Genomic DNA, 72089 nt, shown 5'->3' with positions numbered 1-72089 from the left:
TCCTCCGAGGGAGGCCAGAAGAATGGGGGATGGAAGCCTCGGCCGCTGAAATGATGGACGTGGTTAAAACACGAACCACCTCGTCAATGTCACCCTGTGGGGGAGACTCAATGGTTGCAGCGGAAGTAAAAGCTGGCCAGTCAGCCCTGTGGAGAGCCCAGCGGGGCAAGCGCCCAGAAGAATGACACTGGGGCAGTGACAAATAGATGGGAAAATGGTCACTACCACACAGGTCAGGGTGCACTCTCCAGTGGAGGGATGGGAGAAGGCCAGGGCTGCAAATAGAGAGATCGATGGCCGAGAACGAGCCATGGGCCACACTGAAATGCGTGGGAGCACCGGTGTTCAAGAGGCTAAGGTCGAGCTGAGCCAACACATGCTCCACGGCCCGACCGCGAACATCGGAGACAGTCCCACCCCATAGAGGGTTGTGGGCATTGAAATCACCCAGCAGCAAAAAAGGTGGCGGCAGTTCGGCTATCAGAGCAGCCAGGACATGCTGTGCGACAACACCATCAGGTGGAAGGTAAATACTGCAGACGGTGATAGCCTGCGGCGTCCACACCCTAACAGCGACAGCCTCTAAAGCTGTTTGTAGAGGTACAAACTCGCTGTGAAGAGAGTTAAGGACATAGATGCAGACGCCACCAGACACCCTTTCATAAGCTGCTCGGTTCTTAAAATAACCCCGATACCCACGGAGGGCGGGGGTTCGCAGTGCTGGAAACCAAGTTTCCTGCAGAGCAATGCAAAGGAAAGGATGACGGCTGAGAAGTTGGCGGAGCTCAGCTAGATGGTGGAAAAAACCGCTGCAGTTCCACTGGAGGATGGTATTAGCCATGGATGGGAAAGGCGTGAAGGGACTGGGGAGGCAGATTACGCCTCCGGGGCCCCTGCTGCTACTGAGTCACCACCTGGACAACAGCTGTCTATTGCATCCGAGGGACTGGCGAGATCCATGTCCTCAGCGGACGCCAGGATCTCCACCTCATCTTCGGACGCAGAGGGAGAAGGTTGCGGTGGGACAGGTGCCACCGCAATTTCAGGATGCTTGGGAGCCTTTTTCTTCGACTGCTTTGCACGCTGAGCCTTAGGTGGTTCTGGCTGGGAGGGCCTCACTGGGTCAGTCTCTGGGACTGAAGACGACCGTGACGCCCTATGACCAGCGACCGGTGGTTGTTTGACAACCTTGCGGGTGTCCGCTTTGGCACTGGGCAAAGCCTGGGATGGGAGGGCCCCAAGGGACCCCTTCCGAGCGAGAGGAGCCGAAGAAGGCTCACACTTCTCCGGCTGTGAAGGGGGAACAGATGTCCCCGGTGGCTGGGGTGGTGTTGCTCCTGAAGAAGATGGAGCAGGAGCAACAGGGAGTGAAGTGCCCCCCACAACCAAGGGGGCCGGTGAATGCTGACCGAGCTGAGATCGAACTGGTGTTGCAGCAGCGGCATAACTAGTTGGCATTGGCACAGGATGTAGCCGCTCAAATTTCCGCCTTGCCTCGGTGTAGGACAGGCGGTCCAGGGTCTTATATTCCATTATCTTCCTTTCTTTCTGGAAGATCCTACAGTCCGGCGAGCAGGGGGAATGGTGTTCTCCGCAGTTAACACAGATAGGAGGCAGGGCACATGGAGTATCAGGATGCGAAGGACGTCCACAATCCCGACACGTGATGCTGGAAGTACAGCGAGATGACATGTGCCCGAACTTCCAGCATTTAAAACACCGCATCGGAGGAGGGATATATGGCTTCACATCACAACGGTAAACCATCACCTTAACCTTTTCGGGTAAGACATCACCCTCAAAGGCCAAGATGAAGGCACCGGTGGCTACCTGATTATCCCTCGGACCCCGATGGACGCGCCGGACGAAGTGAACACCTCGTCGTTCGAGGTTGGCGCGTAATTCATCGTCGGACTGCAGAAGAAGATCCCTGTGGAATATAATACCCTGGACCATGTTCAGACTCTTATGCGGCGTGATGTTAACTGAAACATCCCCCAACTTGTCACAATTGAGCAACCTCCGTGACTGGGCAGAGGATGCCATTTTGATGAGCACAGAACCAGAGCGCATCTTGGACAAGCCCTCCACCTCCCCGAACTTGTCCTCTAAATGCTCCACAAAAAACTGGGGCTTGGTTGACATAAACGATTCCCCATCAACTCGCGTACACACAAGGAACCGGGGTGAATAGTCTCCACTGCCTTCTTTTGCCATACGTTCCTCCCATGGAGTGGCCAGGGAGGGAAATGATCGTGGATCGTATTTCCTGCCGTTGAGGTTAGACCTCGATCGCTTAGAGACTGCTGGTGGTGGCCCACCAGCGAGAGATGATGTACCACGCTTCATTGCGGGTCATCCGCCCTGATGCCACCTACTCCGACCAAGGGCCCTCCCCACGGGCGCCACCCAGCCGCAGCAATAGCCACCTGGCAGGATGGCCATTGCTGGGAGTCCTGATGCCCCAGGGAGATGGGCATCTACTCCTTGGCATACGTGGGGAGTGAACGGCGCAGGCATCAGTAGAGCGATCCCTGTGTTGTCAGGGGGCTACAACCAAGAGGGTACATGGCGGCCCCACCACAACGGGCTGGCTACCGTGCTGGATCTTAGGTGCAAAAATGGCCAAGGTCGTCGTCGCAGTTAAAAGAAACACTGCAGAGTGCAGTGTGGTAATCGCCCAAGAGATCGAAAACGAGCGGGACACCATTGCAACGACGAGAAAGACGGCTAAAGGTCTAATTGCACGACGGATACAGTGCACCATGTAAGACGCCCTTCCCCAATTGGCCCGCTCTTCGGAATAATTTAGAAAGATGGAGGTCAAACCCGAGAGGGGACCATCACATAAGGCCGAAACATGTGAGACTCCTTTTAGTCGCCTCTTACGACAGGCAGGAATACCGCGGGCCTATTCTAACCCCCGAACCCGCAGGGGGGCACGCCATCGGGCAGGTGAATCCAGATTGGGAAATGATCACTGCCGTGCAAGTCAGCGACCACTTCCCAGTGAGCACTGGCGGCAAGAGCCGGAGAGCAAAGCGAGAGATCAATGGCAGAGAACGACCCAGTCGCTGTGGAGAAATGAGTACTCTGTCCTCCATTGAGCAAGTAGGCACAGGATGACAGGAGAAGCCTCTCAATTGCTCTACCCCTGGGGCAGGTAATTGCAGAGCCCCAAAGCACATTGTGGGCATTAAAATCACCACAAATAATGAATGGCTGGGGGAGCTGGGTAAGAACCCCGGGGTCGCCAAGCCCGTACCCAGCAAATGAATGCTGAGCCCCTGGGGGACGTTATTCAGTACGATGTATGTGGTGTCCCATATGCACAAAAAACCCATTCAATGGTGAATCTGCTTTGTGGCCATACAACCAGATGACCCTCCTGTAAAGAACAAACACTTAACCACATTTAACGATTCAAATACATTACTCCACTGTGAAATTGATGAATATAAGTGATAACGGTATCAATCAAAAGAAGCACCTTGCAAAAGAAAGAGGTCTTTCCTAATATCTCCAATAGTCAGAATGCTGGGAGTGGTGATGCCCATCCAACAAAATCAAACTCAATGGTACAACAAAAATAGCAGTCATGATTGGAGAATCTCCTGCTGAGAGGGAAGAAACATGCACCACAATTTGTGCAGCACATTGATTATATTTAGTGACAATTGGAATAAAATTTTTCAACATATAAAGCAAATGAAGGAGACACCTAATCAAGAAGATTTATCTCATTCTGAACATCTGTTATTCAGTAAGATGTATGTGGTGTCCCATATGCACAAAAAACCCATTCAATGGTGAATCTGCTTTGTGGCCATACAAACAGATGACCCTGCTGTAAAGAACAAACACTTAACCACATTTAACGAATCAAATACATTACTCCACTGTGAAATTGATGAATATAAGTGATAACGGTATCAATCAAAAGAAGCACCTTGCAAAAGAAAGAGGTCTTTCCTAATATCTCCAATAGTCAGAATGCTGGGAGTGGTGATGCCCATCCAACAAAATCAAACTCAATGGTACAACAAAAATAGCAGTCATGATTGGAGAATCTCCCTGCTGAGAGGGAAGAAACATGTACCACAATTTGTGCAGCACATTGATTATATTTAGTGACCATTGGAATAAAATTTTTAAACATATAAAGCAAATGAAGGAGATTCCTAATCAAGAAGATTTATCTCATTCTGAACATCCGTTATTCTGTAAGGTGCATGTGAAGTCCCATATGCACAAAAAACCCATTCAATGGTGAATCTGCTTTGTGGCCATACAAACAGATGACCCTGCTGTAAAGAACAAACACTTAACCACATTTCACGATTCCAATACATTACTCCACTGTGAAATTGATGAATATAAGTGATAACGGTATCAATCAAAAGAAGCACCTAGCAAAAGAAAGAAGTCTTTCCTAATATCTCCAATAGTCAGAATGCTGGGAGTGGTGATGCCCATCCAACAAAATCACACTCAATGGTACAACAAAAATAGCAGTCATGATTAAAGAATCTCCCTGCTGAGAGGGAAGAAACATGTACCACAATTTGTGCAGCAGATTGATTATATTTTATGACCATTGGAATAAAATTTTTCAACATATAAAGCAAATGAAGGAGATACCTAATCAAGAAGATTTATCTCATTCTGAACATCCGTTATTCAGTAAGATGTATGTGGTGTCCCATATGCACAAAAAACCCATTCAATGGCGAATCTGCTTTGTGGCCATACAACCAGATGACCCTCCTGTAAAGAACAAACACTTAACCACATTTAACGATTCAAATACATTACTCCACTGTGAAATTGATGAATATAAGTGATAACGGTATCAATCAAAAGAAGCACCTTGCAAAAGAAAGAGGTCTTTCCTAATATCTCCAATAGTCAGAATGCTGGGAGTGGTGATGCCCATCCAACAAAATCAAACTCAATGGTACAACAAAAATAGCAGTCATGATTGGAGAATCTCCCTGCTGAGAGGGAAGAAACATGTACCACAATTTGTGCAGCACATTGATTATATTTAGTGACAATTGGAATAAAATTTTTCAACATATAAAGCAAATGAAGGAGACACCTAATCAAGAAGATTTATCTCATTCTGAACATCCGTTATTCAGTAAGGTGCATGTGAAGTCCCATATGCACAAAAAACCCATTCAATGGTGAATCTGCTTTGTGGCCATACAAACAGATGACCCTCCTGTAAAGAACAAACACTTAACCACATTTCACGATTCCAATACATTACTCCACTGTGAAATTGATGAATATAAGTGATAACGGTATCAATCAAAAGAAGCACCTAGCAAAAGAAAGAAGTCTTTCCTAATATCTCCAATAGTCAGAATGCTGGGAGTGGTGATGCCCATCCAACAAAATCACACTCAATGGTACAACAAAAATAGCAGTCATGATTAAAGAATCTCCCTGCTGAGAGGGAAAAAACATGTACCACAATTTGTGCAGCAGATTGATTATATTTTATGACCATTGGAATAAAATTTTTCAACATATAAAGCAAATGAAGGAGACACCTAATCAAGAAGATTTATCTCATTCTGAACATCCGTTATTCAGTAAGATGTATGTGGTGTCCCATATGCACAAAAAAACCATTCAATGGTGAATCTGCTTTGTGGCCATACAACCAGATGACCCTCCTGTAAAGAACAAACACTTAACCACATTTCACGATTCCAATACATTACTCCACTGTGAAATTGATGAATATAAGTGATAACGGTATCAATCAAAAGAAGCACCTAGCAAAAGAAAGAAGTCTTTCCTAATATCTCCAATAGTCAGAATGCTGGGAGTGGTGGTGCCCCTCCAACAAAATCACACTCAATGGTACAACAAAAATAGCAGTCATGATTGGAGAATCTCCCTGCTGAGAGGGAAGAAACATGTACCACAATTTGTGCAGCACATTGATTATATTTAGTGACCATTGGAATAAAATTTTTAAACATATAACGCAAATGAAGGAGATACCTAATCAAGAAGATTTATCACATTCTGAACATCCTTTATTCAGTAAGGTGCATGTGAAGTCCCATATGCACAAAAAACCCATTCAATGGTGAATCTGCTTTGTGGCCATACAACCAGATGACCCTGCTGTAAGGAACAAACACTTAACCACATTTCACGATTCAAATACATTACTCCACTGTGAAATTGATGAATATAAGTGATAACGGTATCAATCAAAAGAAGCACCTAGCAAAAGAAAAAAAGTCTTTCCTAATATCTCCAATAGCCAGAATGCTGGGAGTGGTGATGCCCATCCAACAAAATCACACTCAATGGTACAACAAAAATAGCAGTCATGATTAAAGAATCTCCCTGCTGAGAGGGAAAAAACATGTACCACAATTTGTGCAGCAGATTGATTATATTTTATGACCGTTGGAATAAAATTTTTCAACATATAAAGCAAATGAAGGAGACACCTAATCAAGAAGATTTATCTCATTCTGAACATCCGTTATTCAGTAAGATGTATGTGGTGTCCCATATGCACAAAAAACCCATTCAATGGTGAATCTGCTTTGTGGCCATACAACCAGATGACCCTCCTGTAAAGAACAAACACTTAACCATATTTAACGATTCAAATACATTACTCCACTGTGAAATTGATGAATATAAGTGATAACGGTATCAATCAAAAGAAGCACCTAGCAAAAGAAAGAAGTCTTTCGTAATATCTCCAATAGTCAGAATGCTGGGAGAGGTGGTGCCCATCCAACAAAATCACACTCAATGGTACAACAAAAATAGCAGTCATGATTGGAGAATCTCCCTGCTGAGAGGGAAGAAACATGTACCACAATTTGTGCAGCACATTGATTATATTTAGTGACCATTGGAATAAAATTTTTAAACATATAAAGCAAATGAAGGAGATACCTAATGAAGAAGATTTATCACATTCTGATCATCCGTTATTCAGTAAGATGTATGTGAAGTCCCATATGCCCAAAAAACCCATTCAATGGTGAATCTGCTTTGTGGCCATACAAACAGATGACCCTGCTGTAAAGAACAAACACTTAACCACATTTCACGATTCCAATACATTACTCCACTGTGAAATTGATGAATATAAGTGATAACGGTATCAATCAAAAGAAGCACCTAGGAAAAGAAAGAAGTCTTTCCTAATATCTCCAATAGTCAGAATGCTGGGAGTGGTGATACCCATCCAACAAAATCACACTCAATGGTACAACAAAAATAGCAGTCATGATTAAAGAATCTCCCTGCTGAGAGGGAAAAAACATGTACCACAATTTGTGCAGCAGATTGATTATATTTTATGACCATTGGAATAAAATTTTTCAACATATAAAGCAAATGAAGGAGACACCTAATCAAGAAGATTTATCTCATTCTGAACATCCGTTATTCAGTAAGATGTATGTGGTGTCCCATATGCACAAAAAACCCATTCAATGGTGAATCTGCTTTGTGGCCATACAAACAGATGACCCTCCTGTAAAGAACAAACACTTAACCACATTTCACGATTCCAATACATTACTCCACTGTGAAATTGATGAATATAAGTGATAACGGTATCAATCAAAAGAAGCACCTAGCAAAAGAAAGAAGTCTTTCCTAATATCTCCAATAGTCAGAATGCTGGGAGTGGTGGTGCCCCTCCAACAAAATCACACTCAATGGTACAACAAAAATAGCAGTCATGATAGGAGAATCTCCCTGCTGAGAGGGAAGAAACATGTACCACAATTTGTGCAGCACATTGATTATATTTAGTGACCACTGGAATAAAATTTTTAAACATATAACGCAAATGAAGGAGATACCTAATCAAGAAGATTTATCACATTCTGAACATCCTTTATTCAGTAAGGTGCATGTGAAGTCCCATATGCACAAAAAAACCATTCAATGGTGAATCTGCTTTGTGGCCATACAACCAGATGACCCTGCTGTAAAGAACAAACACTTAACCACATTTCACGATTCAAATACATTACTCCACTGTGAAATTGATGAATATAAGTGATAACGGTATCAATCAAAAGAAGCACCTAGCAAAAGAAAGAAGTCTTTCCTAATATCTCCAATAGCCAGAATGCTGGGAGTGGTGATGCCCATCCAACAAAATCACACTCAATGGTACAACAAAAATAGCAGTCATGATTAAAGAATCTCCCTGCTGAGAGGGAAAAAACATGTACCACAATTTGTGCAGCAGATTGATTATATTTTATGACCGTTGCACTAAAATTTTTCAACATATAAAACAAATGAAGGAGACACCTAATCAAGAAGATTTATCTCATTCTGAACATCCGTTATTCAGTAAGATGTATGTGGTGTCCCATATGCACAAAAAACCCATTCAATGGTGAATCTGCTTTGTGGCCATACAACCAGATGACCCTCCTGTAAAGAACAAACACTTAACCACATTTAACGATTCAAATACATTACTCCACTGTGAAATTGATGAATATAAGTGATAACGGTATCAATCAAAAGAAGCACCTTGCAAAAGAAAGAGGTCTTTCCTAATATCTCCAATAGTCAGAATGCTGGGAGTGGTGATGCCCATCCAACAAAATCAAACTCAATGGTACAACAAAAATAGCAGTCATGATTGGAGAATCTCCCTGCTGAGAGGGAAGAAACATGTACCACAATTTGTGCAGCACATTGATTATATTTAGTGACCATTGGAATAAAATTTTTAAACACATAAAGCAAATGAAGGAGATACCTAATCAAGAAGATTTATCTCATTCTGAACATCCGTTATTCAGTAAGGCGCATGTGAAGTACCATATGCACAAAAAACCCAATCAATGGTGAATCTGCTTTGTGGCCATACAAACAGATGACCCTGCTGTAAAGAACAAACACTTAACCACATTTCACGATTCCAATACATTACTCCACTGTGAAATTGATGAATATAAGTGATAACGGTATCAATCAAAAGAAGCACTTTGCAAAAGAAACAGGTCTTTCCTAACATCTCCAATAGTCAGAATGCTGGGAGTGGTGATGCCCATCCAACAAAATCACACTCAATGGTACAACAAAAATAGCAGTCATGATTAAAGAATCTCCTGCTGAGAGGGAAAAAACATGTACCACAATTTGTGCAGCAGATTGATTACATTTTATGACCATTGGAATAAAATTTTTCAACATATAAAGCAAATGAAGGAGACACCTAATCAAGAAGATTTATCTCATTCTGAACATCCGTTATTCAGTAAGATGTATGTGGTGTCCCATATGCACAAAAAACCCATTCAATGGTGAATCTGCTTTGTGGCCATACAACCAGATGACCCTCCTGTAAAGAACAAACACTTAACCACATTTAACGATTCAAATACATTACTCCACTGTGAAATTGATGAATATAAGTGATAACGGTATCAATCAAAAGAAGCACCTAGCAAAAGAAAGAAGTCTTACCTAATATCTCCAATAGTCAGAATGCTGGGAGTGGTGGTGCCCCTCCAACAAAATCACACTCAAAGGTACAACAAAAATAGCAGTCATGATTGGAGAATCTCCCTGCTGAGACGGAAGAAACATGTACCACAGTTTGTGCAGCACATTGATTATATTTAGTGACCATTGGAATAAAATTTTTAAACATATAAAGCAAATGAAGGAGATACCTAATCAAGAAGATTTATCACATTCTGAACATCCGTTACTCGGTAAGATGTATGTGGTGTCCCATATGCACAAAAAACCCATTCAATGGTGAATCTGCTTTGTGGCCATACAACCAGATGACCCTGCTGTAAAGAACAAACACTTAACCACATTTCACGATTCAAATACATTACTCCACTGTGAAATTGATGAATATAAGTGATAACGGTATCAATCAAAAGAAGCACCTAGCAAAAGAAAGAAGTCTTTCCTAATATCTCCAATAGTCAGAATGCTGGGAGTGGTGGTGCCCCTCCAACAAAATCACACTCAAAGGTACAACAAAAATAGCAGTCATGATTGGAGAATCTCCCTGCTGAGACGGAAGAAACATGTACCACAGTTTGTGCAGCACATTGATTATATTTAGTGACCATTGGAATAAAATTTTTAAACATATAAAGCAAATGAAGGAGATACCTAATCAAGAAGATTTATCACATTCTGAACATCCGTTACTCAGTAAGATGTATGTGGTGTCCCATATGCACAAAAAACCCATTCAATGGTGAATCTGCATTGTGGCCATACAACCAGATGACCCTGCTGTAAAGAACAAACACTTAACCACATTTCACGATTCAAATACATTACTCCACTGTGAAATTGATGAATATAAGTGATAACGGTATCAATCAAAAGAAGCACCTAGCAAAAGAAAGAAGTCTTTCCTAATATCTCCAATAGTCAGAATGCTGGGAGTGGTGGTGCCCCTCCAACAAAATCACACTCAAAGGTACAACAAAAATAGCAGTCATGATTGGAGAATCTCCCTGCTGAGACGGAAGAAACATGTACCACAGTTTGTGCAGCACATTGATTATATTTAGTGACCATTGGAATAAAATTTTTAAACATATAAAGCAAATGAAGGAGACACCTAATCAAGAAGATTTATCACATTCTGAACATCCGTTATTCAGTAAGATGTATGTGGTGTCCCATATGCACAAAAAACCCATTCAATGGTGAATCTGCTTTGTGGCCATACAACCAGATGACCCTGCTGTAAAGAACAAACACTTAACCACATTTCACGATTCAAATACATTACTCCACTTTGAAATTGATGAATATAAGTGTTAACAGTATCAATCAAAAGAAGTACCTTGCAAAAGAAAGAAGTCTTTCCTAATATCTCCAATAGTCAGAATGCTGGGAGTGGTGATGCCCATCCAACAAAATCACACTCAATGGTACAACAAAAATAGCAGTCATGATTAAAGAATCTCCTGCTGAGAGGGAAAAAACATGTACCACAATTTGTGCAGCAGATTGATTATATTTTATGACCATTGGAATAAAATTTTTCAACATATAAAGCAAATGAAGGAGACACCTAATCAAGAAGATTTATCTCATTCTGAACATCCGTTATTCAGTAAGATGTATGTGGTGTCCCATATGCACAAAAAACCCATTCAATGGTGAATCTGCTTTGTGGCCATACAACCAGATGACCCTCCTGTAAAGAACAAACACTTAACCACATTTAACGATTCAAATACATTACTCCACTGTGAAATTGATGAATATAAGTGATAACGGTATCAATCAAAAGAAGCACCTAGCAAAAGAAAGAAGTCTTTCCTAATATCTCCAATAGTCAGAATGCTGGGAGTGGTGGTGCCCCTCCAACAAAATCACACTCAAAGGTACAACAAAAATAGCAGTCCTGATTGGAGAATCTCCCTGCTGAGACGGAAGAAACATGTACCACAGTTTGTGCAGCACATTGATTATATTTAGTGACCATTGGAATAAAATTTTTAAACATATAAAGCAAATGAAGGAGATACCTAATCAAGAAGATTTATCACATTCTGAACATCCGTTACTCAGTAAGATGTATGTGGTGTCCCATATGCACAAAAAACCCATTCAATGGTGAATCTGCTTTGTGGCCATACAACCAGATGACCCTGCTGTAAAGAACAAACACTTAACCACATTTCACAATTCAAATACATTACTCCACTGTGAAATTGATGAATATAAGTGATAACGGTATCAATCAAAAGAAGCACCTAGCAAAAGAAAGAAGTCTTTCCTAATATCTCCAATAGTCAGAATGCTGGGAGTGGTGGTGCCCCTCCAACAAAATCACACTCAAAGGTACAACAAAAATAGCAGTCATGATTGGAGAATCTCCCTGCTGAGATGGAAGAAACATTTACCACAGTTTGTGCAGCACATTGATTATATTTAGTGACCATTGGAATAAAATTTTTAAACATATAAAGCAAATGAAGGAGATACCTAATCAAGAAGATTTATCTCATTCTGAACATCCGTTATTCAGTAAGGTGCATGTGAAGTCCCATATGCACAAAAAACCCATTCAATGGTGAATCTGCTTTGTGGCCATACAACCAGATGACCCTGCTGTAAAGAACAAACACTTAACCACATTTCACGATTCAAATACATTACTCCACTGTGAAATTGATGAATATAAGTGATAACGGTATCAATCAAAAGAAGCACCTAGCAAAAGAAAGAAGTCTTACCTAATATCTCCAATAGTCAGAATGCTGGGAGTGGTGGTGCCCCTCCAACAAAATCACACTCAAAGGTACAACAAAAATAGCAGTCATGATTGGAGAATCTCCCTGCTGAGACGGAAGAAACATGTACCACAGTTTGTGCAGCACATTGATTATATTTAGTGACCATTGGAATAAAATTTTTAAACATATAAAGCAAATGAAGGAGATACCTAATCAAGAAGATTTATCACATTCTGAACATCCGTTACTCAGTAAGATGTATGTGGTGTCCCATATGCACAAAAAACCCATTCAATGGTGAATCTGCTTTGTGGCCATACAACCAGATGACCCTGCTGTAAAGAACAAACACTTAACCACATTTCACGATTCAAATACATTACTCCACTGTGAAATTGATGAATATAAGTGATAACGGTATCAATCAAAAGAAGCACCTTGCAAAAGAAAGAGGTCTTTCCTAATATCTCCAATAGTCAGAATGCTGGGAGTGGTGATGCCCATCCAACAAAATCAAACTCAATGGTACAACAAAAATAGCAGTCATGATTGGAGAATCTCCCTGGTGAGAGGGAAGAAACATGTACCACAATTTGTGCAGCACATTGATTATATTTAGTGACAATTGGAATAAAATTTTTATACATATAAAGCAAATGAAGGAGACACCTAATCAAGAAGATTTATCTCATTCTGAACATCCGTTATTCAGTAAGGTGCATGTGAAGTCCCATATGCACAAAAAACCCATTCAATGGTGAATCTGCTTTGTGGCCATACAACCAGATGACCCTGCTGTAAAGAACAAACACTTAACCACATTTCACGATTCAAATACATTACTCCACTTTGAAATTGATGAATATAAGTGTTAACAGTATCAATCAAAAGAAGTACCTTGCAAAAGAAAGAAGTCTTTCCTAATATCTCCAATAGTCAGAATGCTGGGAGTGGTGATGCCCATCCAACAAAATCACACTCAATGGTACAACAAAAATAGCAGTCATGATTAAAGAATCTCCTGCTGAGAGGGAAAAAACATGTACCACAATTTGTGCAGCAGATTGATTATATTTTATGACCATTGGATTAAAATTTTTCAACATATAAAGCAAATGAAGGAGACACCTAATCAAGAAGATTTATCTCATTCTGAACATCCGTTATTCAGTAAGATGTATGTGGTGTCCCATATGCACAAAAAACCCATTCAATGGTGAATCTGCTTTGTGGCCATACAACCAGATGACCCTCCTGTAAAGAACAAACACTTAACCACATTTAACGATTCAAATACATTACTCCACTGTGAAATTGATGAATATAAGTGATAACGGTATCAATCAAAAGAAGCACCTAGCAAAAGAAAGAAGTCTTACCTAATATCTCCAATAGTCAGAATGCTGGGAGTGGTGGTGCCCCTCCAACAAAATCACACTCAAAGGTACAACAAAAATAGCAGTCATGATTGGAGAATCTCCCTGCTGAGACGGAAGAAACATGTACCACAGTTTGTGCAGCACATTGATTATATTTAGTGACCATTGGAATAAAATTTTTAAACATATAAAGCAAATGAAGGAGATACCTAATCAAGAAGATTTATCACATTCTGAACATCCGTTACTCAGTAAGATGTATGTGGTGTCCCATATGCACAAAAAACCCATTCAATGGTGAATCTGCTTTGTGGCCATACAACCAGATGACCCTGCTGTAAAGAACAAACACTTAACCACATTTCACGATTCAAATACATTACTCCACTGTGAAATTGATGAATATAAGTGATAACAGTATCAATCAAAAGAAGCACCTAGCAAAAGAAAGAAGTCTTTCCTAATATCTCCAATAGTCAGAATGCTGGGAGTGGTGGTGCCCCTCCAACAAAATCACACTCAAAGGTACAACAAAAATAGCAGTCATGATTGGAGAATCTCCCTGCTGAGATGGAAGAAACATGTACCACAGTTTGTGCAGCACATTGATTATATTTAGTGACCATTGGAATAAAATTTTTAAACATATAAAGCAAATGAAGGAGATACCTAATCAAGAAGATTTATCTCATTCTGAACATCCGTTATTCAGTAAGGTGCATGTGAAGTCCCATATGCACAAAAAACCCATTCAATGGTGAATCTGCTTTGTGGCCATACAACCAGATGACCCTGCTGTAAAGAACAAACACTTAACCACATTTCACGATTCAAATACATTACTCCACTGTGAAATTGATGAATATAAGTGATAACGGTATCAATCAAAAGAAGCACCTAGCAAAAGAAAGAAGTCTTACCTAATATCTCCAATAGTCAGAATGCTGGGAGTGGTGGTGCCCCTCCAACAAAATCACACTCAAAGGTACAACAAAAATAGCAGTCATGATTGGAGAATCTCCCTGCTGAGACGGAAGAAACATGTACCACAGTTTGTGCAGCACATTGATTATATTTAGTGACCATTGGAATAAAATTTTTAAACATATAAAGCGAATGAAGGAGATACCTAATCAAGAAGATTTATCACATTCTGAACATCCGTTACTCAGTAAGATGTATGTGGTGTCCCATATGCACAAAAAACCCATTCAATGGTGAATCTGCTTTGTGGCCATACAACCAGATGACCCTGCTGTAAAGAACAAACACTTAACCACATTTCACGATTCAAATACATTACTCCACTGTGAAATTGATGAACATAAGTGATAACGGTATCAATCAAAAGAAGCACCTAGCAAAAGAAAGAAGTCTTTCCTAATATCTCCAATAGTCAGAATGCTGGGAGTGGTGGTGCCCCTCCAACAAAATCACACTCAAAGGTACAACAAAAATAGCAGTCATGATTGGAGAATCTCCCTGCTGAGACGGAAGAAACATGTACCACAGTTTGTGCAGCACATTGATTATATTTAGTGACCATTGGAATAAAATTTTTAAACATATAAAGCAAATGAAGGAGACACCTAATCAAGAAGATTTATCACATTCTGAACATCCATTATTCAGTAAGATGTATGTGGTGTCCCATATGCACAAAAAACCCATTCAATGGTGAATCTGCTTTGTGGCCATACAACCAGATGACCCTGCTGTAAAGAACAAACACTTAACCACATTTCACGATTCAAATACATTACTCCACTGTGAAATTGATGAATATAAGTGATAACGGTATCAATCAAAAGAAGCACCTAGCAAAAGAAAGAAGTCTTTCCTAATATCTCCAATAGTCAGAATGCTGGGAGTGGTGGTGCCCCTCCAACAAAATCACACTCAAAGGTACAACAAAAATAGCAGTCATGATTGGAGAATCTCCCTGCTGAGATGGAAGAAACATGTACCACAGTTTGTGCAGCACATTGATTATATTTAGTGACCATTGGAATAAAATTTTTAAACATATAAAGCAAATGAAGGAGATACCTAATCAAGAAGATTTATCACATTCTGAACATCCTTTATTCAGTAAGGTGCATGTGAAGTCCCATATGCACAAAAAACCCATTCAATGGTGAATCTGCTTTGTGGCCATACAACCAGATGACCCTGCTGTAAAGAACAAACACTTAACCACATTTCACGATTCAAATACATTACTCCACTGTGAAATTGATAAATATAAGTGATAACGGTATCAATCAAAAGAAGCACCTAGCAAAAGAAAGAAGTCTTTCCTAATATCTCCAATAGTCAGAATGCTGGGAGTGGTGGTGCCCCTCCAGCAAAATCACACTCAATGGTACAACAAAAATAGCAGTCATGATTGGAGAATCTCCCTGCTGAGACGGAAGAAACATGTACCACAGTTTGTGCAGCACATTGATTATATTTAGTGACCATTGGAATAAAATTTTTAAACATATAAAGCAAATGAAGGAGATACCTAATCAAGAAGATTTATCACATTCTGAACATCCGTTATTCAGTAAGATGTATGTGGTGTCCCATATGCACAAAAAACCCATTCAATGGTGAATCTGCTTTGTGGCCATACAACCAGATGACCCTGCTGTAAAGAACAAACACTTAACCACATTTTACGATTCAAATACATTACTCCACTGTGAAATTGATGAATATAAGTGATAACGGTATCAATCAAAAGAAGCACCTAGCAAAAGAAAGAAGTCTTTCCTAATATCTCCAATAGTCAGAATGCTGGGAGTGGTGGTGCCCCTCCAACAAAATCACACTCAATGGTACAACAAAAATAGGAGTCATGATTGGAGAATCTCCCTGCTGAGAGGGAACAAACATGTACCACAATTTGTGCAGCACATTGATTATATTTAGTGACCATTGGAATAAAATTTTTAAACATATAAAGCAAATGAAGGAGATACCTAATCAAGAAGATTTATCACATTCTGAACATCCTTTATTCAGTAAGGTGCATGTGAAGTCCCATATGCACAAAAAACCCATTCAATGGTGAATCTGCTTTGTGGCCATACAACCAGATGACCCTGCTGTAAAGAACAAACACTTAACCACATTTCACGATTCAAATACATTACTCCACTGTGAAATTGATGAATATAAGTGATAACGGTATCAATCAAAAGAAGCACCTAGCAAAAGAAAGAAGTCTTTCCTAATATCTCCAATAGTCAGAATGCTGGGAGTGGTGGTGCCCCTCCAACAAAATCACACTCAATGGTACAACAAAAATAGCAGTCATGATTGGAGAATCTCCCTGCTGAGACGGAAAAACATGTACCACAGTTTGTGCAGCACATTGATTATATTTAGTGACCATTGGAATAAAATTTTTAAACATATAAAGCAAATGATGGAGATACCTAATCAAGAAGATTTATCACATTCTGAACATCCGTTATTCAGTAAGATGTATGTGGTGTCCCATATGCACAAAAAACCCATTCAATGGTGAATCTGCTTTGTGGCCATACAACCAGATGACCCTGCTGTAAAGAACAAACACTTAACCACATTTCACGATTCAAATACATTACTCCACTGTGAAATTGATGAATATAAGTGATAACGGTATCAATCAAAAGAAGCACCTAGCAAAAGAAAGAAGTCTTACCTAATATCTCCAATAGTCAGAATGCTGGGAGTGGTGGTGCCCCGCCAACAAAATCACACTCAATGGTACAACAAAAATAGGAGTCATGATTGGAGAATCTCCCTGCTGAGAGGGAAGAAACATGTACCACAATTTGTGCAGCACATTGATTATATTTAGTGACCATTGGAATAAAATTTTTAAACATATAAAGCAAATGAAGGAGATACCTAATCAAGAAGATTTATCTCATTCTGAACATCCGTTATTCAGTAAGGTGCATGTGAAGTCCCATATGCACAAAAAACCCATTCAATGGTGAATCTGCTTTGAGGCCATACAACCAGATGACCTGCTGTAAAGAACAAACACTTAACCACATTTAACGATTCAAATACATTACTCCACTGTGAAATTGATGAATATAAGTGATAACGGTATCAATCAAAAGAAGCACCTAGCAAAAGAAAGAAGTCTTTCCTAATATCTCCAATAGTCAGAATGCTGGGAGTGGTGATGCCCATCCAACAAAATCACACTCAATGGTACAACAAAAATAGGAGTCACGATTGGAGAATCTCCCTGCTGAGAGGGAAGAAACATGTACCACAATTTGTGCAGCACATTGATTATATTTAGTGACCATTGGAATAAAATTTTTAAACATATAAAGCAAATGAAGGAGATACCTAATCAAGAAGATTTATCACATTCTGAACATCCTTTATTCAGTAAGGTGCATGTGAAGTCCCATATGCACAAAAAACCCATTCAATGGTGAATCTGCTTTGTGGCCATACAACCAGATGACCCTGCTGTAAAGAACAAACACTTAACCACATTTCACGATTCAAATACATTACTCCACTGTGAAATTGATGAATATAAGTGATAACGGTATCAATCAAAAGAAGCACCTAGCAAAAGAAAGAAGTCTTTCCTAATATCTCCAATAGTCAGAATGCTGGGAGTGGTGGTGCCCCTCCAACAAAATCACACTCAATGGTACAACAAAAATAGCAGTCATGATTGGAGAATCTCCCTGCTGAGAGGGAAGAAACATGTACCACAATTTGTGCAGCACATTGATTATATTTAGTGACCATTGGAATAAAATTTTTAAACATATAAAGCAAATGAAGGAGATACCTAATCAAGAAGATTTATCACATTCTGAACATCCTTTATTCAGTAAGGTGCATGTGAAGTCCCATATGCACAAAAAACCCATTCAATGGTGAATCTGCTTTGTGGCCATACAACCAGATGACCCTGCTGTAAAGAACAAACACTTAACCACATTTCACGATTCAAATACATTACTCCACTGTGAAATTGATGAATATAAGTGATAACGGTATCAATCAAAAGAAGCACCTAGCAAAAGAAAGAAGTCTTTCCTAATATCTCCAATAGTCAGAATGCTGGGAGTGGTGGTGCCCCTCCAACAAAATCACACTCAATGGTACAACAAAAATAGCAGTCATGATTGGAGAATCTCCCTGCTGAGACGGAAGAAACATGTACCACAGTTTGTGCAGCACATTAATTATATTTAGTGACCATTGGAATAAAATTTTTAAACATATAAAGCAAATGAAGGAGATACCTAATCAAGAAGATTTATCACATTCTGAACATCCGTTATTCAGTAAGATGTATGTGGTGTCCCATATGCACAAAAAACCCATTCAATGGTGAATCTGTTTTGTGGCCATACAACCAGATGACCCTGCTGTAAAGAACAAACACTTAACCACATTTCACGATTCCAATACATTACTCCACTGTGAAATTGATGAATATAAGTGATAACGGTATCAATCAAAAGAAGCACCTAGCAAAAGAAAGAAGTCTTTCCTAATATCTCCAATAGTCAGAATGCTGGGAGTGGTGGTGCCCCTCCAACAAAATCACACTCAAAGGTACAACAAAAATAGCAGTCATGATTGGAGAATCTCCCTGCTGAGAGGGAAGAAACATGTACCACAATTTGTGCAGCACATTGATTATATTTAGTGACCATTGGAATAAAATTTTTAAACATATAAAGCAAATGATGGAGATACCTAATCAAGAAGATTTATCACATTCTGAACATCCGTTATTCAGTAAGATGTATGTGGTGTCCCATATGCACAAAAAACCCATTCAATGGTGAATCTGCTTTGTGGCCATACAACCAGATGACCCTGCTGTAAAGAACAAACACTTAACCACATTTCACGATTCAAATACATTACTCCACTGTGAAATTGATGAATATAAGTGATAACGGTATCAATCAAAAGAAGCACCTAGCAAAAGAAAGAAGTCTTACCTAATATCTCCAATAGTCAGAATGCTGGGAGTGGTGGTGCCCCGCCAACAAAATCACACTCAATGGTACAACAAAAATAGGAGTCATGATTGGAGAATCTCCCTGCTGAGAGGGAAGAAACATGTACCACAATTTGTGCAGCACATTGATTATATTTAGTGACCATTGGAATAAAATTTTTAAACATATAAAGCAAATGAAGGAGATACCTAATCAAGAAGATTTATCTCATTCTGAACATCCGTTATTCAGTAAGGTGCATGTGAAGTCCCATATGCACAAAAAACCCATTCAATGGTGAATCTGCTTTGTGGCCATACAACCAGATGACCCTGCTGTAAAGAACAAACACTTAACCACATTTCACGATTCAAATACATTACTCCACTGTGAAATTGATGAATATAAGTGATAACGGTATCAATCAAAAGAAGCACCTAGCAAAAGAAAGAAGTCTTACCTAATATCTCCAATAGTCAGAATGCTGGGAGTGGTGGTGCCCCTCCAACAAAATCACACTCAAAGGTACAACAAAAATAGCAGTCATGATTGGAGAATCTCCCTGCTGAGACGGAAGAAACATGTACCACAGTTTGTGCAGCACATTGATTATATTTAGTGACCATTGGAATAAAATTTTTAAACATATAAAGCAAATGAAGGAGATACCTAATCAAGAAGATTTATCACATTCTGAACATCCGTTACTCAGTAAGATGTATGTGGTGTCCCATATGCACAAAAAACCCATTCAATGGTGAATCTGCTTTGTGGCCATACAACCAGATGACCCTGCTGTAAAGAACAAACACTTAACCACATTTCACGATTCAAATACATTACTCCACTGTGAAATTGATGAATATAAGTGATAACGGTATCAATCAAAAGAAGCACCTTGCAAAAGAAAGAGGTCTTTCCTAATATCTCCAATAGTCAGAATGCTGGGAGTGGTGATGCCCATCCAACAAAATCAAACTCAATGGTACAACAAAAATAGCAGTCATGATTGGAGAATCTCCCTGGTGAGAGGGAAGAAACATGTACCACAATTTGTGCAGCACATTGATTATATTTAGTGACAATTGGAATAAAATTTTTATACATATAAAGCAAATGAAGGAGACACCTAATCAAGAAGATTTATCTCATTCTGAACATCCGTTATTCAGTAAGGTGCATGTGAAGTCCCATATGCACAAAAAACCCATTCAATGGTGAATCTGCTTTGTGGCCATACAACCAGATGACCCTGCTGTAAAGAACAAACACTTAACCACATTTCACGATTCAAATACATTACTCCACTTTGAAATTGATGAATATAAGTGTTAACAGTATCAATCAAAAGAAGTACCTTGCAAAAGAAAGAAGTCTTTCCTAATATCTCCAATAGTCAGAATGCTGGGAGTGGTGATGCCCATCCAACAAAATCACACTCAATGGTACAACAAAAATAGCAGTCATGATTAAAGAATCTCCTGCTGAGAGGGAAAAAACATGTACCACAATTTGTGCAGCAGATTGATTATATTTTATGACCATTGGATTAAAATTTTTCAACATATAAAGCAAATGAAGGAGACACCTAATCAAGAAGATTTATCTCATTCTGAACATCCGTTATTCAGTAAGATGTATGTGGTGTCCCATATGCACAAAAAACCCATTCAATGGTGAATCTGCTTTGTGGCCATACAACCAGATGACCCTCCTGTAAAGAACAAACACTTAACCACATTTAACGATTCAAATACATTACTCCACTGTGAAATTGATGAATATAAGTGATAACGGTATCAATCAAAAGAAGCACCTAGCAAAAGAAAGAAGTCTTACCTAATATCTCCAATAGTCAGAATGCTGGGAGTGGTGGTGCCCCTCCAACAAAATCACACTCAAAGGTACAACAAAAATAGCAGTCATGATTGGAGAATCTCCCTGCTGAGACGGAAGAAACATGTACCACAGTTTGTGCAGCACATTGATTATATTTAGTGACCATTGGAATAAAATTTTTAAACATATAAAGCAAATGAAGGAGATACCTAATCAAGAAGATTTATCACATTCTGAACATCCGTTACTCAGTAAGATGTATGTGGTGTCCCATATGCACAAAAAACCCATTCAATGGTGAATCTGCTTTGTGGCCATACAACCAGATGACCCTGCTGTAAAGAACAAACACTTAACCACATTTCACGATTCAAATACATTACTCCACTGTGAAATTGATGAATATAAGTGATAACAGTATCAATCAAAAGAAGCACCTAGCAAAAGAAAGAAGTCTTTCCTAATATCTCCAATAGTCAGAATGCTGGGAGTGGTGGTGCCCCTCCAACAAAATCACACTCAAAGGTACAACAAAAATAGCAGTCATGATTGGAGAATCTCCCTGCTGAGATGGAAGAAACATGTACCACAGTTTGTGCAGCACATTGATTATATTTAGTGACCATTGGAATAAAATTTTTAAACATATAAAGCAAATGAAGGAGATACCTAATCAAGAAGATTTATCTCATTCTGAACATCCGTTATTCAGTAAGGTGCATGTGAAGTCCCATATGCACAAAAAACCCATTCAATGGTGAATCTGCTTTGTGGCCATACAACCAGATGACCCTGCTGTAAAGAACAAACACTTAACCACATTTCACGATTCAAATACATTACTCCACTGTGAAATTGATGAATATAAGTGATAACGGTATCAATCAAAAGAAGCACCTAGCAAAAGAAAGAAGTCTTACCTAATATCTCCAATAGTCAGAATGCTGGGAGTGGTGGTGCCCCTCCAACAAAATCACACTCAAAGGTACAACAAAAATAGCAGTCATGATTGGAGAATCTCCCTGCTGAGACGGAAGAAACATGTACCACAGTTTGTGCAGCACATTGATTATATTTAGTGACCATTGGAATAAAATTTTTAAACATATAAAGCAAATGAAGGAGATACCTAATCAAGAAGATTTATCACATTCTGAACATCCGTTACTCAGTAAGATGTATGTGGTGTCCCATATGCACAAAAAACCCATTCAATGGTGAATCTGCTTTGTGGCCATACAACCAGATGACCCTGCTGTAAAGAACAAACACTTAACCACATTTCACGATTCAAATACATTACTCCACTGTGAAATTGATGAATATAAGTGATAACGGTATCAATCAAAAGAAGCACCTAGCAAAAGAAAGAAGTCTTTCCTAATATCTCCAATAGTCAGAATGCTGGGAGTGGTGGTGCCCCTCCAACAAAATCACACTCAAAGGTACAACAAAAATAGCAGTCATGATTGGAGAATCTCCCTGCTGAGACGGAAGAAACATGTACCACAGTTTGTGCAGCACATTGATTATATTTAGTGACCATTGGAATAAAATTTTTAAACATATAAAGCAAATGAAGGAGACACCTAATCAAGAAGATTTATCACATTCTGAACATCCATTATTCAGTAAGATGTATGTGGTGTCCCATATGCACAAAAAACCCATTCAATGGTGAATCTGCTTTGTGGCCATACAACCAGATGACCCTGCTGTAAAGAACAAACACTTAACCACATTTCACGATTCAAATACATTACTCCACTGTGAAATTGATGAATATAAGTGATAACGGTATCAATCAAAAGAAGCACCTAGCAAAAGAAAGAAGTCTTTCCTAATATCTCCAATAGTCAGAATGCTGGGAGTGGTGGTGCCCCTCCAACAAAATCACACTCAAAGGTACAACAAAAATAGCAGTCATGATTGGAGAATCTCCCTGCTGAGATGGAAGAAACATGTACCACAGTTTGTGCAGCACATTGATTATATTTAGTGACCATTGGAATAAAATTTTTAAACATATAAAGCAAATGAAGGAGATACCTAATCAAGAAGATTTATCACATTCTGAACATCCTTTATTCAGTAAGGTGCATGTGAAGTCCCATATGCACAAAAAACCCATTCAATGGTGAATCTGCTTTGTGGCCATACAACCAGATGACCCTGCTGTAAAGAACAAACACTTAACCACATTTCACGATTCAAATACATTACTCCACTGTGAAATTGATAAATATAAGTGATAACGGTATCAATCAAAAGAAGCACCTAGCAAAAGAAAGAAGTCTTTCCTAATATCTCCAATAGTCAGAATGCTGGGAGTGGTGGTGCCCCTCCAGCAAAATCACACTCAATGGTACAACAAAAATAGCAGTCATGATTGGAGAATCTCCCTGCTGAGACGGAAGAAACATGTACCACAGTTTGTGCAGCACATTGATTATATTTAGTGACCATTGGAATAAAATTTTTAAACATATAAAGCAAATGAAGGAGATACCTAATCAAGAAGATTTATCACATTCTGAACATCCGTTATTCAGTAAGATGTATGTGGTGTCCCATATGCACAAAAAACCCATTCAATGGTGAATCTGCTTTGTGGCCATACAACCAGATGACCCTGCTGTAAAGAACAAACACTTAACCACATTTTACGATTCAAATACATTACTCCACTGTGAAATTGATGAATATAAGTGATAACGGTATCAATCAAAAGAAGCACCTAGCAAAAGAAAGAAGTCTTTCCTAATATCTCCAATAGTCAGAATGCTGGGAGTGGTGGTGCCCCTCCAACAAAATCACACTCAATGGTACAACAAAAATAGGAGTCATGATTGGAGAATCTCCCTGCTGAGAGGGAACAAACATGTACCACAATTTGTGCAGCACATTGATTATATTTAGTGACCATTGGAATAAAATTTTTAAACATATAAAGCAAATGAAGGAGATACCTAATCAAGAAGATTTATCACATTCTGAACATCCTTTATTCAGTAAGGTGCATGTGAAGTCCCATATGCACAAAAAACCCATTCAATGGTGAATCTGCTTTGTGGCCATACAACCAGATGACCCTGCTGTAAAGAACAAACACTTAACCACATTTCACGATTCAAATACATTACTCCACTGTGAAATTGATGAATATAAGTGATAACGGTATCAATCAAAAGAAGCACCTAGCAAAAGAAAGAAGTCTTTCCTAATATCTCCAATAGTCAGAATGCTGGGAGTGGTGGTGCCCCTCCAACAAAATCACACTCAATGGTACAACAAAAATAGCAGTCATGATTGGAGAATCTCCCTGCTGAGACGGAAAAACATGTACCACAGTTTGTGCAGCACATTGATTATATTTAGTGACCATTGGAATAAAATTTTTAAACATATAAAGCAAATGATGGAGATACCTAATCAAGAAGATTTATCACATTCTGAACATCCGTTATTCAGTAAGATGTATGTGGTGTCCCATATGCACAAAAAACCCATTCAATGGTGAATCTGCTTTGTGGCCATACAACCAGATGACCCTGCTGTAAAGAACAAACACTTAACCACATTTCACGATTCAAATACATTACTCCACTGTGAAATTGATGAATATAAGTGATAACGGTATCAATCAAAAGAAGCACCTAGCAAAAGAAAGAAGTCTTACCTAATATCTCCAATAGTCAGAATGCTGGGAGTGGTGGTGCCCCGCCAACAAAATCACACTCAATGGTACAACAAAAATAGGAGTCATGATTGGAGAATCTCCCTGCTGAGAGGGAAGAAACATGTACCACAATTTGTGCAGCACATTGATTATATTTAGTGACCATTGGAATAAAATTTTTAAACATATAAAGCAAATGAAGGAGATACCTAATCAAGAAGATTTATCTCATTCTGAACATCCGTTATTCAGTAAGGTGCATGTGAAGTCCCATATGCACAAAAAACCCATTCAATGGTGAATCTGCTTTGAGGCCATACAACCAGATGACCTGCTGTAAAGAACAAACACTTAACCACATTTAACGATTCAAATACATTACTCCACTGTGAAATTGATGAATATAAGTGATAACGGTATCAATCAAAAGAAGCACCTAGCAAAAGAAAGAAGTCTTTCCTAATATCTCCAATAGTCAGAATGCTGGGAGTGGTGATGCCCATCCAACAAAATCACACTCAATGGTACAACAAAAATAGGAGTCATGATTGGAGAATCTCCCTGCTGAGAGGGAAGAAACATGTACCACAATTTGTGCAGCACATTGATTATATTTAGTGACCATTGGAATAAAATTTTTAAACATATAAAGCAAATGAAGGAGATACCTAATCAAGAAGATTTATCACATTCTGAACATCCTTTATTCAGTAAGGTGCATGTGAAGTCCCATATGCACAAAAAACCCATTCAATGGTGAATCTGCTTTGTGGCCATACAACCAGATGACCCTGCTGTAAAGAACAAACACTTAACCACATTTCACGATTCAAATACATTACTCCACTGTGAAATTGATGAATATAAGTGATAACGGTATCAATCAAAAGAAGCACCTAGCAAAAGAAAGAAGTCTTTCCTAATATCTCCAATAGTCAGAATGCTGGGAGTGGTGGTGCCCCTCCAACAAAATCACACTCAATGGTACAACAAAAATAGCAGTCATGATTGGAGAATCTCCCTGCTGAGAGGGAAGAAACATGTACCACAATTTGTGCAGCACATTGATTATATTTAGTGACCATTGGAATAAAATTTTTAAACATATAAAGCAAATGAAGGAGATACCTAATCAAGAAGATTTATCACATTCTGAACATCCTTTATTCAGTAAGGTGCATGTGAAGTCCCATATGCACAAAAAACCCATTCAATGGTGAATCTGCTTTGTGGCCATACAACCAGATGACCCTGCTGTAAAGAACAAACACTTAACCACATTTCACGATTCAAATACATTACTCCACTGTGAAATTGATGAATATAAGTGATAACGGTATCAATCAAAAGAAGCACCTAGCAAAAGAAAGAAGTCTTTCCTAATATCTCCAATAGTCAGAATGCTGGGAGTGGTGGTGCCCCTCCAACAAAATCACACTCAATGGTACAACAAAAATAGCAGTCATGATTGGAGAATCTCCCTGCTGAGACGGAAGAAACATGTACCACAGTTTGTGCAGCACATTAATTATATTTAGTGACCATTGGAATAAAATTTTTAAACATATAAAGCAAATGAAGGAGATACCTAATCAAGAAGATTTATCACATTCTGAACATCCGTTATTCAGTAAGATGAATGTGGTGTCCCATATGCACAAAAAACCCATTCAATGGTGAATCTGTTTTGTGGCCATACAACCAGATGACCCTGCTGTAAAGAACAAACACTTAACCACATTTCACGATTCCAATACATTACTCCACTGTGAAATTGATGAATATAAGTGATAACGGTATCAATCAAAAGAAGCACCTAGCAAAAGAAAGAAGTCTTTCCTAATATCTCCAATAGTCAGAATGCTGGGAGTGGTGGTGCCCCTCCAACAAAATCACACTCAAAGGTACAACAAAAATAGCAGTCATGATTGGAGAATCTCCCTGCTGAGAGGGAAGAAACATGTACCACAATTTGTGCAGCACATTGATTATATTTAGTGACCATTGGAATAAAATTTTTAAACATATAAAGCAAATGATGGAGATACCTAATCAAGAAGATTTATCACATTCTGAACATCCGTTATTCAGTAAGATGTATGTGGTGTCCCATATGCACAAAAAACCCATTCAATGGTGAATCTGCTTTGTGGCCATACAACCAGATGACCCTGCTGTAAAGAACAAACACTTAACCACATTTCACGATTCAAATACATTACTCCACTGTGAAATTGATGAATATAAGTGATAACGGTATCAATCAAAAGAAGCACCTAGCAAAAGAAAGAAGTCTTACCTAATATCTCCAATAGTCAGAATGCTGGGAGTGGTGGTGCCCCGCCAACAAAATCACACTCAATGGTACAACAAAAATAGGAGTCATGATTGGAGAATCTCCCTGCTGAGAGGGAAGAAACATGTACCACAATTTGTGCAGCACATTGATTATATTTAGTGACCATTGGAATAAAATTTTTAAACATATAAAGCAAATGAAGGAGATACCTAATCAAGAAGATTTATCTCATTCTGAACATCCGTTATTCAGTAAGGTGCATGTGAAGTCCCATATGCACAAAAAACCCATTCAATGGTGAATCTGCTTTGAGGCCATACAACCAGATGACCTGCTGTAAAGAACAAACACTTAACCACATTTAACGATTCAAATACATTACTCCACTGTGAAATTGATGAATATAAGTGATAACGGTATCAATCAAAAGAAGCACCTAGCAAAAGAAAGAAGTCTTTCCTAATATCTCCAATAGTCAGAATGCTGGGAGTGGTGATGCCCATCCTACAAAATCACACTCAATGGTACAACAAAAATAGCAGTCATGATTGGAGAATCTCCCTGCTGAGAGGGAAGAAACATGTACCACAATTTGTGCAGCACATTGATTATATTTAGTGACCATTGGAATAAAATTTTTAAACATATAAAGCAAATGAAGGAGATACCTAATCAAGAAGATTTATCACATTCTGAACATCCGTTAATCAGTAAGATGTATGTGGTGTCCCATATGCACAAAAAACCCATTCAATGGTGAATCTGCTTTGTGGCCATACAACCAGATGACCCTGCTGTAAAGAACAAACACTTAACCACATTTTACGATTCAAATACATTACTCCACTGTGAAATTGATGAATATAAGTGATAACGGTATCAATCAAAAGAAGCACCTAGCAAAAGAAAGAAGTCTTTCCTAATATCTCCAATAGTCAGAATGCTGGGAGTGGTGGTGCCCCTCCAACAAAATCACACTCAAAGGTACAACAAAAATAGCAGTCATGATTGGAGAATCTCCCTGCTGAGAGGGAAGAAACATGTACCACAATTTGTGCAGCACATTGATTATATTTAGTGACCATTGGAATAAAATTTTTAAACATATAAAGCAAATGAAGGAGATACCTAATCAAGAAGATTTATCACATTCTGAACATCCTTTATTCAGTAAGGTGCATGTGAAGTCCCATATGCACAAAAAACCCATTCAATGGTGAATCTGCTTTGTGGCCATACAACCAGATGACCCTGCTGTAAAGAACAAACACTTAACCACATTTCACGATTCAAATACATTACTCCACTGTGAAATTGATGAATATAAGTGATAACGGTATCAATCAAAAGAAGCACCTAGCAAAAGAAAGAAGTCTTTCCTAATATCTCCAATAGTCAGAATGCTGGGAGTGGTGGTGCCCCTCCAACAAAATCACACTCAATGGTACAACAAAAATAGCAGTCATGATTGGAGAATCTCCCTGCTGAGACGGAAGAAACATGTACCACAGTTTGTGCAGCACATTAATTATATTTAGTGACCATTGGAATAAAATTTTTAAACATATAAAGCAAATGAAGGAGATACCTAATCAAGAAGATTTATCACATTCTGAACATCCGTTATTCAGTAAGATGTATGTGGTGTCCCATATGCACAAAAAACCCATTCAATGGTGAATCTGTTTTGTGGCCATACAACCAGATGACCCTGCTGTAAAGAACAAACACTTAACCACATTTCACGATTCCAATACATTACTCCACTGTGAAATTGATGAATATAAGTGATAACGGTATCAATCAAAAGAAGCACCTAGCAAAAGAAAGAAGTCTTTCCTAATATCTCCAATAGTCAGAATGCTGGGAGTGGTGGTGCCCCTCCAACAAAATCACACTCAAAGGTACAACAAAAATAGCAGTCATGATTGGAGAATCTCCCTGCTGAGAGGGAAGAAACATGTACCACAATTTGTGCAGCACATTGATTATATTTAGTGACCATTGGAATAAAATTTTTAAACATATAAAGCAAATGAAGGAGATACCTAATCAAGAAGATTTATCACATTCTGAACATCCTTTATTCAGTAAGGTGCATGTGAAGTCCCATATGCACAAAAAACCCATTCAATGGTGAATCTGCTTTGTGGCCATACAAACAGATGACCCTGCTGTAAAGAACAAACACTTAACCACATTTCACGATTCAAATACATTACTCCACTGTGAAATTGATGAATATAAGTGATAACGGTATCAATCAAAAGAAGCACCTAGCAAAAGAAAGAAGTCTTTCCTAATATCTCCAATAGTCAGAATGCTGGGAGTGGTGGTGCCCCTCCAACAAAATCACACTCAATGGTACAACAAAAATAGCAGTCATGATTGGAGAATCTCCCTGCTGAGACGGAAGAAACATGTACCACAGTTTGTGCAGCACATTGATTATATTTAGTGACCATTGGAATAAAATTTTTAAACATATAAAGCAAATGAAGGAGATACCTAATCAAGAAGATTTATCACATTCTGAACATCCGTTATTCAGTAAGATGTATGTGGTGTCCCATATGCACAAAAAACCCATTCAATGGTGAATCTGCTTTGTGGCCATACAACCAGATGACCCTGCTGTAAAGAACAAACACTTAACCACATTTCACGATTCAAATACATTACTCCACTGTGAAATTGATGAATATAAGTGATAACGGTATCAATCAAAAGAAGCACCTAGCAAAAGAAAGAAGTCTTACCTAATATCTCCAATAGTCAGAATGCTGGGAGTGGTGGTGCCCCGCCAACAAAATCACACTCAATGGTACAACAAAAATAGCAGTCATGATTGGAGAATCTCCCTGCTGAGAGGGAAGAAACATGTACCACAATTTGTGCAGCACATTGATTATATTTAGTGACCATTGGAATAAAATTTTTAAACATATAAAGCAAATGAAGGAGATACCTAATCAAGAAGATTTATCACATTCTGAACATCCTTTATTCAGTAAGGTGCATGTGAAGTCCCATATGCACAAAAAACCCATTCAATGGTGAATCTGCTTTGTGGCCATACAACCAGATGACCCTGCTGTAAAGAACAAACACTTAACCACATTTCACGATTCAAATACATTACTCCACTGTGAAATTGATGAATATAAGTGATAACGGTATCAATCAAAAGAAGCACCTAGCAAAAGAAAGAAGTCTTTCCTAATATCTCCAATAGTCAGAATGCTGGGAGTGGTGGTGCCCCTCCAACAAAATCACACTCAATGGTACAACAAAAATAGCAGTCATGATTGGAGAATCTCCCTGCTGAGACGGAAGAAACATGTACCACAGTTTGTGCAGCACATTAATTATATTTAGTGACCATTGGAATAAAATTTTTAAACATATAAAGCAAATGAAGGAGATACCTAATCAAGAAGATTTATCACATTCTGAACATCCGTTATTCAGTAAGATGTATGTGGTGTCCCATATGCACTAAAAACCCATTCAATGGTGAATCTGTTTTGTGGCCATACAACCAGATGACCCTGCTGTAAAGAACAAACACTTAACCACATTTAACGATTCAAATACATTACTCCACTGTGAAATTGATGAATATAAGTGATAACGGTATCAATCAAAAGAAGCACCTAGCAAAAGAAAGAAGTCTTTCCTAATATCTCCAATAGTCAGAATGCTGGGAGTGGTGATGCCCATCCTACAAAATCACACTCAATGGTACAACAAAAATAGCAGTCATGATTGGAGAATCTCCCTGCTGAGAGGGAAGAAACATGTACCACAATTTGTGCAGCACATTGATTATATTTAGTGACCATTGGAATAAAATTTTTAAACATATAAAGCAAATGAAGGAGATACCTAATCAAGAAGATTTATCACATTCTGAACATCCGTTAATCAGTAAGATGTATGTGGTGTCCCATATGCACAAAAAACCCATTCAATGGTGAATCTGCTTTGTGGCCATACAACCAGATGACCCTGCTGTAAAGAACAAACACTTAACCACATTTTACGATTCAAATACATTACTCCACTGTGAAATTGATGAATATAAGTGATAACGGTATCAATCAAAAGAAGCACCTAGCAAAAGAAAGAAGTCTTTCCTAATATCTCCAATAGTCAGAATGCTGGGAGTGGTGGTGCCCCTCCAACAAAATCACACTCAAAGGTACAACAAAAATAGCAGTCATGATTGGAGAATCTCCCTGCTGAGAGGGAAGAAACATGTACCACAATTTGTGCAGCACATTGATTATATTTAGTGACCATTGGAATAAAATTTTTAAACATATAAAGCAAATGAAGGAGATACCTAATCAAGAAGATTTATCACATTCTGAACATCCTTTATTCAGTAAGGTGCATGTGAAGTCCCATATGCACAAAAAACCCATTCAATGGTGAATCTGCTTTGTGGCCATACAAACAGATGACCCTGCTGTAAAGAACAAACACTTAACCACATTTCACGATTCAAATACATTACTCCACTGTGAAATTGATGAATATAAGTGATAACGGTATCAATCAAAAGAAGCACCTAGCAAAAGAAAGAAGTCTTTCCTAATATCTCCAATAGTCAGAATGCTGGGAGTGGTGGTGCCCCTCCAACAAAATCACACTCAATGGTACAACAAAAATAGCAGTCATGATTGGAGAATCTCCCTGCTGAGACGGAAGAAACATGTACCACAGTTTGTGCAGCACATTGATTATATTTAGTGACCATTGGAATAAAATTTTTAAACATATAAAGCAAATGAAGGAGATACCTAATCAAGAAGATTTATCACATTCTGAACATCCGTTATTCAGTAAGATGTATGTGGTGTCCCATATGCACAAAAAACCCATTCAATGGTGAATCTGCTTTGTGGCCATACAACCAGATGACCCTGCTGTAAAGAACAAACACTTAACCACATTTCACGATTCAAATACATTACTCCACTGTGAAATTGATGAATATAAGTGATAACGGTATCAATCAAAAGAAGCACCTAGCAAAAGAAAGAAGTCTTACCTAATATCTCCAATAGTCAGAATGCTGGGAGTGGTGGTGCCCCGCCAACAAAATCACACTCAATGGTACAACAAAAATAGCAGTCATGATTGGAGAATCTCCCTGCTGAGAGGGAAGAAACATGTACCACAATTTGTGCAGCACATTGATTATATTTAGTGACCATTGGAATAAAATTTTTAAACATATAAAGCAAATGAAGGAGATACCTAATCAAGAAGATTTATCACATTCTGAACATCCTTTATTCAGTAAGGTGCATGTGAAGTCCCATATGCACAAAAAACCCATTCAATGGTGAATCTGCTTTGTGGCCATACAACCAGATGACCCTGCTGTAAAGAACAAACACTTAACCACATTTCACGATTCAAATACATTACTCCACTGTGAAATTGATGAATATAAGTGATAACGGTATCAATCAAAAGAAGCACCTAGCAAAAGAAAGAAGTCTTTCCTAATATCTCCAATAGTCAGAATGCTGGGAGTGGTGGTGCCCCTCCAACAAAATCACACTCAATGGTACAACAAAAATAGCAGTCATGATTGGAGAATCTCCCTGCTGAGACGGAAGAAACATGTACCACAGTTTGTGCAGCACATTGATTATATTTAGTGACCATTGGAATAAAATTTTTAAACATATAAAGCAAATGAAGGAGATACCTAATCAAGAAGATTTATCACATTCTGAACATCCGTTATTCAGTAAGATGTACGTGGTGTCCCATATGCACAAAAAACCCATTCAATGGCGAATCTGCTTTGAGGCCATACAACCAGATGACCTGCTGTAAAGAACAAACACTTAACCACATTTAACGATTCAAATACATTACTCCACTGTGAAATTGATGAATATAAGTGATAACGGTATCAATCAAAAGAAGCACCTAGCAAAAGAAAGAAGTCTTTCCTAATATCTCCAATAGTCAGAATGCTGGGAGTGGTGATGCCCATCCAACAAAATCACACTCAATGGTACAACAAAAATAGGAGTCATGATTGGAGAATCTCCCTGCTGAGAGGGAAGAAACATGTACCACAATTTGTGCAGCACATTGATTATATTTAGTGACCATTGGAATAAAATTTTTAAACATATAAAGCAAATGAAGGAGATACCTAATCAAGAAGATTTATCACATTCTGAACATCCTTTATTCAGTAAGGTGCATGTGAAGTCCCATATGCACAAAAAACCCATTCAATGGTGAATCTGCTTTGTGGCCATACAACCAGATGACCCTGCTGTAAAGAACAAACACTTAACCACATTTCACGATTCAAATACATTACTCCACTGTGAAATTGATGAATATAAGTGATAACGGTATCAATCAAAAGAAGCACCTAGCAAAGGAAAGAAGTCTTTCCTAATATCTCCAATAGTCAGAATGCTGGGAGTGGTGGTGCCCCTCCAACAAAATCACACTCAATGGTACAACAAAAATAGCAGTCATGATTGGAGAATCTCCCTGCTGAGACGGAAGAAACATGTACCACAGTTTGTGCAGCACATTGATTATATTTAGTGACCATTGGAATAAAATTTTTAAACATATAAAGCAAATGAAGGAGATACCTAATCAAGAAGATTTATAACATTCTGAACATCCGTTATTCAGTAAGATGTATGTGGTGTCCCATATGCACAAAAAACCCATTCAATGGTGAATCTGCTTTGTGGCCATACAACCAGATGACCCTGCTGTAAAGAACAAACACTTAACCACATTTCACGATTCAAATACATTACTCCAATGTGAAATTGATGAATATAAGTGATAACGGTATCAATCAAAAGAAGCAGCTAGCAAAAGAAAGAAGTCTTTCCTAATATCTCCAATAGTCAGAATGCTGGGAGTGGTGGTGCCCCTCCAACAAAATCACACTCAATGGTACAACAAAAATAGCAGTCATGATTGGAGAATCTCCCTGCTGAGACGGAAGAAACATGTACCACAGTTTGTGCAGCACATTGATTATATTTAGTGACCATTGGAATAAAATTTTTAAACATATAAAGCAAATGAAGGAGATACCTAATCAAGAAGATTTATCACATTCTGAACATCCGTTATTCAGTAAGATGTATGTGGTGTCCCATATGCACAAAAAAAACCATTCAATGGTGAATCTGCTTTGTGGCCATACAACCAGATGACCCTGCTGTAAAGAACAAACACTTAACCACATTTCACGATTCAAATACATTACTCCACTGTGAAATTGATGAATATAAGTGATAACGGTATCAATCAAAAGAAGCACCTAGCAAAAGAAAGAAGTCCTACCTAATATCTCCAATAGTCAGAATGCTGGGAGTGGTGGTGCCCATCCAACAAAATCACACTCAATGGTACAACAAAAATAGCAGTCATGATTGGAGAATCTCCCTGTTGAGACGGAAGAAACATGTACCACAGTTTGTGCAGCACATTGATTATATTTAGTGACCATTGGAATAAAATTTTTAAACATATAAAGCAAATGAAGGAGATACCTAATCAAGAAGATTTATCACATTCTGAACATCCGTTATTCAGTAAGATGTATGTGGTGTCCCATATGCACAAAAAACCCATTCAATGGTGAATCTGCTTTGTGGCCATACAACCAGATGACCCTGCTGTAAAGAACAAACACTTAACCACATTTTACGATTCAAATACATTACTCCACTGTGAAATTGATGAATATAAGTAATAACGGTATCAATCAAAAGAAGCACCTAGCAAAAGAAAGAAGTCTTTCCTAATATCTCCAATAGTCAGAATGCTGGGAGTGGTGGTGCCCCTCCAACAAAATCACACTCAATGGTACAACAAAAATAGCAGTCAAGATTGGAGAATCTCCCTGCTGAGACGGAAGAAACATGTACCACAGTTTGTGCAGCACATTGATTATATTTAGTGACCATTGGAATAAAATTTTTAAACATATAAAGCAAATGAAGGAGATACCTAATCAAGAAGATTTATCACATTCTGAACATCCGTTATTCAGTAAGATGTATGTGGTGTCCCATATGCACAAAAAACCCATTCAATGGTGAATCTGCTTTGTGGCCATACAACCAGATGACCCTGCTGTAAAGAACAAACACTTAACCACATTTCACGATTCAAATACATTACTCCACTGTGAAATTGATGAATATAAGTGATAACGGTATCAATCAAAAGAAGCACCTAGCAAAAGAAAGAAGTCTTTCCTAATATCTCCAATAGTCAGAATGCTGGGAGTGGTGGTGCCCCGCCAACAAAATCACACTCAATGGTACAACAAAAATAGCAGTCATGATTGGAGAATCTCCCTGCTGAGACGGAAGAAACATGTACCACAGTTTGTGCAGCACATTGATTATATTTAGTGACCATTGGAATAAAATTTTTAAACATATAAAGCAAATGAAGGAGATACCTAATCAAGAAGATTTATCACATTCTGAACATCCGTTATTCAGTAAGATGTATGTGGTGTCCCATATGCACAAAAAACCCATTCAATGGTGAATCTGCTTTGTGGCCATACAACCAGATGACCCTGCTGTAAAGAACAAACACTTAACCACATTTTACGATTCAAATACATTACTCCACTGTGAAATTGATGAATATAAGTGATAACGGTATCAATCAAAAGAAGCACCTAGCAAAAGAAAGAAGTCTTTCCTAATATCTCCAATAGTCAGAATGCTGGGAGTGGTGGTGCCCCTCCAACAAAATCACACTCAATGGTACAACAAAAATAGGAGTCATGATTGGAGAATCTCCCTGCTGAGAGGGAAGAAACATGTACCACAATTTGTGCAGCACATTGATTATATTTAGTGACCATTGGAATAAAATTTTTAAACATATAAAGCAAATGAAGGAGATACCTAATCAAGAAGATTTATCACATTCTGAACATCCTTTATTCAGTAAGGTGCATGTGAAGTCCCATATGCACAAAAAACCCATTCAATGGTGAATCTGCTTTGTGGCCATACAACCAGATGACCCTGCTGTAAAGAACAAACACTTAACCACATTTCACGATTCAAATACATTACTCCACTGTGAAATTGATGAATATAAGTGATAACGGTATCAATCAAAAGAAGCACCTAGCAAAAGAAAGAAGTCTTTCCTAATATCTCCAATAGTCAGAATGCTGGGAGTGGTGGTGCCCCTCCAACAAAATCACACTCAATGGTACAACAAAAATAGCAGTCATGATTGGAGAATCTCCCTGCTGAGACGGAAGAAACATGTACCACAGTTTGTGCAGCACATTAATTATATTTAGTGACCATTGGAATAAAATTTTTAAACATATAAAGCAAATGAAGGAGATACCTAATCAAGAAGATTTATCACATTCTGAACATCCGTTATTCAGTAAGATGTATGTGGTGTCCCATATGCACAAAAAACCCATTCAATGGTGAATCTGTTTTGTGGCCATACAACCAGATGACCCTGCTGTAAAGAACAAACACTTAACCACATTTCACGATTCCAATACATTACTCCACTGTGAAATTGATGAATATAAGTGATAACGGTATCAATCAAAAGAAGCACCTAGCAAAAGAAAGAAGTCTTTCCTAATATCTCCAATAGTCAGAATGCTGGGAGTGGTGGTGCCCCTCCAACAAAATCACACTCAAAGGTACAACAAAAATAGCAGTCATGATTGGAGAATCTCCCTGCTGAGAGGGAAGAAACATGTACCACAATTTGTGCAGCACATTGATTATATTTAGTGACCATTGGAATAAAATTTTTAAACATATAAAGCAAATGAAGGAGATACCTAATCAAGAAGATTTATCACATTCTGAACATCCTTTATTCAGTAAGGTGCATGTGAAGTCCCATATGCACAAAAAACCCATTCAATGGTGAATCTGCTTTGTGGCCATACAAACAGATGACCCTGCTGTAAAGAACAAACACTTAACCACATTTCACGATTCAAATACATTACTCCACTGTGAAATTGATGAATATAAGTGATAACGGTATCAATCAAAAGAAGCACCTAGCAAAAGAAAGAAGTCTTTCCTAATATCTCCAATAGTCAGAATGCTGGGAGTGGTGGTGCCCCTCCAACAAAATCACACTCAATGGTACAACAAAAATAGCAGTCATGATTGGAGAATCTCCCTGCTGAGACGGAAGAAACATGTACCACAGTTTGTGCAGCACATTGATTATATTTAGTGACCATTGGAATAAAATTTTTAAACATATAAAGCAAATGAAGGAGATACCTAATCAAGAAGATTTATCACATTCTGAACATCCGTTATTCAGTAAGATGTATGTGGTGTCCCATATGCACAAAAAACCCATTCAATGGTGAATCTGCTTTGTGGCCATACAACCAGATGACCCTGCTGTAAAGAACAAACACTTAACCACATTTCACGATTCAAATACATTACTCCACTGTGAAATTGATGAATATAAGTGATAACGGTATCAATCAAAAGAAGCACCTAGCAAAAGAAAGAAGTCTTACCTAATATCTCCAATAGTCAGAATGCTGGGAGTGGTGGTGCCCCGCCAACAAAATCACACTCAATGGTACAACAAAAATAGCAGTCATGATTGGAGAATCTCCCTGCTGAGAGGGAAGAAACATGTACCACAATTTGTGCAGCACATTGATTATATTTAGTGACCATTGGAATAAAATTTTTAAACATATAAAGCAAATGAAGGAGATACCTAATCAAGAAGATTTATCACATTCTGAACATCCTTTATTCAGTAAGGTGCATGTGAAGTCCCATATGCACAAAAAACCCATTCAATGGTGAATCTGCTTTGTGGCCATACAACCAGATGACCCTGCTGTAAAGAACAAACACTTAACCACATTTCACGATTCAAATACATTACTCCACTGTGAAATTGATGAATATAAGTGATAACGGTATCAATCAAAAGAAGCACCTAGCAAAAGAAAGAAGTCTTTCCTAATATCTCCAATAGTCAGAATGCTGGGAGTGGTGGTGCCCCTCCAACAAAATCACACTCAATGGTACAACAAAAATAGCAGTCATGATTGGAGAATCTCCCTGCTGAGACGGAAGAAACATGTACCACAGTTTGTGCAGCACATTAATTATATTTAGTGACCATTGGAATAAAATTTTTAAACATATAAAGCAAATGAAGGAGATACCTAATCAAGAAGATTTATCACATTCTGAACATCCGTTATTCAGTAAGATGTATGTGGTGTCCCATATGCACTAAAAACCCATTCAATGGTGAATCTGTTTTGTGGCCATACAACCAGATGACCCTGCTGTAAAGAACAAACACTTAACCACATTTCACGATTCAAATACATTACTCCACTGTGAAATTGATGAATATAAGTGATAACGGTATCAATCAAAAGAAGCACCTAGCAAAAGAAAGAAGTCTTACCTAATATCTCCAATAGTCAGAATGCTGGGAGTGGTGGTGCCCCGCCAACAAAATCACACTCAATGGTACAACAAAAATAGCAGTCATGATTGGAGAATCTCCCTGCTGAGATGGAAGAAACATGTACCACAGTTTGTGCAGCACATTGATTATATTTAGTGACCATTGGAATAAAATTTTTAAACATATAAAGCAAATGAAGGAGATACCTAATCAAGAAGATTTATCTCATTATGAACATCCGTTATTCAGTAAGGTGCATGTGAAGTCCCATATGCACAAAAAACCCATTCAATGGTGAATCTGCTTTGAGGCCATACAACCAGATGAGCCTGCTGTAAAGAACAAACACTTAACCACATTTAACGATTCAAATACATTACTCCACTGTGAAATTGATGAATATAAGTGATAACGGTATCAATCAAAAGAAGCACCTAGCAAAAGAAAGAAGTCTTTCCTAATATCTCCAATAGTCAGAATGCTGGGAGTGGTGATGCCCATCCAACAAAATCACACTCAATGGTACAACAAAAATAGGAGTCATGATTGGAGAATCTCCCTGCTGAGAGGGAAGAAACATGTACCACAATTTGTGCAGCACATTGATTATATTTAGTGACCATTGGAATAAAATTTTTAAACATATAAAGCAAATGAAGGAGATACCTAATCAAGAAGATTTATCACATTCTGAACATCCGTTATTCAGTAAGATGTATGTGGTGTCCCATATGCACAAAAAACCCATTCAATGGTGAATCTGCTTTGTGGCCATACAACCAGATGACCCTGCTGTAAAGAACAAACACTTAACCACATTTTACGATTCAAATACATTACTCCACTGTGAAATTGATGAATATAAGTGATAACGGTATCAATCAAAAGAAGCACCTAGCAAAAGAAAGAAGTCTTTCCTAATATCTCCAATAGTCAGAATGCTGGGAGTGGTGGTGCCCCTCCAACAAAATCACACTCAATGGTACAACAAAAATAGGAGTCATGATTGGAGAATCTCCCTGCTGAGAGGGAAGAAACATGTACCACAATTTGTGCAGCACATTGATTATATTTAGTGACCATTGGAATAAAATTTTTAAACATATAAAGCAAATGAAGGAGATACCGATTCAAGAAGATTTATCACATTCTGAACATCCTTTATTCAGTAAGGTGCATGTGAAGCCCCATATGCACAAAAAACCCATTCAATGGTGAATCTGCTTTGAGGCCATACAACCAGATGACCTGCCGTAAAGAACAAACACTTAACCACATTTAACGATTCAAATACATTACTCCACTGTGAAATTGATGAATATAAGTGATAACGGTATCAATCAAAAGAAGCACCTAGCAAAAGAAAGAAGTCTTTCCTAATATCTCCAATAGTCAGAATGCTGGGAGTGGTGATGCCCATCCAACAAACGCACACTCAATGGTACAACAAAAATAGGAGTCATGATTGGAGAATCTCCCTGCTGAGAGGGAAGAAACATGTACCACAATTTGTGCAGCACATTGATTATATTTAGTGACCATTGGAATAAAATTTTTAAACATATAAAGCAAATGAAGGAGATACCTAATCAAGAAGATTTATCACATTCTGAACATCCTTTATTCAGTAAGGTGCATGTGAAGTCCCATATGCACAAAAAACCCATTCAATGGTGAATCTGCTTTGTGGCCATACAACCAGATGACCCTGCTGTAAAGAACAAACACTTAACCACATTTCACGATTCAAATACATTACTCCACTGTGAAATTGATGAATATAAGTGATAACGGTATCAATCAAAAGAAGCACCTAGCAAAAGAAAGAAGTCCTACCTAATATCTCCAATAGTCAGAATGCTGGGAGTGGTGGTGCCCATCCAACAAAATCACACTCAATGGTACAACAAAAATAGCAGTCATGATTGGAGAATCTCCCTGTTGAGACGGAAGAAACATGTACCACAGTTTGTGCAGCACATTGATTATATTTAGTGACCATTGGAATAAAATTTTTAAACATATAAAGCAAATGAAGGAGATACCTAATCAAGAAGATTTATCACATTCTGAACATCCGTTATTCAGTAAGATGTATGTGGTGTCCCATATGCACAAAAAACCCATTCAATGGTGAATCTGCTTTGTGGCCATACAACCAGATGACCCTGCTGTAAAGAACAAACACTTAACCACATTTTACGATTCAAATACATTACTCCACTGTGAAATTGATGAATATAAGTAATAACGGTATCAATCAAAAGAAGCACCTAGCAAAAGAAAGAAGTCTTTCCTAATATCTCCAATAGTCAGAATGCTGGGAGTGGTGGTGCCCCTCCAACAAAATCACACTCAATGGTACAACAAAAATAGCAGTCAAGATTGGAGAATCTCCCTGCTGAGACGGAAGAAACATGTACCACAGTTTGTGCAGCACATTGATTATATTTAGTGACCATTGGAATAAAATTTTTAAACATATAAAGCAAATGAAGGAGATACCTAATCAAGAAGATTTATCACATTCTGAACATCCGTTATTCAGTAAGATGTATGTGGTGTCCCATATGCACAAAAAACCCATTCAATGGTGAATCTGCTTTGTGGCCATACAACCAGATGACCCTGCTGTAAAGAACAAACACTTAACCACATTTCACGATTCAAATACATTACTCCACTGTGAAATTGATGAATATAAGTGATAACGGTATCAATCAAAAGAAGCACCTAGCAAAAGAAAGAAGTCTTTCCTAATATCTCCAATAGTCAGAATGCTGGGAGTGGTGGTGCCCCGCCAACAAAATCACACTCAATGGTACAACAAAAATAGCAGTCATGATTGGAGAATCTCCCTGCTGAGACGGAAGAAACATGTACCACAGTTTGTGCAGCACATTGATTATATTTAGTGACCATTGGAATAAAATTTTTAAACATATAAAGCAAATGAAGGAGATACCTAATCAAGAAGATTTATCACATTCTGAACATCCGTTATTCAGTAAGATGTATGTGGTGTCCCATATGCACAAAAAACCCATTCAATGGTGAATCTGCTTTGTGGCCATACAACCAGATGACCCTGCTGTAAAGAACAAACACTTAACCACATTTTACGATTCAAATACATTACTCCACTGTGAAATTGATGAATATAAGTGATAACGGTATCAATCAAAAGAAGCACCTAGCAAAAGAAAGAAGTCTTTCCTAATATCTCCAATAGTCAGAATGCTGGGAGTGGTGGTGCCCCTCCAACAAAATCACACTCAATGGTACAACAAAAATAGGAGTCATGATTGGAGAATCTCCCTGCTGAGAGGGAAGAAACATGTACCACAATTTGTGCAGCACATTGATTATATTTAGTGACCATTGGAATAAAATTTTTAAACATATAAAGCAAATGAAGGAGATACCTAATCAAGAAGATTTATCACATTCTGAACATCCTTTATTCAGTAAGGTGCATGTGAAGTCCCATATGCACAAAAAACCCATTCAATGGTGAATCTGCTTTGTGGCCATACAACCAGATGACCCTGCTGTAAAGAACAAACACTTAACCACATTTCACGATTCAAATACATTACTCCACTGTGAAATTGATGAATATAAGTGATAACGGTATCAATCAAAAGAAGCACCTAGCAAAAGAAAGAAGTCTTTCCTAATATCTCCAATAGTCAGAATGCTGGGAGTGGTGGTGCCCCTCCAACAAAATCACACTCAATGGTACAACAAAAATAGCAGTCATGATTGGAGAATCTCCCTGCTGAGACGGAAGAAACATGTACCACAGTTTGTGCAGCACATTAATTATATTTAGTGACCATTGGAATAAAATTTTTAAACATATAAAGCAAATGAAGGAGATACCTAATCAAGAAGATTTATCACATTCTGAACATCCGTTATTCAGTAAGATGTATGTGGTGTCCCATATGCACAAAAAACCCATTCAATGGTGAATCTGTTTTGTGGCCATACAACCAGATGACCCTGCTGTAAAGAACAAACACTTAACCACATTTCACGATTCCAATACATTACTCCACTGTGAAATTGATGAATATAAGTGATAACGGTATCAATCAAAAGAAGCACCTAGCAAAAGAAAGAAGTCTTTCCTAATATCTCCAATAGTCAGAATGCTGGGAGTGGTGGTGCCCCTCCAACAAAATCACACTCAAAGGTACAACAAAAATAGCAGTCATGATTGGAGAATCTCCCTGCTGAGAGGGAAGAAACATGTACCACAATTTGTGCAGCACATTGATTATATTTAGTGACCATTGGAATAAAATTTTTAAACATATAAAGCAAATGAAGGAGATACCTAATCAAGAAGATTTATCACATTCTGAACATCCTTTATTCAGTAAGGTGCATGTGAAGTCCCATATGCACAAAAAACCCATTCAATGGTGAATCTGCTTTGTGGCCATACAAACAGATGACCCTGCTGTAAAGAACAAACACTTAACCACATTTCACGATTCAAATACATTACTCCACTGTGAAATTGATGAATATAAGTGATAACGGTATCAATCAAAAGAAGCACCTAGCAAAAGAAAGAAGTCTTTCCTAATATCTCCAATAGTCAGAATGCTGGGAGTGGTGGTGCCCCTCCAACAAAATCACACTCAATGGTACAACAAAAATAGCAGTCATGATTGGAGAATCTCCCTGCTGAGACGGAAGAAACATGTACCACAGTTTGTGCAGCACATTGATTATATTTAGTGACCATTGGAATAAAATTTTTAAACATATAAAGCAAATGAAGGAGATACCTAATCAAGAAGATTTATCACATTCTGAACATCCGTTATTCAGTAAGATGTATGTGGTGTCCCATATGCACAAAAAACCCATTCAATGGTGAATCTGCTTTGTGGCCATACAACCAGATGACCCTGCTGTAAAGAACAAACACTTAACCACATTTCACGATTCAAATACATTACTCCACTGTGAAATTGATGAATATAAGTGATAACGGTATCAATCAAAAGAAGCACCTAGCAAAAGAAAGAAGTCTTACCTAATATCTCCAATAGTCAGAATGCTGGGAGTGGTGGTGCCCCGCCAACAAAATCACACTCAATGGTACAACAAAAATAGCAGTCATGATTGGAGAATCTCCCTGCTGAGAGGGAAGAAACATGTACCACAATTTGTGCAGCACATTGATTATATTTAGTGACCATTGGAATAAAATTTTTAAACATATAAAGCAAATGAAGGAGATACCTAATCAAGAAGATTTATCACATTCTGAACATCCTTTATTCAGTAAGGTGCATGTGAAGTCCCATATGCACAAAAAACCCATTCAATGGTGAATCTGCTTTGTGGCCATACAACCAGATGACCCTGCTGTAAAGAACAAACACTTAACCACATTTCACGATTCAAATACATTACTCCACTGTGAAATTGATGAATATAAGTGATAACGGTATCAATCAAAAGAAGCACCTAGCAAAAGAAAGAAGTCTTTCCTAATATCTCCAATAGTCAGAATGCTGGGAGTGGTGGTGCCCCTCCAACAAAATCACACTCAATGGTACAACAAAAATAGCAGTCATGATTGGAGAATCTCCCTGCTGAGACGGAAGAAACATGTACCACAGTTTGTGCAGCACATTAATTATATTTAGTGACCATTGGAATAAAATTTTTAAACATATAAAGCAAATGAAGGAGATACCTAATCAAGAAGATTTATCACATTCTGAACATCCGTTATTCAGTAAGATGTATGTGGTGTCCCATATGCACTAAAAACCCATTCAATGGTGAATCTGTTTTGTGGCCATACAACCAGATGACCCTGCTGTAAAGAACAAACACTTAACCACATTTCACGATTCAAATACATTACTCCACTGTGAAATTGATGAATATAAGTGATAACGGTATCAATCAAAAGAAGCACCTAGCAAAAGAAAGAAGTCTTACCTAATATCTCCAATAGTCAGAATGCTGGGAGTGGTGGTGCCCCGCCAACAAAATCACACTCAATGGTACAACAAAAATAGCAGTCATGATTGGAGAATCTCCCTGCTGAGATGGAAGAAACATGTACCACAGTTTGTGCAGCACATTGATTATATTTAGTGACCATTGGAATAAAATTTTTAAACATATAAAGCAAATGAAGGAGATACCTAATCAAGAAGATTTATCTCATTATGAACATCCGTTATTCAGTAAGGTGCATGTGAAGTCCCATATGCACAAAAAACCCATTCAATGGTGAATCTGCTTTGAGGCCATACAACCAGATGAGCCTGCTGTAAAGAACAAACACTTAACCACATTTAACGATTCAAATACATTACTCCACTGTGAAATTGATGAATATAAGTGATAACGGTATCAATCAAAAGAAGCACCTAGCAAAAGAAAGAAGTCTTTCCTAATATCTCCAATAGTCAGAATGCTGGGAGTGGTGATGCCCATCCAACAAAATCACACTCAATGGTACAACAAAAATAGGAGTCATGATTGGAGAATCTCCCTGCTGAGAGGGAAGAAACATGTACCACAATTTGTGCAGCACATTGATTATATTTAGTGACCATTGGAATAAAATTTTTAAACATATAAAGCAAATGAAGGAGATACCTAATCAAGAAGATTTATCACATTCTGAACATCCGTTATTCAGTAAGATGTATGTGGTGTCCCATATGCACAAAAAACCCATTCAATGGTGAATCTGCTTTGTGGCCATACAACCAGATGACCCTGCTGTAAAGAACAAACACTTAACCACATTTTACGATTCAAATACATTACTCCACTGTGAAATTGATGAATATAAGTGATAACGGTATCAATCAAAAGAAGCACCTAGCAAAAGAAAGAAGTCTTTCCTAATATCTCCAATAGTCAGAATGCTGGGAGTGGTGGTGCCCCTCCAACAAAATCACACTCAATGGTACAACAAAAATAGGAGTCATGATTGGAGAATCTCCCTGCTGAGAGGGAAGAAACATGTACCACAATTTGTGCAGCACATTGATTATATTTAGTGACCATTGGAATAAAATTTTTAAACATATAAAGCAAATGAAGGAGATACCGATTCAAGAAGATTTATCACATTCTGAACATCCTTTATTCAGTAAGGTGCATGTGAAGCCCCATATGCACAAAAAACCCATTCAATGGTGAATCTGCTTTGAGGCCATACAACCAGATGACCTGCCGTAAAGAACAAACACTTAACCACATTTAACGATTCAAATACATTACTCCACTGTGAAATTGATGAATATAAGTGATAACGGTATCAATCAAAAGAAGCACCTAGCAAAAGAAAGAAGTCTTTCCTAATATCTCCAATAGTCAGAATGCTGGGAGTGGTGATGCCCATCCAACAAACGCACACTCAATGGTACAACAAAAATAGGAGTCATGATTGGAGAATCTCCCTGCTGAGAGGGAAGAAACATGTACCACAATTTGTGCAGCACATTGATTATATTTAGTGACCATTGGAATAAAATTTTTAAACATATAAAGCAAATGAAGGAGATACCTAATCAAGAAGATTTATCACATTCTGAACATCCTTTATTCAGTAAGGTGCATGTGAAGTCCCATATGCACAAAAAACCCATTCAATGGTGAATCTGCTTTGTGGCCATACAACCAGATGACCCTGCTGTAAAGAACAAACACTTAACCACATTTCACGATTCAAATACATTACTCCACTGTGAAATTGATGAATATAAGTGATAACGGTATCAATCAAAAGAAGCACCTAGCAAAAGAAAGAAGTCTTTCCTAATATCTCCAATAGTCAGAATGCTGGGAGTGGTGGTGCCCCTCCAACAAAATCACACTCAATGGTACAACAAAAATAGCAGTCATGATTGGAGAATCTCCCTGCTGAGACGGAAGAAACATGTACCACAGTTTGTGCAGCACATTGATTATATTTAGTGACCATTGGAATAAAATTTTTAAACATATAAAGCAAATGAAGGAGATACCTAATCAAGAAGATTTATCACATTCTGAACATCCGTTATTCAGTAAGATGTACGTGGTGTCCCATATGCACAAAAAACCCATTCAATGGCGAATCTGCTTTGAGGCCATACAACCAGATGACCTGCTGTAAAGAACAAACACTTAACCACATTTAACGATTCAAATACATTACTCCACTGTGAAATTGATGAATATAAGTGATAACGGTATCAATCAAAAGAAGCACCTAGCAAAAGAAAGAAGTCTTTCCTAATATCTCCAATAGTCAGAATGCTGGGAGTGGTGATGCCCATCCAACAAAATCACACTCAATGGTACAACAAAAATAGGAGTCATGATTGGAGAATCTCCCTGCTGAGAGGGAAGAAACATGTACCACAATTTGTGCAGCACATTGATTATATTTAGTGACCATTGGAATAAAATTTTTAAACATATAAAGCAAATGAAGGAGATACCTAATCAAGAAGATTTATCACATTCTGAACATCCTTTATTCAGTAAGGTGCATGTGAAGTCCCATATGCACAAAAAACCCATTCAATGGTGAATCTGCTTTGTGGCCATACAACCAGATGACCCTGCTGTAAAGAACAAACACTTAACCACATTTCACGATTCAAATACATTACTCCACTGTGAAATTGATGAATATAAGTGATAACGGTATCAATCAAAAGAAGCACCTAGCAAAGGAAAGAAGTCTTTCCTAATATCTCCAATAGTCAGAATGCTGGGAGTGGTGGTGCCCCTCCAACAAAATCACACTCAATGGTACAACAAAAATAGCAGTCATGATTGGAGAATCTCCCTGCTGAGACGGAAGAAACATGTACCACAGTTTGTGCAGCACATTGATTATATTTAGTGACCATTGGAATAAAATTTTTAAACATATAAAGCAAATGAAGGAGATACCTAATCAAGAAGATTTATCACATTCTGAACATCCGTTATTCAGTAAGATGTATGTGGTGTCCCATATGCACAAAAAACCCATTCAATGGTGAATCTGCTTTGTGGCCATACAACCAGATGACCCTGCTGTAAAGAACAAACACTTAACCACATTTCACGATTCAAATACATTACTCCAATGTGAAATTGATGAATATAAGTGATAACGGTATCAATCAAAAGAAGCAGCTAGCAAAAGAAAGAAGTCTTTCCTAATATCTCCAATAGTCAGAATGCTGGGAGTGGTGGTGCCCCTCCAACAAAATCACACTCAATGGTACAACAAAAATAGCAGTCATGATTGGAGAATCTCCCTGCTGAGACGGAAGAAACATGTACCACAGTTTGTGCAGCACATTGATTATATTTAGTGACCATTGGAATAAAATTTTTAAACATATAAAGCAAATGAAGGAGATACCTAATCAAGAAGATTTATCACATTCTGAACATCCGTTATTCAGTAAGATGTATGTGGTGTCCCATATGCACAAAAAAAACCATTCAATGGTGAATCTGCTTTGTGGCCATACAACCAGATGACCCTGCTGTAAAGAACAAACACTTAACCACATTTCACGATTCAAATACATTACTCCACTGTGAAATTGATGAATATAAGTGATAACGGTATCAATCAAAAGAAGCACCTAGCAAAAGAAAGAAGTCCTACCTAATATCTCCAATAGTCAGAATGCTGGGAGTGGTGGTGCCCATCCAACAAAATCACACTCAATGGTACAACAAAAATAGCAGTCATGATTGGAGAATCTCCCTGTTGAGACGGAAGAAACATGTACCACAGTTTGTGCAGCACATTGATTATATTTAGTGACCATTGGAATAAAATTTTTAAACATATAAAGCAAATGAAGGAGATACCTAATCAAGAAGATTTATCACATTCTGAACATCCGTTATTCAGTAAGATGTATGTGGTGTCCCATATGCACAAAAAACCCATTCAATGGTGAATCTGCTTTGTGGCCATACAACCAGATGACCCTGCTGTAAAGAACAAACACTTAACCACATTTTACGATTCAAATACATTACTCCACTGTGAAATTGATGAATATAAGTAATAACGGTATCAATCAAAAGAAGCACCTAGCAAAAGAAAGAAGTCTTTCCTAATATCTCCAATAGTCAGAATGCTGGGAGTGGTGGTGCATCTCCAACAAAATCACACTCAATGGTACAACAAAAATAGCAGTCAAGATTGGAGAATCTCCCTGCTGAGACGGAAGAAACATGTACCACAGTTTGTGCAGCACATTGATTATATTTAGTGACCATTGGAATAAAATTTTTAAACATATAAAGCAAATGAAGGAGATACCTAATCAAGAAGATTTATCACATTCTGAACATCCGTTATTCAGTAAGATGTATGTGGTGTCCCATATGCACAAAAAACCCATTCAATGGTGAATCTGCTTTGTGGCCATACAACCAGATGACCCTGCTGTAAAGAACAAACACTTAACCACATTTCACGATTCAAATACATTACTCCACTGTGAAATTGATGAATATAAGTGATAACGGTATCAATCAAAAGAAGCACCTAGCAAAAGAAAGAAGTCTTTCCTAATATCTCCAATAGTCAGAATGCTGGGAGTGGTGGTGCCCCGCCAACAAAATCACACTCAATGGTACAACAAAAATAGCAGTCATGATTGGAGAATCTCCCTGCTGAGACGGAAGAAACATGTACCACAGTTTGTGCAGCACATTGATTATATTTAGTGACCATTGGAATAAAATTTTTAAACATATAAAGCAAATGAAGGAGATACCTAATCAAGAAGATTTATCACATTCTGAACATCCGTTATTCAGTAAGATGTATGTGGTGTCCCATATGCACAAAAAACCCATTCAATGGTGAATCTGCTTTGTGGCCATACAACCAGATGACCCTGCTGTAAAGAACAAACACTTAACCACATTTTACGATTCAAATACATTACTCCACTGTGAAATTGATGAATATAAGTGATAACGGTATCAATCAAAAGAAGCACCTAGCAAAAGAAAGAAGTCTTTCCTAATATCTCCAATAGTCAGAATGCTGGGAGTGGTGGTGCCCCTCCAACAAAATCACACTCAATGGTACAACAAAAATAGGAGTCATGATTGGAGAATCTCCCTGCTGAGAGGGAAGAAACATGTACCACAATTTGTGCAGCACATTGATTATATTTAGTGACCATTGGAATAAAATTTTTAAACATATAAAGCAAATGAAGGAGATACCTAATCAAGAAGATTTATCACATTCTGAACATCCTTTATTCAGTAAGGTGCATGTGAAGTCCCATATGCACAAAAAACCCATTCAATGGTGAATCTGCTTTGTGGCCATACAACCAGATGACCCTGCTGTAAAGAACAAACACTTAACCACATTTCACGATTCAAATACATTACTCCACTGTGAAATTGATGAATATAAGTGATAACGGTATCAATCAAAAGAAGCACCTAGCAAAAGAAAGAAGTCTTTCCTAATATCTCCAATAGTCAGAATGCTGGGAGTGGTGGTGCCCCTCCAACAAAATCACACTCAATGGTACAACAAAAATAGCAGTCATGATTGGAGAATCTCCCTGCTGAGACGGAGGAAACATGTACCACAGTTTGTGCAGCACATTAATTATATTTAGTGACCATTGGAATAAAATTTTTAAACATATAAAGCAAATGAAGGAGATACCTAATCAAGAAGATTTATCACATTCTGAACATCCGTTATTCAGTAAGATGTATGTGGTGTCCCATATGCACAAAAAACCCATTCAATGGTGAATCTGTTTTGTGGCCATACAACCAGATGACCCTGCTGTAAAGAACAAACACTTAACCACATTTAACGATTCAAATACATTACTCCACTGTGAAATTGATGAATATAAGTGATAACGGTATCAATCAAAAGAAGCACCTAGCAAAAGAAAGAAGTCTTTCCTAATATCTCCAATAGTCAGAATGCTGGGAGTGGTGATGCCCATCCAACAAAATCACACTCAATGGTACAACAAAAATAGGAGTCATGATTGGAGAATCTCCCTGCTGAGAGGGAAGAAACATGTACCACAATTTGTGCAGCACATTGATTATATTTAGTGACCATTGGAATAAAATTTTTAAACATATAAAGCAAATGAAGGAGATACCTAATCAAGAAGATTTATCACATTCTGAACATCCTTTATTCAGTAAGGTGCATGTGAAGTCCCATATGCACAAAAAACCCATTCAATGGTGAATCTGCTTTGTGGCCATACAACCAGATGACCCTGCTGTAAAGAACAAACACTTAACCACATTTCACGATTCAAATACATTACTCCACTGTGAAATTGATGAATATAAGTGATAACGGTATCAATCAAAAGAAGCACCTAGCAAAAGAAAGAAGTCTTTCCTAATATCTCCAATAGTCAGAATGCTGGGAGTGGTGGTGCCCCTCCAACAAAATCACACTCAATGGTACAACAAAAATAGCAGTCATGATTGGAGAATCTCCCTGCTGAGACGGAAGAAACATGTACCACAGTTTGTGCAGCACATTGATTATATTTAGTGACCATTGGAATAAAATTTTTAAACATATAAAGCAAATGAAGGAGATACCTAATCAAGAAGATTTATCACATTCTGAACATCCGTTATTCAGTAAGATGTACGTGGTGTCCCATATGCACAAAAAACCCATTCAATGGCGAATCTGCTTTGAGGCCATACAACCAGATGACCTGCTGTAAAGAACAAACACTTAACCACATTTAACGATTCAAATACATTACTCCACTGTGAAATTGATGAATATAAGTGATAACGGTATCAATCAAAAGAAGCACCTAGCAAAAGAAAGAAGTCTTTCCTAATATCTCCAATAGTCAGAATGCAGGGAGTGGTGATGCCCATCCAACAAAATCACACTCAATGGTACAACAAAAATAGGAGTCATGATTGGAGAATCTCCCTGCTGAGAGGGAAGAAACATGTACCACAATTTGTGCAGCACATTGATTATATTAGTGACCATTGGAATAAAATTTTTAAACATATTAAGCAAATGAAGGAGATACCTAATCAAGAAGATTTATCACATTCTGAACATCCTTTATTCAGTAAGGTGCATGTGAAGTCCCATATGCACAAAAAACCCATTCAATGGTGAATCTGCTTTGTGGCCATACAACCAGATGACCCTGCTGTAAAGAACAAACACTTAACCACATTTCACGATTCAAATACATTACTCCACTGTGAAATTGATGAATATAAGTGATAACGGTATCAATCAAAAGAAGCACCTAGCAAAGGAAAGAAGTCTTTCCTAATATCTCCAATAGTCAGAATGCTGGGAGTGGTGGTGCCCCTCCAACAAAATCACACTCAATGGTATAACAAAAATAGCAGTCATGATTGGAGAATCTCCCTGCTGAGACGGAAGAAACATGTACCACAGTTTGTGCAGCACATTGATTATATTTAGTGACCATTGGAATAAAATTTTTAAACATATAAAGCAAATGAAGGAGATACCTAATCAAGAAGATTTATCACATTCTGAACATCCGTTATTCAGTAAGATGTATGTGGTGTCCCATATGCACAAAAAACCCATTCAATGGTGAATCTGCTTTGTGGCCATACAACCAGATGACCCTGCTGTAAAGAACAAACACTTAACCACATTTCACGATTCAAATACATTACTCCAATGTGAAATTGATGAATATAAGTGATAACGGTATCAAGCAAAAGAAGCAGCTAGCAAAAGAAAGAAGTCTTTCCTAATATCTCCAATAGTCAGAATGCTGGGAGTGGTGGTGCCCCTCCAACAAAATCACACTCAATGGTACAACAAAAATAGCAGTCATGATTGGAGAATCTCCCTGCTGAGACGGAAGAAACATGTACCACAGTTTGTGCAGCACATTGATTATATTTAGTGACCATTGGAATAAAATTTTTAAACATATAAAGCAAATGAAGGAGATACCTAATCAAGAAGATTTATCACATTCTGAACATCCGTTATTCAGTAAGATGTATGTGGTGTCCCATATGCACAAAAAAACCATTCAATGGTGAATCTGCTTTGTGGCCATACAACCAGATGACCCTGCTGTAAAGAACAAACACTTAACCACATTTCACGATTCAAATACATTACTCCACTGTGAAATTGATGAATATAAGTGATAACGCTATCAATCAAAAGAAGCACCTAGCAAAAGAAAGAAGTCCTACCTAATATCTCCAATAGTCAGAATGCTGGGAGTGGTGGTGCCCATCCAACAAAATCACACTCAATGGTACAACAAAAATAGCAGTCATGATTGGAGAATCTCCCTGCTGAGACGGAAGAAACATGTACCACAGTTTGTGCAGCACATTGATTATATTTAGTGACCATTGGAATAAAATTTTTAAACATATAAAGCAAATGAAGGAGATACCTAATCAAGAAGATTTATCACATTCTGAACATCCGTTATTCAGTAAGATGTATGTGGTGTCCCATATGCACAAAAAACCCATTCAATGGTGAATCTGCTTTGTGGCCATACAACCAGATGACCCTGCTGTAAAGAACAAACACTTAACCACATTTTACGATTCAAATACATTACTCCACTGTGAAATTGATGAATATAAGTAATAACGGTATCAATCAAAAGAAGCACCTAGCAAAAGAAAGAAGTCTTTCCTAATATCTCCAATAGTCAGAATGCTGGGAGTGGTGGTGCCCCTCCAACAAAATCACACTCAATGGTACAACAAAAATAGCAGTCAAGATTGGAGAATCTCCCTGCTGAGACGGAAGAAACATGTACCACAGTTTGTGCAGCACATTGATTATATTTAGTGACCATTGGAATAAAATTTTTAAACATATAAAGCAAATGAAGGAGATACCTAATCAAGAAGATTTATCACATTCTGAACATCCGTTATTCAGTAAGATGTATGTGGTGTCCCATATGCACAAAAAACCCATTCAATGGTGAATCTGCTTTGTGGCCATACAACCAGATGACCCTGCTGTAAAGAACAAACACTTAACCACATTTCACGATTCAAATACATTACTCCACTGTGAAATTGATGAATATAAGTGATAACGGTATCAATCAAAAGAAGCACCTAGCAAAAGAAAGAAGTCTTTCCTAATATCTCCAATAGTCAGAATGCTGGGAGTGGTGGTGCCCCGCCAACAAAATCACACTCAATGGTACAACAAAAATAGCAGTCATGATTGGAGAATCTCCCTGCTGAGACGGAAGAAACATGTACCACAGTTTGTGCAGCACATTGATTATATTTAGTGACCATTGGAATAAAATTTTTAAACATATAAAGCAAATGAAGGAGATACCTAATCAAGAAGATTTATCTCATTCTGAACATCCGTTATTCAGTAAGGTGCATGTGAAGTGCCATATGCACAAAAAACCCATTCAATGGTGAATCTGCTTTGAGGCCATACAACCAGATGACCTGCTGTAAAGAACAAACACTTAACCACATTTCACGATTCAAATACATTACTCCACTGTGAAATTGATGAATATAAGTGATAACGCTATCAATCAAAAGAAGCACCTAGCAAAAGAAAGAAGTCTTTCCTAATATCTCCAATAGTCAGAATGCTGGGAGTGGTGATGCCCATCCAACAAAATCACACTCAATGGTACAACAAAAATAGGAGTCATGATTGGAGAATCTCCCTGCTGAGAGGGAAGAAACATGTACCACAATTTGTGCAGCACATTGATTATATTTAGTGACCATTGGAATAAAATTTTTAAACATATAAAGCAAATGAAGGAGATACCTAATCAAGAAGATTTATCACATTCTGAACATCCGTTATTCAGTAAGGTGCATGTGAAGTCCCATATGCACAAAAAACCCATTCAATGGTGAATCTGCTTTGTGGCCATACAACCAGATGACCCTGCTGTAAAGAACAAACACTTAACCACATTTCACGATTCAAATACATTACTCCACTGTGAACTTGGTGAATATAAGTGATAATGGTATCAATCAAAAGAACCACCTAGCAAAAGAAAGAAGTCTTTCCTAATATCTCCAATGGTCAGAATGCTGGGAGTGGTGGTGCCCATCCAACAAAATCACACTCAATGGTACAACAAAAATAGCAGTCATAATTGGAGAATCTCCCTGCTGAGAGGGAACAAACATGTACCACAATTTATGCAGCACATTGATTATATTTAGTGACCATTGGAATTAAATTTTTCAACATATAAAGCAAATGAAGGAGATACCTAATCAAGAAGATTTATCACATTCTGAACATCCGTTATTCAGTAAGGTGCATGTGAAGTCCCATATGCACAAAACACCCATTCAATGGTGAATCTCCTTTGTGGCCATACAACCAGATGACCCTGCTGTAAAGAACAAACACTTAACCACATTTCACGATTCAAATACATTACTCCACTGTGAAATTGATGAATATAAGTGATAATGGTATCAATCAAAAGAAGCACCTAGCAAAAGAAAGAAGTCTTTCCTAATATCTCCAATAGTCAGAATGCTGGGAGTGGTGATGCCCATCCAACAAAATCACACTCAATGGTACAACAAAAATAGCAGTCATGATTGGAGAATCTCCCTGCTGAGAGGGAAGAAACATGTACCACAATTTGTGCAGCACATTGATTATATTTAGTGACCATTGGAATAAAATTTTTAAACATATAAAGCAAATGAAGAAGATACCTAATCAAGAAGATTTATCACATTCTGAACATCCGTTATTCAGTAAGGTGCATGTGAAGTCCCATATAAACAAAAAAACCATTCAATAGTGAATCTGCTTTGTGGCCATACAACCAGATGACCCTGCTGTAAAGAACAAACACTTAACCACATTTCACGATTCAAATACATTACTCCACTGTGAAATTGATGAATATAAGTGATAACAGTATCAATCAAAAGAAGCACCTAGCAAAAGAAAGAAGTCTTTCCTAATATCTCCAATAGTCAGAATGCTGGGAGTGGTGGTGCCCATCCAACAAAATCACACTCAATGGTACAACAAAAATAGCAGTCATGATTGGAGAATATCCCTGCTGAGAGGGAACAAACATGTACCACAATTTGTACAGCACATTGATTATATTTAGTGACCATTCGAATAAAATTTTTAAACATATAAAGCAAATGAAGGAGATACCTAATCAAGAAGATTTATCACATTCTGAGCATCCGTTATTCAGTAAGATGTATACGGTGTCCCATATGCTCAAAAAACCCATTCAATGGTGAATCTGCTTTTTGGCCATACAACCAGATGACCCTGCTGTAAAGAACTAACACTTAGCCACATTTCATGATTCAAATACATTACTCCACTGTGAAATTGATGAATATAAGTAATAACGGTATCAAACAAAAGAAGCACCTAGCAAAAGAAAAAAAGTCTTTCCTAATATCTCCAATAGTCAGAATGCTGGGAGTAGTGGTGCCCATCCAACAAAATCACACTCAATGGTACAACAAAAATAGCAGTCATGATTGGAGAAACTCCCTGCTGAGAAGGAACAAACATGTACCACAATTTGTGCAGCACATTGATTATATTTAGTGACCATTGGAATAAAATTTTTAAACATATAAAGCAAATAAAGGAGATACCTAATCAAGAAGATTTATCTCATTCTGAACATCCGTTATTCAGTAAGGAGCATGTGAAGTCCCACATGCACAAATAACCCATTCAATGGTGAATCTGCTTTATGGCCATACAACTAGATGACCCTGCTGTAAAGTACAAACTCTTAACCAAATTTCACGAATCAAATACATTACTCCACTGTGAAATTGTTGAATATAAGTGATAACGATATCAAGCAAAAGAAGCACCTAGCAAAAGAAAGAAGTCTTTCCTAATATCTCCAATAGTCAGAATGCTGCGAGTGGTGGTGCCCATCCAACAAAATCACACTCAATGGTACAACAAAAATAGCAGTGATGATTGGAGAATCTCCCTGCTGAGAGGGAAGAAACATGTACCACAATTTGTGCAGCACATTGATTATATTTAGTGACCATTGGAATAAAATTTTTAAACATATAAAGCAAATGAAGGAGATACCTAATCAAGAAGATTTATCACATTCTGAACATCCGTTATTCAGTAAGATGTATGTGAAGTCCCATATGCACGAAAAAACCATTCAATGTGAATCTGCTTTGCGGCCATACAACCAGATGACCCTGCTGTAAAGAACAAACACTTAACCACATTTCACGATTCAAATACATTACTCCACTGTGAAATTGATGAATATAAGTGATAACGGTATCAATCAAAAGAAGCACCTAGCAAAAAAAGAAGTCTTTCCTAATATCTCCAATAGTCAGAATGCTGCGAGTGGAGGTGCCTATCCAACAAAATCACACTCTATTGCACAACAAAAATAGCAGTCATGATTGGAGAATCTCCCTGCTGAGACGGAAGAAACATGTACCACAGTTTGTGCAGCACATTGATTATATTTAGTGACCATTGGAATAAAATTTTTAAACATATAAAGCAAATGAAGGAGATACCTAATCAAGAAGATTTATCACATTCTGAACATCCGTTATTCAGTAAGATGTATGTGGTGTCCCATATGCACAAAAAACCCATTCAATGGTGAATCTGCTTTGTGGCCATACAACCAGATGACCCTGCTGTAAAGAACAAACACTTAACCACATTTCACGATTCAAATACATTACTCCACTGTGAAATTGATGAATATAAGTGATAACGGTATCAATCAAAAGAAGCAGCTAGCAAAAGAAAGAAGTCTTTCCTAATATCTCCAATAGTCAGAATGCTGGGAGTGGTGGTGCCCCTCCAACAAAATCACACTCAATGGTACAACAAAAATAGCAGTCATGATTGGAGAATCTCCCTGCTGAGACGGAAGAAACATGTACCACAGTTTGTGCAGCACATTGATTATATTTAGTGACCATTGGAATAAAATTTTTAAACATATAAAGCAAGTGAAGGAGATACCTAATCAAGAAGATTTATCACATTCTGAACATCCGTTATTCAGTAAGATGTATGTGGTGTCCCATATGCACAAAAAACCCATTCAATGGTGAATCTGCTTTGTGGCCATACAACCAGATGACCCTGCTGTAAAGAACAAACACTTAACCACATTTCACGATTCAAATACATTACTCCACTGTGAAATTGATGAATATAAGTGATAACGGTATCAATCAAAAGAAGCACCTAGCAAAAGAAAGAAGTCCTACCTAATATCTCCAATAGTCAGAATGCTGGGAGTGGTGGTGCCCATCCAACAAAATCACACTCAATGGTACAACAAAAATAGCAGTCATGATTGGAGAATCTCCCTGCTGAGACGGAAGAAACATGTACCACAGTTTGTGCAGCACATTGATTATATTTAGTGACCATTGGAATAAAATTTTTAAACATATAAAGCAAATGAAGGAGATACCTAATCAAGAAGATTTATCACATTCTGAACATCCGTTATTCAGTAAGATGTATGTGGTGTCCCATATGCACAAAAAACCCATTCAATGGTGAATCTGCTTTGTGGCCATACAACCAGATGACCCTGCTGTAAAGAACAAACACTTAACCACATTTTACGATTCAAATACATTACTCCACTGTGAAATTGATGAATATAAGTAATAACGGTATCAATCAAAAGAAGCACCTAGCAAAAGAAAGAAGTCTTTCCTAATATCTCCAATAGTCAGAATGCTGGGAGTGGTGGTGCCCCTCCAACAAAATCACACTCAATGGTACAACAAAAATAGCAGTCATGATTGGAGAATCTCCCTGCTGAGACGGAAGAAACATGTACCACAGTTTGTGCAGCACATTGATTATATTTAGTGACCATTGGAATAAAATTTTTAAACATACACTCCTGGAAATGGAAAAAAGAACACATTGACACTGGTGTGTCAGACCCACCATACTTGCTCCGGACACTGCGAGAGGGCTGTACAAGCAATGATCACACGCACGGAACAGCGGACACACCAGGAACCGCGGTGTTGGCCGTCGAATGACGCTAGCTGCGCAGCATTTGTGCACCGCCGCCGTCAGTGTCAGCCAGTTTGCCGTGACATACGGAGCTCCATCGCAGTCTTTAACACTGGTAGCATGCCGCGACAGCGTGCACGTGAACCGTATGTGCAGTTGACGGACTTTGAGCGAGGGCGTATAGTGGGCATGCGGGAGGCCAGGTGGACGTACCGCCGAATTGCTCAACACGTGGGGCGTGAGGTCTCCACAGTACATCGATGTTGTCGCCAGTGGTCGGCGGAAGGTGCACGTGCCCGTCGACCTGGGACCGGACCGCAGCGACGCACGGATGCACGCCAAGACCGTAGGATCCTACGCAGTGCCGTAGGGGACCGCACCGCCACTTCCCAGCAAATTAGGGACACTGTTGCTCCTGGGGTATCGGCGAGGACCATTCGCAACCGTCTCCATGAAGCTGGGCTACGGTCCCGCACACCGTTAGGCCGTCTTCCGCTCACGCCCCAACATCGTGCAGCCCGCCTCCAGTGGTGTCGCGACATGCGTGAATGGAGGGACGAATGGAGACGTGTCGTCTTCAGCGATGAGAGTCGCTTCTGCCTTGGTGCCAATGATGGTCGTATGCGTGTTTGGCGCCGTGCAGGTGAGCGCCACAATCAGGACTGCATACGACCGAGGCACACAGGGCCAACACCCTGCATCATGGTGTGGGGAGCGATCTCCTACACTGGCCGTACACCACTGGTGATCGTCGAGCAGACACTGAATAGTGCACGGTACATCCAAACCGTCATCGAACCCATCGTTCTACCATTCCTAGACCGGCAAGGGAACTTGCTGTTCCAACAGGACAATGCACGTCCGCATGTATCCCGTGCCACCCAACGTGCTCTAGAAGGTGTAAGTCAACTACCCTGGCCAGCAAGATCTCCGGATCTGTCCCCCATTGAGCATGTTTGGGACTGGATGAAGCGTCGTCTCACGTGGTCTGCACGTCCAGCACGAACGCTGGTCCAACTGAGGCGCCAGGTGGAAATGGCATGGCAAGCCGTTCCACAGGACTACATCCAGCATCTCTACGATCGTCTCCATGGGAGAATAGCAGCCTGCATTGCTGCGAAAGGTGGATATACACTGTACTAGTGCCGACATTGTGCATGCTCTGTTGCCTGTGTCTATGTGCCTGTGGTTCTGTCAGTGTGATCATGTGATGTATCTGACCCCAGGAATGTGTCAATAAAGTTTCCCCTTCCTGGGACAATGAATTCACGGTGTTCTTATTTCAATTTCCAGGAGTGTATAAAGCAAATGAAGGAGATACCTAATCAAGAAGATTTATCACATTCTGAACATCCGTTATTCAGTAAGATGTATGTGGTGTCCCATATGCACAAAAAACCCATTCAATGGTGAATCTGCTTTGTGGCCATACAACCAGATGACCCTGCTGTAAAGAACAAACACTTAACCACATTTCACGATTCAAATACATTACTCCACTGTGAAATTGATGAATATAAGTGATAACGGTATCAATCAAAAGAAGCACCTAGCAAAAGAAAGAAGTCTTTCCTAATATCTCCAATAGTCAGAATGCTGGGAGTGGTGGTGCCCCGCCAACAAAATCACACTCAATGGTACAACAAAAATAGCAGTCATGATTGGAGAATCTCCCTGCTGAGACGGAAGAAACATGTACCACAGTTTGTGCAGCACATTGATTATATTTAGTGACCATTGGAATAAAATTTTTAAACATATAAAGCAAATGAAGGAGATACCTAATCAAGAAGATTTATCTCATTCTGAACATCCGTTATTCAGTAAGGTGCATGTGAAGTCCCATATGCACAAAAAACCCATTCAATGGTGAATCTGCTTTGAGGCCATACAACCAGATGACCTGCTGTAAAGAACAAACACTTAACCACATTTCACGATTCAAATACATTACTCCACTGTGAAATTGATGAATATAAGTGATAACGCTATCAATCAAAAGAAGCACCTAGCAAAAGAAAGAAGTCTTTCCTAATATCTCCAATAGTCAGAATGCTGGGAGTGGTGATGCCCATCCAACAAAATCACACTCAATGGTACAACAAAAATAGGAGTCATGATTGGAGAATCTCCCTGCTGAGAGGGAAGAAACATGTACCACAATTTGTGCAGCACATTGATTATATTTAGTGACCATTGGAATAAAATTTTTAAACATATAAAGCAAATGAAGGAGATACCTAATCAAGAAGATTTATCACATTCTGAACATCCGTTATTCAGTAAGGTGCATGTGAAGTCCCATATGCACAAAAAACCCATTCAATGGTGAATCTGCTTTGTGGCCATACAACCAGATGACCCTGCTGTAAAGAACAAACACTTAACCACATTTCACGATTCAAATACATTACTCCACTGTGAAATTGATGAATATAAGTGATAATGGTATCAATCAAAAGAACCACCTAGCAAAAGAAAGAAGTCTTTCCTAATATCTCCAATAGTCAGAATGCTGGGAGTGGTGATGCCCATCCAACAAAATCACACTCAATGGTACAACAAAAATAGCAGTCATGATTGGAGAATCTCCCTGCTGAGAGGGAAGAAACATGTACCACAATTTGTGCAGCACATTGATCATATTTAGTGACCATTGGAATAAAATTTTTAAACATATAAAGCAAATGAAGGAGATACCTAATCAAGAAGATTTATCACATTCTGAACATCCGATATTGTGTAAGATGTATGTGAAGTCCCATATGCACAAAAAACCCATTCAATGGTGAATCTCCTTTGTGGCCATACAACCAGATGACCATGCTGTAAAGAACAAACACTTAACCACATTTCACGATTCAAATACATTACTCCACTGTGAACTTGGTGAATATAAGTGATAACGGTATCAATCAAAAGAAGCACCTAGCAAAAGAAAGAAGTCTTTCCTAATATCTCCAATGGTCAGAATGCTGGGAGTGGTGGTGCCCATCCAACAAAATCACACTCAATGGTACAACAAAAATAGCAGTCATAATTGGAGAATCTCCCTGCTGAGAGGGAACAAACATGTACCACAATTTATGCAGCACATTGATTATATTTAGTGACCATTGGAATTAAATTTTTCAACATATAAAGCAAATGAAGGAGATACCTAATCAAGAAGATTTATCACATTTTGAACATCCGTTATTCAGTAAGGTGCATGTGAAGTCCCATATGCACAAAACACCCATTCAATGGTGAATCTCCTTTGTGGCCATACAACCAGATGACCCTGCTGTAAAGAACAAACACTTAACCACATTTCACGATTCAAATACATTACTCCACTGTGAAATTGATGAATATAAGTGATAATGGTATCAATCAAAAGAAGCACCTAGCAAAAGAAAGAAGTCTTTCCTAATATCTCCAATAGTCAGAATGCTGGGAGTGGTGATGCCCATCCAACAAAATCACACTCAATGGTACAACAAAAATGGCAGTCATGATTGGAGAATCTCCCTGCTGAGAGGGAAGAAACATGTACCACAATTTGTGCAGCACATTGATTATATTTAGTGACCATTGGAATAAAATTTTTAAACATATAAAGCAAATGAAGAAGATACCTAATCAAGAAGATTTATCACATTCTGAACATCCGTTATTCAGTAAGGTGCATGTGAAGTCCCATATAAACAAAAAAACCATTCAATAGTGAATCTGCTTTGTGGCCATACAACCAGATGACCCTGCTGTAAAGAACAAACACTTAACCACATTTCACGATTCAAATACATTACTCCACTGTGAAATTGATGAATATAAGTGATAACAGTATCAATCAAAAGAAGCACCTAGCAAAAGAAAGAAGTCTTTCCTAATATCTCCAATAGTCAGAATGCTGGGAGTGGTGGTGCCCATCCAACAAAATCACACTCAATGGTACAACAAAAATAGCAGTCATGATTGGAGAATATCCCTGCTGAGAGGGAACAAACATGTACCACAATTTGTACAGCACATTGATTATATTTAGTGACCATTCGAATAAAATTTTTAAACATATAAAGCAAATGAAGGAGATACCTAATCAAGAAGATTTATCACATTCTGAGCATCCGTTATTCAGTAAGATGTATACGGTGTCCCATATGCTCAAAAAACCCATTCAATGGTGAATCTGCTTTTTGGCCATACAACCAGATGACCCTGCTGTAAAGAACAAACACTTAGCCACATTTCATGATTCAAATACATTACTCCACTGTGAAATTGATGAATATAAGTGATAACGGTATCAATCAAAAGAAGCACCTAGCAAAAGAACAAAGTCTTTCCTAATATCTCCGATAGTCAGAATGCTGGGAGTAGTGGTGCCCATCCAACAAAATCACACTCAATGGTACAACAAAAATAGCAGTCATGATTGGAGAATCTCCCTGGTGAGAGGGAACAAACATGTACCACAATTTGTGCAGCACATTGATTATATTTAGTGACCATTGGAATAAAATTTTTAAACATATAAAGCACATGAAGAAGATACCTAATCAAGAAGATTCATCACATTCTGAACATCCGTTATTCAGTAAGATGTATGTAGTGTCCCATATGCACAAAAAAACCATTCAATAGTGAATCTGCTTTGTGGCCACACAACCAGATGACCCTGCTGTAAAGTACAAACACTTAACCACATTTCACGAATCAAATACATCAGTCCACTGTGAAATTGATGAATATAAGTGATAACGATATCAATCAAAAGAAGCACCTAGCAAAAGAAAGAAGTCTTTCCTAATATCTCCAATAGTCAGAATGCTGGGAGTAGTGGTGCCCATCCAACAAAATCACACTCAATGGTACAACAAAAATAGCAGTCATGATTGGAGAAACTCCCTGCTGAGAAGGAACAAACATGTACCACAATTTGTGCAGCACATTGATTATATTTAGTGACCATTGGAATAAAATTTTTAAACATATAAAGCAAATAAAGGAGATACCTAATCAAGAAGATTTATCTCATTCTGAACATCCGTTATTCAGTAAGGAGCATGTGAAGTCCCACATGCACAAATAACCCATTCAATGGTGAATCTGCTTTATGGCCATACAACTAGATGACCCTGCTGTAAAGTACAAACTCTTAACCAAATTTCACGAATCAAATACATTACTCCACTGTGAAATTGTTGAATATAAGTGATAACGATATCAAGCAAAAGAAGCACCTAGCAAAAGAAAGAAGTCTTTCCTAATATCTCCAATAGTCAGAATGCTGCGAGTGGTGGTGCCCATCCAACAAAATCACACTCAATGGTACAACAAAAATAGCAGTGATGATTGGAGAATCTCCCTGCTGAGAGGGAAGAAACATGTACCACAATTTGTGCAGCACATTGATTATATTTAGTGACCATTGGAATAAAATTTTTAAACATATAAAGCAAATGAAGGAGATACCTAATCAAGAAGATTTATCACATTCTGAACATCCGTTATTCAGTAAGATGTATGTGAAGTCCCATATGCACGAAAAAACCATTCAATGTGAATCTGCTTTGCGGCCATACAACCAGATGACCCTGCTGTAAAGAACAAACACTTAACCACATTTCACGATTCAAATACATTACTCCACTGTGAAATTGATGAATATAAGTGATAACGGTATCAATCAAAAGAAGCACCTAGCAAAAAAAGAAGTCTTTCCTAATATCTCCAATAGTCAGAATGCTGCGAGTGGAGGTGCCTATCCAACAAAATCACACTCTATTGCACAACAAAAATAGCAGTCACGATTGGAGAATATCCCTGCTGAGAGGGAAGAAACATGTACCACAATTTGTGCAGCACATTGATTATATTTAGTGACCATTGGAATAAAATTTTTAAACATATAAAGCAAATGAAGGAGATACCTAATCAAGAAAATTTATCTCATTCTGAACATCCGTTATTCAGTAAGATGTATGTGAAGTCCCATATGCACAAAAAACCCATTCAATGGTGAATCTGCTTTGTGGCCATATAACCAGATGACCCAGCTGTAAAGAACAAACACTTAACCACATTTCACGATTCAAATACATTACTCCACTGAGAAATTGATGAATATAAGTGATAACGGTATCAATCAAAAGAAGCACCTAGCAAAAGAAAGAAGTCTTTCCTAATATCTCCAATACTCAGAATGCTGGGAGTGGTGGTGCCCATCCAACAAAATCACACTCAATGGTACAACAAAAATAGCAGTCATGATTGGAGGATCTGCCTCCTCAGAGGGAACAAACATGTACCACAATTTGTGCAGCACATTGATTACATTTAGTGACCATTGGAATAACATTTTTAAACATATAAAGCAAATGAAGGAGATACCTAATCAACAAGATTTATCTCATTCTGAACATCTGTTATTGTGTAAGATGTATGTGAAGTCCCATATGCACAAAAAACCCATTCAATGGTGAATCTGCTTTGTGGCCATACATCCAGATGACCCTGCTGTAAAGAACAAACACTTAACGACATTTCACGATTCAAATACATTACTCCACTGTGAAATTGATGAATATAAGTGATAACGGTATCAATCAAAAGAAGCACCTAGCAAAAGAAAGAAGTCTTTCGTAATATCTCCAATAGTCAGAATGCTGGGAGTGGTGGTGCCCATCCAACAAAATCACACACAATGGTACAACAAAAATAGCAGTCATGATTGGAGAATCTCCCTGCTGAGAGGGAAGAAACATGTACCACAATTTGTGCAGCACATTGATTATATTTAGTGACCATTGGAATAAAATTTTTAAACATATAAAGCAAATGAAGGAGATACCTAATGAAGAAGATTTATCACATTCTGAACATCCGTTATTCAGTAAGATGTATGTAAAGTCCCATATGCTCAAAAAAAACCATTCAATGGTGAATCTGCTTTGTGGCCATACAAACAGATGACCCTGCTGTAAAGAACAAACACTTAACCACATTTCACGATTCAAATACATTACTCCACTGTGAAATTGATGAATATAAGTGATAATGGTATGAATCATAAGAAGCACCAAGCAAAAGAAAGAAGTCTTTCCTACTATCTCCAATAGTCAGAATGCTGGGAGTGGTGGTGCCCATCCAACAAAATCACACTCAATGGTACAACAAAAATAGCAGTCATGATTGGAGAATCTCCCTGCTGAGAGGGAACAAACATGTACCACTATTTGTGCAGCACATTGATTATATTTAGTGACCATTGGAAGAAAATTCTTAAACATATCAAGCAAATGAAGGAGATACCTAATCAAGAAGATTTATCTCAGTCTGAACATCCGTTATTCAGTAAGATGTATGTGAAGTCCCATATGCGCAAAAAACCCATTCAATGGTGAATCTGCTTTCTGGCCATACATCCAGATGACCCTGCTGTAGTAAAGAACAAACACTTAACCACATTTCACGATTCAAATACATTACTCCACTGTGAAATTGATGAATATAAGTGATAACGGTATCAATCGAAAGAAGCACCTAGCAAAAGAAAGAAGTCTTTCCTAATATCTCCAATAGTCAGAATGCTGGGAGTGGTGGTGCCCATCCAACAAAATCACACTCAATGGTACAACAAAAATAGCAGTCATGATTGGAGAATGTCCCTGCTGAGACGGAACAAACATGTACCACAATTTGTGCAGCACATTGATTATATTTAGTGACCATTGGAATAAAATTTTTAAACATATAAAGCAAATGAAGGAGATACCCAATGAAGAAGATTTATCTCATTCTGAACATCCGTTATTCAGTAAGATGTATGTAAAGTCCCATATGCTCAAAAAACCCATTCAATGGTGAATCTGCTTTGTGGCCATACATCCAGATGACCCTGCTGTAAAGAACAAACACTTAACCACATTTCACGATTCAAATACATTACTCCACTGTGAAATTGATGAATATAAGTGATAACGGTATCAATCAAAAGAAGCACCTAGCAAAAGAAAGAAGTCTTTCCTAATATCTCCAATAGTTAGAATTCTGGCAGTGGTTGTGCCCATCCAACAAAATCACACTCAATGGTACAATAAAAATAGTATTCATGATTGGAGATTCTCCCTTCTGAGAGGGAAGAAACATGTACCACAATTTGTGCACCACATTGATTATATTTAGTGACCATTGGAGTAAAATTTTTAAACATATAAAGCAAATGAAGGAGATACCTAATCAAGAAGATTTATCTCATTCTGAACATCCGTTATTCAGTAAGATGTATGTGAAGTTCCATATGCACAAAAAAACCATTCAATGGTGAATCTGCTTTGTGGCCATACAACCAGATGACCCTGCTGTAAAGAACAAACACTTAACCACATTTCACGATTCAAATACATTACTCCACTGCGAAATTGATGAATATAAGTGATAACGGTATCAATCAAAACAAGCACCTAGCAAAAGAAAGAAGTCTTTCCTAATATCTCCAATAGTCAGAATGCTGGGAGTGGTGGTGCCCATCCAACAAAATCACACTCAATGGTACAACAAAAATAGCAGTCATGATTGCAGAATCTCCCTGCTGAGAGGGAAGAAACATGTACCACAATTTGTGCAGCACATTGATTATATTTAGTGACCATTGGAATAAAATTTTTAAACATATAAAGCAAATGAAGGAGATACCTAATCAAGAAGATTTATCACATTCTGAACATCCGTTATTCAGTAAGTTGTATGTAAAGTCCCATATGCTCAAAAAAACCCATTCAATGGTGAATCTGCTTTGTGGCCATACAAACAGATGACCCTGCTGTAAAGAACAAACAGTTAACCACATTTCACGATTCAAATACATTACTCCACTGTGAAATTGATGAATATAAGTGATAACGGTATCAATCATAAGAAGCACCAAGCAAAAGAAAGAAGTCTTTCCTAATATCTCCAATAGTCAGAATGCTGGGAGTGGTGGTGTCCATCCAACAAAATCACACTCAATGGTACAACAAAAATAGCAGTCATGATTGGAGAATCTCCCTGCTGAGAGGGAACAAACATGTACCACAATTTGTGCAGCACATTGATTATATTTAGTGACCATTGGAATAAAATTCTTAAACATATCAAGCAAATGAAGGAGATACCTAATCAAGAAGATTTATCTCAGTCTGAACATCCGTTATTCAGTAAGATGTATGTGAAGTCCCATATGCGCAAAAAACCCATTCAATGGTGAATCTGCTTTGTGGCCATACACCCAGATGACCCTGCTGTAAAGAACAAACACTTAACCACATTTCACGATTCAAATACATTACTCCACTGTGAAATTGATGAATATAAGTGATAACGGTATCAATCAAAAGAAGCACCTAGCAAAAAAAGTAGTCTTTCCTAATATCTCCAATAGTCAGAATGCTGCGAGTGGTGGTGCCCATCAAACAAAATCACACTCTATTGCACAACAAAAATAGCAGTCACGATTGGAGAATCTCCCTGCTGAGAGGGAAGAAACATGTACCACAATTTGTGCAGCACATTGATTATATTTAGTGACCATTGGAATAAAATTTTTAAACATATAAAGCAAATGAAGGAGATACCTAATCAAGAAAATTTATCTCATTCTGAACATCCGTTATTCAGTAAGATGTATGTGAAGTCCCATATGCACAAAAAACCCATTCAATGGTGAATCTGCTTTCTGGCCATATTACCAGATGACCCAGCTGTAAAGAACAAACACTTAACCACATTTCACGATTCAAATACATTACTCCACTGAGAAATTGATGAATATAAGTGATATCGGTATCAATCAAAAGAAGCACCTAGCAAAAGAAAGAAGTCTTTCCTAATATCTCCAATACTCAGAATGCTGGGAGTGGTGGTGCCCATCCAACAAAATCACACTCAATGGTACAACAAAAATAGCAGTCATGATTGGAGGATCTGCCTCCTCAGAGGGAACAAACATGTACCACAATTTGTGCAGCACATTGATTACATTTAGTGACCATTGGAATAAAATTTTTAAACATATAAAGCAAATGAAGGAGATACCTAATCAAGAAGATTTATCTCATTCTGAACATCCGTTATCGTGTAAGATGTATGTGAAGTCCCATATGCACAAAAAACCCATTCAATGGTGAATCTGCTTTGTGGCCATACATCCAGATGACCCTGCTGTAAAGAACAAACACTTAACCACATTTCACGATTCAAATACATTACTCCACTGTGAAATTGATGAATATAAGTGATAACGGTATCAATCAAAAGAAGCACCTAGCAAAAGAAAGAAGTCTTTCGTAATATCTCCAATAGTCAGAATGCTGGGAGTGGTGGTGCCCATCCAACAAAATCACACTCAATGGTACAACAAAAATAGCAGTCATGATTGGAGAATCTCCCTGCTGAGAGGGAAGAAACATGTACCACAATTTGTGCAGCACATTGATTATATTTAGTGACCATTGGAATAAAATTTTTAAACATATAAAGCAAATGAAGGAGATACCTAATGAAGAAGATTTATCACATTCTGAACATCCGTTATTCAGTAAGATGTATGTAAAGTCCCATATGCTCAAAAAAAACCATTCAATGGTGAATCTGCTTTGTGGCCATACAAACAGATGACCCTGCTGTAAAGAACAAACACTTAACCACATTTCACGATTCAAATACATTACTCCACCGTGAAATTGATGAATATAAGTGATAATGGTATCAATCATAAGAAGCACCAAGCAAAAGAAAGAAGTCTTTCCTACTATCTCCAATAGTCAGAATGCTGGGAGTGGTGGTGCCCATCCAACAAAATCACACTCAATGGTACAACAAAAATAGCAGTCATGATTGGAGAATCTCCCTGCTGAGAGGGAACAAACATGTACCACTATTTGTGCAGCACATTGATTATATTTAGTGACCATTGGAATAAAATTCTTAAACATATCAAGCAAATGAAGGAGATACCTAATCAAGAAGATTTATCTCAGTCTGAACATCCGTTATTCAGTAAGATGTATGTGAAGTCCCATATGCGCAAAAAACCCATTCAATGGTGAATCTGCTTTGTGGCCATACATCCAGATGACCCTGCTGTAAAGAACAAACACTTAACCACATTTCACGATTCAAATACATTACTCCACTGTGAAATTGATGAATATAAGTAATAACGGTATCAATCAAAAGAAGCACCTAGCAAAAGAAAGAAGTCTTTCCTAATATCTCCAATAGTCAGAATGCTGGGAGTGATGGTGCCCATCCAACAAAATCACACTCAATGGTACAACAAAAATAGCAGTCATGATTGGAGAATGTCCCTGCTGAGACGGAACAAACATGTACCACAATTTGTGCAGCACATTGATTATATTTAGTGACCATTGGAATAAAATTTTTAAACATATAAAGCAAATGAAGGAGATACCTAATGAAGAAGATTTATCTCATTCTGAACATCCGTTATTCAGTAAGATGTATGTAAAGTGCCATATGCTCAAAAAACCCATTCAATGGCGAATCTGCTTTGTGGCCATACATCCAGACGACCATGCTGTAAAGAACAAACACTTAACCACATTTCACGATTCAAATACATTACTCCACTGTGAAATTGATGAATATAAGTGATAACGGTATCAATCAAAAGAAGCACCTAGCAAAAGAAAGAAGTCTTTCCTAATATCTCCAATAGTTAGAATTCTGGGAGTGGTGGTGCCCATCCAACAAAATCACACTCAATGGTACAACAAAAATAGTATTCATGATTGGAGATTCTCCCTGCTGAGAGGGAAGAAACATGTACCACAATTTGTGCACCACATTGATTATATTTAGTGACCATTGGAGTAAAATTTTTAAACATATAAAGCAAATGAAGGAGATACCTAATCAAGAAGATTTATCTCATTCTGAACATCCGTTATTCAGTAAGATGTATGTGAAGTTCCATATGCACAAAAAACCCATTCAATGGTGAATCTGCTTTGTGGCCATACAACCAGATGACCCTGCTGTAAAGAACAAACACTTAACCACATTTCACGATTCAAATGCATTACTCCACTGTGAAATTGATGAATATAAGTGATAACGGTATCAATCAAAAGAAGCACCTAGAAAAAGAAAGAAGTCTTTCCTAATATCTCCAATAGTCAGAATGCTGGGAGTGGTGGTGCCCATCCAACAAAATCACACTCAATGGTACAACAAAAATAGCAGTCATGATTGGAGAATCTCCCTGCTGAGAGGGAAGAAACATGTACCAAAATTTGTGCAGCACATTGATTATATTTAGTGACCATTGGAATAAAATTTTTAAACATATAAAGCAAATGAAGGAGATACCTAATCAAGAAGATTTATCACATTCTGAACATCCGTTATTCAGTAAGATGTATGTAAAGTCCCATATGCTCAAAAAAACCCATTCAATGGTGAATCTGCTTTGTGGCCATACAAACAGATGACCCTGCTGTAAAGAACAAACAGTTAACCACATTTCACGATTCAAATACATTACTCCACTGTGAAATTGATGAATATAAGTGATAACGGTATCAATCATAAGAAGCACCAAGCAACAGAAAGAAGTCTTTCCTAATATCTCCAATAGTCAGAATGCTGGGAGTGGTGGTGCCCATCCAACAAAATCACACTCAATGGTACAACAAAAATAGCAGTCATGATTGGAGAATCTCCCTGCTGAGAGGGAACAAACATGTACCACAATTTGTGCAGCACATTGATTATATTTAGTGACCATTGGAATAAAATTCTTAAACATATCAAGCAAATGAAGGAGATACCTAATCAAGAAGATTTATCTCAGTCTGAACATCCGTTATTCAGTAAGATGTATGTCAAGTCCCATATGCGCAAAAAACCCATTCAATGGTGAATCTGCTTTGTGGCCATACATCCAGATGACCCTGCTGTAAAGAACAAACACTTAACCACATTTCACGATTCAAATACATTACTCCACTGTGAAATTGATGAATATAAGTGATAACGGTATGAATCAAAAGAAGCACCTAGCAAAAGAAAGAAGTCTTTCCTAA

This window comes from Schistocerca cancellata, unplaced genomic scaffold, assembly GCF_023864275.1.
Source record: "Schistocerca cancellata isolate TAMUIC-IGC-003103 unplaced genomic scaffold, iqSchCanc2.1 HiC_scaffold_808, whole genome shotgun sequence".
Lineage (NCBI taxonomy): Eukaryota > Metazoa > Arthropoda > Insecta > Orthoptera > Acrididae > Schistocerca > Schistocerca cancellata.
Note: the sequence above shows the minus strand (reverse complement) of the source record.